Source organism: Arachis hypogaea, chromosome 4 (genome assembly GCF_003086295.3).
Source record: "Arachis hypogaea cultivar Tifrunner chromosome 4, arahy.Tifrunner.gnm2.J5K5, whole genome shotgun sequence".
NCBI lineage: Eukaryota > Viridiplantae > Streptophyta > Magnoliopsida > Fabales > Fabaceae > Arachis > Arachis hypogaea.
The window spans coordinates 62,872,511-62,944,599 of record NC_092039.1 but is presented as its reverse complement, the minus strand read 5'-3'; positions in this window follow the sequence as shown (position 1 = coordinate 62,944,599).

Sequence of the window (72,089 nt, the reverse complement as noted above, 5' to 3'; positions counted from 1 at the left end):
CAACCTTGACAATAATGTCTTCAATTATGCCTGATGGATATTTAATGGAGCCATCAGCAAGTTAGAGACATATCCGGGATGGTTTGACTTCTTCAGTCAACCCAAGCTTTCTGATAATGGTTGCAGGTATCAGGTTGATACTTGCTCCAAGGTCACATAGGGCTGTGTTGCTACAAGCACCTTCTAATGTGCATGGTATCATAAAGCTTCCTGGATCTTGAAGCTTCTCTGGTAAGCTTTTCAGAATGACTGCACTGCATTCTTCAGTGAGAAATACCTTTTCAGTTTCTCTCCAATCCTTCTTATGACTTAAGATCTCTTTCATGAAGTTAGCATAAGAGGGTATTTGCTCAAGTGCCTCTGCAAACGGAATCTTTATTTCAAGAGTCCTGAGATAGTCTGCAAAGCGGGCAAATTGTTTATCCTGTTCCGCTTGGCGGAGTTTCTGAGGATAAGGCATATTGGCTTTATATTCTTCAACCTTAGTTGCTGCAAGTTTATTCCCTACAGAGGTGGTTGGAGAAGCCTTCTTAGAGGGGCTACTATCAGCACTCTCAGGTGTCTGATTCCTCATTGGCGTTTGAACGCCAGGACTGGGTGCAGGATGGGCATTTAACGCCAGCTTTCCACCTTTTTCTGGCGTTTGAACGCCAGAACTGGGCAAGGAATGGGCGTTTAACGCCAACTTTTCCCCCTTTTCTGGCGTTTGAATACCAAAAGTATTCCTCTCTGGGCTCTTACTGTCCTCAGAGGGATTTTGGGTAGTGGTTTGGTTATCCTCTGTCAGTTGTTCCTTTCTTGGCTTTCTGCTGCTTTCAATTGATACATTCAATGTCTTTCCACTCCTTAATTTAACAGCTTGGCATTCTTCTGTTATCTGTTTAGATAGCTGCTGTCTTGTCTGATTCAATTGTGCTTCCATATTCTGGTTAGCATTTTTAGTTTCTTGGAGCATCTCTTTAAACTCTACTAATTGTTTTGTCATCAGGAGTAATTGTTGATTAAGTTCAATAATCTGTTCTTGAGGATTAGGATCAGTAGTTACTGCCATAGCTTCTTCTTTTATAGAGGACTCACTGCTTGAGTATAGATATTGATTTCTAGCAACCGTATCTATGAGCTGTTGAGCCTCTTCAATCATTTTTTTCATGTGTATAGATCCACCAGCTGAGTGGTCTAAAGACATCTGAGCTTTTTCTGTAAGCCCATAGTAGAAGATGTCCAACTGTACCCACTCTGAAAACATTTCAGAGGGGCATTTCCTTAGCATACTTCTATACCTCTCCCAGGCATTATAAAGGGATTCATTATCCTCCTGTTTAAAGCCTTGGATGTCCAGCCTTAGCTGTGTCATCCTTTTTGGAGGGTAAAATTGATTCAGGAATTTGTCTGATAACTGTCTCCATGTTTTTATGCTTGCTGTGGGTTGGTTATTCAACCACCTCTTAGCTTGATCTTTTACAGCAAATGGAAACAGTAACAATCTGTAGACATCCTGATCCACTTCTTTATCACGTACTGTGTCAGCAATTTGTAAGAAATGTGCCAGAAACTCAGTAGGTTCTTCCTGTGGAAGACCGGAATACTAGCAATTTTGCTGCACCATGATAATGAGTTAAGGATTTAGCTCAAAGCTGCTTGCTTTAATGGGAGGTATACAGATGCTACTCCCATATGCAGCTGTAATGGGGTTAGCATATGACCCCAGAGTCCTTTTGGACTGCTCAATTCCACTTAGGTCCATGATGGAGAAAGGGAGATGATGTAGATATTATTTTATTTTATTATTATTATTTTATTTTATTTTAATTAAAAGTAACCGAAAATAATAAAATAAAATAAATGCAAAATAAAATAAAAATTCGAAAACCAAAAGAGAATAAAATCAAAGCAAATTGAAAACTAAATTAATTAATTAATTAAAAAGATTTTGGAATTAGCAATTAAAAAGATATGATTGAAAATTATTTTTGAAAAAGATTTGAAAAAACATTAATTTTTGAAATTAAAATTTTGACTTGACTAAAAAAAAAAGATATGATTTTGAAAATTAATGCAAAATTTCGAAAATTTAAAGGAAAACACAAAGAAGACACCAAACTTAGAAAATTTTTTTAAAAAAAATAAAGAAAGAACTAAGGACATGCAATTTCGAAAATTTTAAAGAAAATAAAAGCATGTAATTGACACCAAACTTAAAATATAAAACTAAACTCAAATAAAAGACTCTAAACCACAAAAATAAAATATTCCTAATCTAAGCAATAAAATAAACCGTCAGTTGTCCAAACTCGAACAATCCCCGGCAACGGCGCCAAAAACTTGGTGCACGAAATCACAATCACACTTTTGCAATTCCGCACAACTAACCAGCAAGTGCACTGGGTCGTCCAAGTAATACCTTACGTGAGTAAAGGTCGATCCCACGGAGATTGTCGGCTTGAAGCAAGCTATGGTTATCTTGTAACTCTTAGTCAAGATATCAATAATTCTCAAATTTAATTGTAAAAAGTAAAAGAACATGAAATAAATACTTGTTTTGCAGTAATGGAGAATAGGTTGAGGTTTTGGAGATGCTATATCTTCTGAATCTCTACTTTCCTACTGTCTTCTTCTTCATGCATGCAAGGCTCCTTCCATGGCAAGCTGTATGTTCGGTTTCACCGTTGTCAATGGCTACCTCCCATCCTCTCAGTGAAAATGTTCAACGCACGCTGTCACCGCACGGCTAATCATCTGTCGATTCTCGATCATGTTGGAATAGAATCCAGTGATTCTTTTGCATCTGTCACCAACGCCCAACACTCGCGAGTTTGAAGCTCGTCATAGTCATTCAATCTTCGAATCCTACTCGGAATACCACAAACAAGGTTTAGACTTTCCGGATTCTCAAGAATGGCTGCCAATGGGTTCTAGCTTATACCACGAAGATTCTGCTTAAGGAATCCAAGAGATACACACTCAAACAAAGGTAGAACAGAGGTGGTTGTCAGACACACGTTCATACGTGAGAATGGTGATGAGTGTCACGGATCATCACATTCATCAGGTTGAAGAACAAGTGGTATCTTAGAATAGAAGCAAGCATGATTTAATGAAAAAAAAAACAGTAGTAATTGCATTAATCCATCAAGACACAGCAGAGCTCCTCACCCCCAACCATGGGGTTTATAGACTCATTCCGTAGAAGATACAATATAAAACGTGTAATGTGTCATGAGATGAAGATACAATAGCAAAAAGTCCTATTTATAATGAGCTAGTGACCTAGGGTTTACAAGAATGAGTAAATGACGTAAAAATCCACTTCCGGGGTCCACTTGGTGTGTGCTTGGAGTTAAACGCCAGCTTTTGTGCCAGTTTGGGTGTTTAACTCCAACTTTTGTGCCAGTTCCAGCGTTAAACGACGGAGATTCTGAAGCAGATTTGGAACGCCGGTTTGGGCCATCAATTATTGGGCAAAGTATGGACTATTATATATTGCTGAAAGGCCCAGGATGTCTACTTTCCAACGCAATTGAGAGCGCGCTAATTGGGCTTCTGTAGCTCCAGAAAATCCACTTCGAGTGCAAGGAGGTCAGAATCCAACAGCATCTGCAGTCCTTTTTCAGCCTCTAAATCAGATTTTTGCTCAGGTCCCTCAATTTCAGCCAGAAAATACCTAAAATCACAGGAAAATACACAAACTCATAGTAAAGTCCAGAAAAGTGAATTTTAATTAAAAACTAAAAAAATATAATAAAAACTAACTAAAATGTACTAAAAACATACTAAAAACAGTGCCAAAAAGCGTATAAATTATCCGCTCATCAAGCACTCCATCATTCTCCATGAAATTAGAGAAGATCAAAGAGCAATGAGGGAGGAGCAACAAAGGCAAGGAAGGGACATATAAGAGCTTAAGGACATCATTGGTCATTCAAGAAGAAGACGCCACTAAGGTGGATTCATTCCTTGTTCTTATTTTTTCTGTTTTTTCGTTTTTATCTATGTTTTGTATCTCTACTTCATGATCATTAGTATGTAGTAACTATGTCTTAAAAGCTATGAATGAATTCCATAAATCCTTCACCTCTCTTAAATGAAAAATGTTTTTAATTCAAAAGAACAAGAAGTACATAAATTTCGAAAATTGTCCTTGAATTTAAGTTTAATTATATTGATGTAGTCACAATACTTTTTTTTTTTCTGAATGAATGCTTGAACAGTGCATAATTTTGATCTTGTTGTTTATGAATTTTAAATTTGTTGGCTCTTGAAAGAATGATGAACAAAGAGAAATGCTATTGATAATCTGAAAAATCATGAAATTGATTCTTGAAGCAAGAAAAAGCAGTGAAAAAGCAAAAGCTTACGGAAAGCAAATTTAGAAAGAAAAAGAAAAAGCAAGCAGAAAAAGCCAATAGCCCTTAAAACCAAAAGGCAAGGGTAAAAAGGATCCAAGGCTTTGAGCATCAATGGATAGGAGGACCCAAGGAAATAAAATCCAGGCCTAAGCAGCTAAACCAAGCTGTCCCTAACCATGTGCTTGTGGCATGCAGGTCCAAGTGAAAAGCTTGAGACTGAGTAGTTAAAGTCATGATCCAAAGCAAAAGGAGTGTGCTTAAGAGCTCTGGACACCTCTAACTGGGGACTCTAGCAAAGTTGCGTCACAATCTGAAAAGGTTCATCCAGTTATGTTTCTGTGGCATTTATGTATTCGGTGATAATACTGGAAAACAAAGTGCTTAGGGCCACGGCCAAGACTCATAAAAGTAGCTGTGTTCAAGAATCAACAAACTTAACTAGGAGAATCAATAACACTATCTGAAATTCTAAGTTCCTATAGAAGCCAATCATTCTAAACTTCAAAGGAAAAAGTGAGATGCCAAAACTGTTCAGAAGCAAAAAGCTATAAGTCCTGCTCATCTAATTAGAATTAATATTCATTGATATTTTGGGATTTATAGTATATTCTGTTCTTTTTATCCTAATTGATCTTCAGTTGCTTGGGGACAAGCAACAATTTAAGTTTGGTGTTGTGATGAGCGGATAATTTATACGCTTTTTGGCATTGTTTTTAGGTAGTTTTTAGTATGATCTAGTTACTTTTAGGGATGTTTTCATTAGTTTTTATGCTAAATTAACATTTCTGGACTTTTCTATGAGTTTGTGTGTTTTTCTGTGATTTCAGGTATTTTCTGGCTGAAATTGAGGGACCTGAGCAAAACTCTGATAGAAGGCTAACAAAGGACTGCTGATGCTGTTGGAATCTGACCTCCCTGCACTCAAAATAAATTTTCTGGAGCTACAGAACCCCAAATGGCGCGCTCTTAATGGCGTTGGAAAGTAGACATCCAGAACTTTCAGAAATATATAATAGTTCATACTTTATTTGTAATTAGATGACGTAAACTGGCGCTCAATGCCACTTCCATGCTGCATTCTGGAGTCAAACGCCAGAAACACGTCACGAACCAGAGTTGAACGCCCAAAACACGTTACAACTTGGCGTTCAACTCAAAGAGAAGCCTCAGCTCGTGGATAGATCAAGCTCAGCCCAAGCACACACCAAGTGGGCCCCGGAAGTGAATTTGTGCATCAATTACTTACTTCTGTAAACCCTAGTAGCTAGTTTAGTATAAATAGAACTTTTTACTAGTTTATTAGATGTCTTAGACTATCTAGTTCTTTTGACAATTCGGTCTTTCATGGGGGCTGGCCATTCGGCCATGCCTGGACCTTCATCACTTATGTATTTTCAACGGTGGAGTTTCTGCACACCGTAGATTAAGAGTGTGGAGCTCTGCTGTACATCAAGTTTCAATGCAATTACTATTTTCTATTCAATTCGACTTATTCCTATTCTAAGATATTCATTGCACTTCAACATGATGAATGTGATGATCCGTGACACTCATCATCATTCTCACCTATGAACACGTGACTGACAACCACTTCCGTTCTACCTTAGACCGGGCACATATCTCTTGGATTCTTTAATCAGAATCTTCGTGGTATAAGCTAGAATTGATGGTGGCATTCATGGGAATCCAGAAAAGTCTAACCTTGTCTGTGGTATTCCAAGTAGGATTCCGGATTGAATGACTGTGATGAGCTTCAAACTCGCGATTGTTGGGCGTGATGACAAATGCAAAAGAATCAAGGGATTCTATTCCAACATGATCGAGAACCGACAGATGATTAGCCGTGCTGTGACAGAGCATTTGGACCATTTTCACTGCGAGGATGAGATGTAGCCATTGACAACAGTGATGCCCTACATACAGCTTGCCATAGAAAGGAATAAGAAGGATTGAAGGAAGGCAGTAGAAAAGCAGAGATCCAACAGGGACAAGCACCTCCACATACTTATCTGAAATTCCTACCATTGAATTACATGAGTAACTCTATCTTTATTTTCTATTTAATTTATTATTATTACTCAAAAAACCAATAATCTCTTAAATTTGTTAAATCCGCCTGACTGCGATTTACAAGATGACCATAGCTTGCTTCATACCAACAATCTCTGTGGGATCGGCCCTTACTCACGTAAGGTATTACTTGGACGACCCAGTACACTTGCTGGTTAGTTGTGCGGAGTTGTGACAAAGTGTGATTTATGTTTGAGAGCACCAAGTCTTAGGAGCCATTGTTGATGATCACAATTTCGTCTACCATTGTGCTAGATGCGATTTCAAAATTTTTCTAGTTCTTTTCCTAATTTCCATTATCTAAAAATCATCATCAATATTTAGGAGAAAATTGAACTAGGTGCTATACTATTCACATCATCCCATCACAACTTCTATCTATAGTATATATACCAAGTAAAGATGAAATGCAATATTAGAAATGAAACTAAAAAAAAAATAAGATATACAACCAAACAAAATAAGAGTAAACAGTGCAAAAGCAAAATAATACTAACAAATATGCACAAAACGATAATACTAAAAACAAAAATATAGTACAAAGTGTTTGGAAAGAGAACTTTATGCCCAAAAATTGCGAATCCTCCCCCACACTTAAGGGTTGGTAATTTCCCTATCAATTTGGTGCTAGCAACTCACAGCAACAAGCAAGTATATTATTGAAATTCAATTACAAATAACATCATAATTTTTCAAAAGTGCACACTTCTTGATTAGAATGCCAAACAAGCATATAGTCCAACATATATAGTAGCTACAATACAAGCATTAAACTAAAAGTTCATTTAGGCATTTCATTGAAGACTTGACACACTATGCACATATGTATCAATTTTAAGCCAAATTCAATCAACAAGCAACCCAATTAATATCAAAGAAATACTTGCAACTTATTTAAGCAACAACCAAAATAAAAAACTAAATTGCAATTAAAAGTAGACAAACTAAATAAAGCAAAGAGAAAAGAACCTGAGGAATGAAAGATGAAGAATGGAGGGGAGGGAGTGTAAGTGCATTAGGGCTTAACTCAAAATTTTTGCCTAAAATGACACTTGTGCGTATGCAAAGACAGGTGTGCGTACGCACACAAGATAGAAAATGGAGGGTGTGCGTATGTATAAACATGTGCACACGTACCTAGCAGAGAGATAATTAAGAGGTGTGTGTACGCACAGAAGGTGTTTTTTATTGGATCAGAGTGAAATGGGGTCGTGTGTGCACGCATAGGACTGTGTGAGCACACCAAATTGGTTGCAAAATTTGGAGAGTGCATACGTAACTATGCATGTGTACGCACAAATCAATGGAAATGGGACTTTTGTGCGTAAGCACACTGCCCTATTTCCGCAAAATTTTAATGCATCTAAGGCACCAAGCATGATATCAATCAAAGGTTTTCAACCCCAAAACATATTATTCCTAAAAATTAAATGATCAAAACTAAAATGCAACAAAACTAACCTGAGAATCTAATTAAAGTAAACCAACCAAAAGAAACAAAATTCAATAAGCAAAAGCTAAAAGTAGAGAGCAGATAGAAGGATGTTACCATGGTGGGGAGTCTTCCACCTAGCAATTTTATTTAAACTCCTTAAGTTGGACTTTTAAGAGTTCACATAAAGGAGGCTTATGCTTCCATTCCTCCTTGAATCTCCACCCATGCTTGGTTTTCATTTGTCCTTTGGGGTCCCAAGTTAAGCACATGAAGCTCCCAAGAATTTATTTTGCTTCTTTGATGAGTCTTAGACCCTTTTGCCAATCAAAATACAATGTGCCGCCATTCAACACTCCAAGCAAGGCCTTAAGTTGGTGATCTGTCTCCATAATAGCATATTGAAGTGGGCCGATGAAGTTTACATAAGAGATTAGTACCCACTTAATGTGCTCTTGGAATGGAAATGCTTTCCTAGATTCTTGCATGAGGACCTCCACTTCTTGGTTAACAACTGCCTCCTTACCAACTTTCCCCATTATTTAAGTCATAACAAGAAGGTTGTATGAAGTCTACCTCTATATCTCTCTCAAACTCAATAGGAAAAGGTTCATCAAGATTATTGAGTAGATTGATCAAGGTGGACAAAAAATCATTAATGATGGAATCCACTTCTTGAACAATTTTTCTCAATTCTCCCTTTACCTCCTCCGGTTCAAATATTTCACTTTCCTCCTTTTGTTATGATTCATGATGTAACTCTTCTTCTTTCCCTTGAGGCTTCATATTCTCCTCTTCACTACACTCCTTAATTTATCACCCATATTCCACAAGGGGAGTGCTTTGATTGCTTGAGTGTAGTTGGACTAAGCGGTTCACCGCTTCGACTATGATAGCCATAGATCGCCCTTGCCTATTCTGAAATTTTTCTTGCTCTTAGAGAAAAGCTTGAAGCTCTTGTTGTTCTTGGATCAAGGGTTGGAGAATTTCACATTGAGGTGAAGAAAAAGATTCATTAATTGAAAAAAAGGTTTCATAGTCGGAAGGTAGGTCATGTTGGTGAGTGTATTGAAGTGGTGGTTCTAAGTATGGGTTGCATGGCTCATATGGTTGTTCTTGAGATGTGCATGGTTGGTGATATGATGGATCTAGAATTGGATTATATGGAAGTGTTTGGTGGTAGTGTGATGTGGCTTGTGAGTAAGGTTGATCAAAATGTTAAGGGTTTGATTTTTATTGGTGTGCATCAAGGGGTGGATAATAGCTATAAGAATATGGAGGAGGTAGTTGCCATGAGGGTTGCCTAGAAGCATATGGCTCCTCACTTAATTGATCCCACAAGCCATAATGGATTCCATCATTAAAATTGCCATTCTATACAACATCATAACAACCAAACTCATAGCCAAATGGGTGAGAGTTCATAGAGAAAAGAGGAAATAAAAGCAAAAACTATCAATAAGAAACTAAAACAAAATCGTAACTACTAACAAAAATCAAGAAATGTTCAAAATGCAAACTATTCAATTATTCACATATTAACAATAGCCAATACTATAACACCATTGCAACTCCCCGATAACGGCGCCAAAAATTTGGTGAGAGGATTCTGTGCCGGCTTAGGATTTCTCAATATAGAAAAAAACTTCTTCGTTCATAGCATAGTCAAAACCAACTATTTAATCCCCACATCAAATTTTAACTAAAGGTTTTCACTTAAGTTAAACCAATATAAAAAAACAAAAGTATTCAAACCTTGGGTTGTTCTTCCTAGAAATTGCAATTGAGTGCTAAATTATTGGCTATAAGGGAATGGGAGTTGTAATAGCAATTAACAAAAAAATAAAGGCAAGAAAGTAAATAAGCATGCAAGGGAATTAAAACTCAAAGAAAGTGAATCAAAAATGGAAATTTAAGTGGCAAAAAAGAACTCTTGGCAAGGGTTGGAAATTAAGGATTCCTATCCTAGTCATCAACCACAATCATATTAATTGCAAAGAATTAATCCCAATTAGTCAATCCTAACATCGAAGATAAGTCAAAAGAGCATAATTAATCTCAATCCACATATCCTAATCAACTCACTAATTAACTTAGTGAAAGACTAGCGTTAGTGGAAACCAGACCAACTAACAATCCTAAACACAATATAGAACGGACTTCTATGACTCAAGGTCACCTAATTATCCAATTCCAAGCCAAGAGTATGAAAAACTATAGAAAAACTAACCCAAACAGTTTATCAAATACTTGGTGTGCGAAAAGGGAAAATCGTGTTAAATTGCAATAAAAATAAAATCTACGCTACCAATTGTATTAGAATAATAATAAAAACTCAACAAGCATCTAAGAAATATAAAATATCAAAATTGTATTAATGGAATCAAAATTGACAAAGGTATATATAATTAAAAGTGGCAAAATTGAAAAAACAACAAAAAAGAAACTAAGAGGATCAAGGCAAGAGAACATAAAAAAGTAAATAAAACAATATTAACACAAGAATCAAGAGACTAAAATTGAAGATAAACTAGGCTAAAAACCCTAAATTCTAACCTAAAACATGCTAAAACTCCTAAGAATGATGAATATGTGTTGTGGTATGTTGCCTGGTGTGCAAAATTGACTCCGAATATTCCCACAGATAGACCGACAAGTGCGCCGGGTCATCCAAGTAATACCTCAGGTGAGTGAGGGTCGATCCCACAGAGATTGTTGGTTTGAACAAGCAATGGCTATCTTGTAGATCTTAGTCAGGCAGATAGAAAATATAGTTGTTGTTGAAAATGCATAAAAACAGGAAATAAAGTTACTAGATAGGTGTGAAATCAGTTTTGAGAGAACGGTTGAGGCTTCAGAGATGCTTCCTCCTTTTGGATTAACTTTTCTCACTGTCTACTTCAACTTCTGATGATTCATTCTATGCCAGGCTGTAAGTGTCTAACGCCAGATCAGTGGTCATTAATCTCCTCTGCTTCAGATCAAACTCTAGGTCATTAGTCATCCAATCTGAATGGGGGTGAAGCTCTAGCAATCCATTCCCTTGGTGATCCTACTCAAAATGCCATCGACAAGATCGGATCTTCCGGATCAGAGAACACTGCTTCTTTGATTCTAGCATATACCACAAAGGTCTTAATCTCCCCGTACCTCAGCTGAACTGATGTCTCCAAGTCCCCAACGAAGTAGTGGATTAGCCATCTAAGAGATGTATAATCAAGCTTGTGGTTTAATACTATCCCGTCAAGGACTCACAAGAACCCATGTAGAATAGGGATGATTGTTAATTTACACTCCCAATTGATTAGGATAAAAAATGAAGATACATCTTAGAATAGAATCAAGCATAGATTAAAATAGAACAATGACATTATTAATCCATAAAATTCAGGAGAGCTCCTAACCTTAACCTAGGAGGTTAGTGACTCATTGCTTACAGAACAGTAATCTAAAATGTGTAGAGTGGGCAAGAGCTCCTAACAAGGGTGAACTCTTGTCTATATATACTAATCTAATAACTAAGGATTACAGAAATAAGATAAACTAGTCTTGTAGTGCAAAAATCCACTTTTCGGGCCCACTTGGTGAGTGTTTGGGTTGAGCTAAGAGTAACTCCATGAGCTAGTACCCTTCTTGGGCATTGAACGCCAGCTTTGGACTCCTTTTTGCGCATTGGACGACAGCTGATGACCGGAATTCACTACCCAAAAAATTTTTGATTATGAATCCATTCTTTTGGCAAGCGCACCAAAATTATTGTCAAGTAATAACCCACAGTGGAGTGGGATCGTGATTAGAGGATAATTTATACGCTTTTTGGCATTGTTTTTACATAGTTTTTAGTATAATTTAGCTACATTTTAGTACATTTTTATTACTTTTTAAGCAAAATTCACATTTCTAGACTTTACTATGAGTTTGTGTGTTTTTCTATGATTTTAGGTATTTTCTGGCTGAAATTGAGAGACTTGAGCGAAAATCTGATTCAGAGGCAGACAAAGGACTGCAGATGCTGTTGGATTCTGACCTCCTTGCACTCGAAGTAGATTTTCTGGAGCTGCAGAACTCCAAATTGCGCGCTCTCAACTTCTTGGAAAGTAGACATCCAGGGCTTTCCAACAATATATAATAGTCGATATTTTGTACAAGTTTTAATGAATTAAAACGGCGTCAAAATGCCAGCTCGCTGCCATTTTCTGGCGTCAAAATGCCAGAACTGGCATAAAAGTTGGAGTTAAACGCCCAAACTGGCACCAAAGCTGGTATTTAACTCCAAGGAAGACCTCTACATGTGTAAAGCTCAATGCACAGTCCAAGCACACACCAAGTGGGCTCGGAAGTGGATTTCTGCATCATTTACCTATTTCTGTAAACCCTAGTAGCTAGTTTCATTATAAATAGGACCTTTTACTATTGTATTTTCTTCTTGGGATCATAGAGACATTATGGATATCATATTTTCATACTTGGGGAGGCTGGCCATTCGACCATGCCTGGACCTCTAGACCACTTATGTATTTTCAACGGTGGAGTTTCTACACTCCATAGATTAAGGTGTGGAGTTCTGCTGTTCCTCGAGTATTAATGCAATTACTACTATTTTCTATTCAATTCAGCTTATTCTTATTCTAACATATTCACTCGCACTTCAACTTGATGAATGTGATGATCTGTGATACTCATCATCATTCTCACCTATGAACGCGTGCCTGACAACCACTTCTGTTCTACCTTAGATTGAGCTTTCAATTCCTTGAGATTAGAGTCTTCGTGGTATAAGCTAGAATCCCTTGGCAGCATTCTTGAGATCTGGAAAGTCTAAACCTTGTCTATGGTATTCCGAGTAGGATCTGGGATGGGATGACTGTGACGAGCTTCAAACTCGCAACTATAGGGTGTGGTGACAGACGCAAAAGGATAGTAAATCATACTCCTACACGATCGAGAACCAACAGCTGATTAGCCATGCAGGAAACCATAGAGGGCCTTTTTCACTGAGAGGACGGGAGGTAGCCATTGACGCCGGTGAAACCCAACATACAGCTTGTCATGGAAGGGAGTAAGAAGGATTGGATGAAGGCAGTAGGAAAGCAGAGATTCAAGAGGAGCAAAGCATCTCCATACACTTATCTGAAATTCTCACCAATGAATTACATCAGTATTTCTATCTTTTATTTTATTATTTTATTATTATTAAAACTATATAACCAATTTGAATCTGCCTGACTGAGATTTACAAGATGACCATAGCTTGCTGCATACCAACAATCTCCGTGGGATCGACCCTTACTCACGTAAGGTATTACTTGGACGACCCAGTGCACTTGCTGGTTAGTTGTGCAAAGTTGTAACAAAGTGTGATTCACATTTGAGAGCTCCAAGTCTTTGGTGCTATTGTTGATGATCACAATTTTGTGCACCAGATCGTATCTACAGAGATTGGTAGATTTGGACAATTTTTAATCAATTGGTGAATTAGTTAAGCTAACGGAATAGATTGTGATTGCGGAATTATAAATGGGCAGAATTATAAATTACTCAAAAGTAAAGAGAAGCAGTAAAATGCAGAAATGAAAATGGCAAGAATGTAAAGGACAGAAGGTTAAATGACATAAATGTAAATGGAAATAGGGATTTGCAGAATATGGAAGAAAGCTATAAAGAATATGGAAGATAAGAATAGGGAAATTCATTGAGATTAGGAGATGTTGTCTCTTTGGATTAAATCCAACTCATATCGTCTTCAATCATACAACTCATTGACCTCTTGGCAATCATGATTGATTGAGTCCCAATCCCTTAGTAATTCAATCTCTCAGATCTTGATCAATAGCCAATTCCTTGGTCTAATTGCTCATAAAGAGAGATATGCTTGGTCCCTGATTATACCACACATCATCATAGGTCTAAGTAGAGGGAGGATTTTATGTCACCATATCCAAACACCAAAATCCATATCCTACTCAAGTGTGAGAAGGAATTTCTAGGATGGTTTCATGTTTCCTTTTCCAAGGTTCCCATGAAACCCATTTTGCATTCAATCTCTTTTCCAAGATAATTGAACACTAAGCATGAAGAACGAAATTCCTTCTAGAAAATCAAAGAGAAGATGAAGAGAATAATAAATTTGCTATAATTAATCCATCAAGTACAATAGAGCTCCCTCTCTCAATGAGAGGGAATTTAGCTACTCAAAGCTCATAGAAAAGTACTCAAGATGAAGAAGATGATGAAGTAAAAAGTAAATCTCGAAGCTATTTTCTACAACTTAGCTTCCTAACTGCTTAACCCCCTTCTCAGTACTTTTTGGGGTTATTTATACTACTACCAACTCTGAAAATAAAGGAAATACAAAAGTGAAAAGAAAAATACAATTTGGAGGGAAAAGAAACTCAATAAACGTGATCTCCCAGCTGGCGTGTGGCTGGCACTTCATTGGCGTGCCACGCCTTCCTCTAATTCTGGCTTGGCGTGCCATGCTCAGCTCGTCAAGTGGCACACCCTCCTTCATTAGCATCCCTGGCGTGCCACGCCTTCGAGCCCAAGTGGCACCCCCAGGCCTTCTCCCTCTTCTTCTTGCTTCTAGAAAGTTGAACTAGCATGGCACGCCCAGGGTCTGGTGTGCCATGCCCATTTGTGTGCATGCCCCTTTGCTGGCGTGACATGCCCAGTATTCAAGAGGCACGCCCATTCTTCTTTTGGTTGATTTAGTGATGATGGCGTGCCACGTCTGAGACTCAAGTGGCACGCCTGGGTGGAGAGTGGTAGCTGGCGTGCCACGCCTACGATACCAAGTGGCACGCCCTTATGGTTGGCCTCCTATCTCCCACACTGGAAAATATAACTAGCGTGCCATGCCCATCATTTTGCCATGGTTCCAGTAGCTGGCGTGCCACTCCCAGCATTCAAGTGGCACGCCCAGGTGAGACTCTTGAGTTGGTGTGCCACGCATTCAATACCCAGTGGCATGCCCAGCCTTTGCTTTGGCCTTCTTGTACACTGGTGTGCCACGCCTGGATGCTCAAGTTGCACGCCTAAGTGAGGGTGAGGGCTTGGCATGCAACGCCTTCGACCTCAAGTGGCACACCCAAACCTTTTTAGCCTTCAGCCCCTTCTCTGGAATCCTGAACTAGTGTGCCACGCCATGCTTGCTCAAGTGGCACGCCCATTCATTTGTGGCTTTCTTAAGCTTGGCGTGCCACGCCTGGATGATCAAGTGGCATGCCCAAGTGACTTTTGAAGCTGGTGTGCCACGCCTTCGATACCAAGTGGCACGCCCCAGTGATGATTCCTTCTGGAGTGATGAACTAGCGTGCCACGCCCATGGCTCAAGTGGCATGCCCATAGTAAGTGATGGGCTTAGCGTGCCATGCCCCCCTTTAGTGGCCTTCATTATTGTTCTCTGGAAAACTATACTTACGTTCCACGACTAGCTTCTGGCATGCCATGCCCATGTGAATGCTTTGAGGATCCTTTCTAGACTTCAGTACTGGCGTGCCATGCTAGTGCATTTTTGTGGCATTTGCTCCAAGGGGCACGCCAGTTTCACACGCCCAACTTGTTTTGTTGTTTTCATCCCCTTTTTTATGTCTTTTTCACCTGAAATTCAGCACAACCCATTTCAAAGCAATGTACCATAATATTAATCAAATGTTGCATGAATTGCAATGATCAAATGAGATTATGCTCTTTTATGGTCTTTTTTATGCAAGAAAAAAAGGTAGATGATGCAAGTCATCACAACACCAAACTTAGGCTTTGCATGTCTCAAGCAAATCATGTGAGTAGTCCTTTTTTTTATGAATTGAGACTTTGACCTTGAATGGAAGCAGGCTAAGGGTAAGACTAAGTGTTTAACACATGTATGAATATTTTTGTCTTAATGCCACAGTGAGCTTCTAGATCCTTGAGTTGGTTCTTTTAAGTATAAGCTTCAGGGGTCCTTTTTATTGATTGTCACCTTGAAGTAATAAGAGTTATTTCATTTTCTTTTTTATTGACCACGACTCTAAGTGTTTTGTCTCAAGACAACCCTTTAGTTAGGCTTTCAATTAGCACTCCCAAACTAGTTGGCTTTAGGGTACTAGGTGTTGAAACACCCCTAAGAATTTACTTGCCCAGGTCTCTTCTTGACACATCTTCACCACAAGCATCTAATAGGTTTTTCAACTCTTTTGAGTTTTTTTAATGTTTCTTTCCATCCTTGTAGTTGATGCTCGGAGCCTTGGGTCTTTCTTGCTTACTACTTCTTGGTTCTATAGATATTCAACGAACACCCCTTATCCTCTACTTGTCATACCTGCTAGGTCTAGTTGCTTTTCATGCCTCATTTTCCTTTTAGTTCATTCAAGGTTCTACACTTAGTTCCTTGTCCTTTGGTTTTTGAATGATCTCTCTTGGTTTTAGTCTCTATTACTCTTGTTTTTGCACAACTCACAACAACTCTTATGGAGACAAACTAATCTATATTGATGTTGAAAAGACTTAAAATAACATTGCATTTTCTTTCTTGTAATTTAAAGGACTCACAAAAGACTTCAAGACATGAGAAAAGAAAACTAAGCATCAAAGTAAACTATCCTAATGTTGCAATTTATTCTTAGACAGAATTTAAAACACAGATAAAACTAAGCAGAATTCAAAATGTAGAGAGTGTTAACCATGGAACTTAACAACCTTGAGCAGCTTCAATTCATTGGCCCCTTTCCCTTGTCTTTCTTCTTGGAAGGAGAGGAGTCATCACCATTCTTTTTGGAAGATCCCTCTTGTGCTTTAGTGTCCTTGGGCTTCCAAAATCCTCACATTCTCATGTAATTCCTTTCGTCCTCCTTGTGTTTGGCCAGAATTTCTTCTTGTCTTGCACTCAACTCCTCCATTCCTTGCATGAATGTTAGGTATACTGGGTTTAGAGTGGCCACAACATTACACAAGTAATTCAGTTTTACTTGTGAGTTGATGTCATATTGCCTCCTTGAGATAGTCCTAGCGTCATAGAGGTTCCTGAATTCGGCTAGATTCCTCTACTGCCATTTGTTTTGCTCCACTATTTTGTTGAGTGCACTTTGCATTTCTCCCCAATTAAACTGTTCTTGTTGCTCCTTCAGTTGCTTCATACTTCCTTGGAGTTGTTGTATGTTCTCATTCACTTGGTTCCATTTTTGTTGTTGATTATCCTTGAGTTGGTTGACATCCTCTCTCAAGTGGTGGATATCTCCCTTCATTTGGAGTATGTCTCCTTGCAGTTGTTCCCAATTGAATCCTTCGGGGAATTGTTGGTATTATTGATATGGTGGTGGTTGAAGTGCTAGAAAATGTGGTTGCTCCTCTGCCTCTTCTTCTTGTTGTTGTTGTGGCTGCACATGAGCATGAGCTCTATGCTCCCTGGCCCTCTGAAGTGGGTTGACAGCCACCACTTTAGCCATCTTTATGGCAGTTATAAACTCGTCTTGCTTCACTAGCACTTCATCAATAATCTTCTCAACCCCGACTTCATCACAAAGCCTCTGTTTGATGCTGAGGAATGCCAACTTTGAGTCATCCTTGGTGCTTTTCAGTATTTTGTTGATATTGTTGGCAATCATTTCCCAAATATTGACATTCTCACATTTCATGATGCTATGTATGAGCACAGCTCTCTCTTTGGTCACCTCTGAAGTGTTGGATGTAGGGATTAGGGACCTTCTCACAAATTCTAGCCACCCTCTAGCTTGGGGTCTCAAATCCCTTCTTCTCAGCTGGTTGGGCCTCCCATCCTTGTCGTTTATCCATTGTACATTCAACACATAGATTTCATTGAGGATTTCATCAAATCCTGGGTTTTGTTGCTTCATTCTTTCCTCACAGCTCCGGCTAGAGTTTGTCTGCTTCACCATTAACATCCTCTCTATATTGCTGGGGCTATAATCAATGGATGTCCCCCTCACATATCTGAGATAGCCATAGGGTTGTCCTGGCTGAGGTACGGCATTAGCATAGAATTCTCTCACTAAGCCTTCCACCATCTTCCTTGGTGGGTTGCACAAGAGTGCCCATCCTCTATTGTTTATCTCCATATTGATCTCAATGTGCTCGTTTCTTCCTAGTTAGAAACCAACCTCTGGGATGATTCCCCTCTCACTCACCCAACCATAAAATTGGTTTTGGTTGAATGAGGAGAGGAACTTGTACTCGTTGAAAGTTGAGCTTGAGGATCCAGAAGTTGGTTCCTTGGTTTTTCTTTTCTTTAATGCTATAATTTTTGGTGGTGCCATTAGGTTGAGAGAGGGTGTTTGAAGATAAAAAAATAGGGGAATGTTGCAAGAGAACGCAAGTAAAACACAATTTTGCTCCAACACCAAACTTAGAACTTAATTGTCTCAATCAAGAAAAAAGGAAAGAAATAGGGAAAGAGAAAAGAGATGAGAAGAAGGAAAGAATTGTGTGGGTTCTTTCGTGTGTGAATTGGGGTTTGAAGTGGGAGGAGGGGTGGGAAAGTGAGGGGCTTTTATAAGGGGTGGGAAGTGTGTTCTGAATGGTGGGAAGTCAAGTAATTCAATGTTTTCCCACTTGGGAAGTGGCACCTAGCATGGGAAGAGGCGCCAATCCTTATCCCACTTTGCTTCCTGAATGTGTTGAGTTCCAAAGTGCAAGTACACTTTGACTTCTTTGCTTTATGAGCTATCAATCATGTGGGCCCCTTTCTCTCTCCTGAAAATAAAACCAAAACCTCATCAGTAATACAAAAGAATCCTCCATATTCCTTTCTAATACAAGTGAATGAATTTGCAACTGATGAGTCTCCCTTGGGACACCAAACTTAATCTCATTGCATCATAATAAATTGGGTTCATCATTGGATTTTTAATGTGTTCATAAGCGTACTAATTCCAATCTTTTCATATCCTTTTGTTTCTATCCTCTTCTAAACACAATTAAACCACGTTCATGCTTTCGCCAATATATTAAATGCTTTCAAATTGGGTAGTATTGGGCTTGCTTAGATGATTCTTGTATGGTGGTGGCCACACCAAACTTAGCTTTTTAGCTACTTCTTAGCCCAATCACTCATCATCAGTAAATGTATTCATCAAATTGCATTTCCATAATAGAAGAAAACAGAATGTAAGGGTCTCCTAACAACCAAAACTGACATTAGACTTCCTAATCTACCACCTACAATCTACTTCTTAAGGGCAATGAAACACAATTATTGAACTGAAACTTAAACTACCTAAATCGACAATTTTAAGCTACTTCTAAGAAAGCAGTAATTCAAAAGGACACAAGGTGTTGGGGTGCCTCCTAACTAGCGCTTCTTTACTGTCACTAGCTTGACACTCCTCCATCTTTAGTTGAGCTTGTAGCTCACTCTCTGCTCCTCCAAAGAGCCTCCCAAGTAATGTTTGAGCCTATGGCCATTGACAGTGAAAGTTCTTTGAGTTTTGTCCTCCATGAGCTCTACATGACCATATGGGGATGCCTTAAGGACAATAAAAGGTCCTGACCATCGAGACTTAAGTTTCCCTGAGAAAAATTTGAGTCTTGAGTTGAATAGTAGCACTTTTTGACCTTTCTCAAACTCCATCCTTGCTATCTTTCGATGATGTCATCGCTTAGCTTTTTCCTTGTAGATTTTTGCATTTTCATATGCTTGAGATCTAAGCTCTTCCAATTCTTGCAATTGCAAGATCCTTTTTTCCCCAGCAGCATTGCCATCAAAGTTTAGTAGCTTGAGTGCCCAAAATGCTTTATGTACAAGCTCAAGGGGTAGATGACATGCCTTCCCATACACCAACTGATATGGGGTCATACCTATTGGTGTTTTGAAGGCTATCCTATATACCCAAAGAGCATCATCTAGCCTCTTTGACCAGTCCTTTCTTGAAGCTGCCACAGTTTTCTCTAGGATCCTTTTTAACTCTCTGTTTGATATCTCAACCTGCCCGCTTGTTTGAGGGTGATAAGGTGTTGTAACCTTATGCTTCACTCCATATCTCAAAAGTAAGGTCTCCAATGGTCTGTTGCAGAAGTGTGTCCTTCCATCACTAATGAAGGCTCTAGGAACTCCAAACCGGCTGAAGATGTTTCTCCTAAGGAAGCTCGTGACCACCCCATTGTCATTTGTTGGGGTTGTAATAGCCTCCACCCACTTAGAGACATAGTCCACTGCCACTGAAGATATTCATTACACCTTGACACCAATTCCTTAGCATCCTTAGAATCCGCATTGGAGCACCTTTGCCGCTGTTCTTTCTCCACTAAAGTGGCCACCATATGCAGATCCGTGGCATTGCCACAATACCTTTTGCCCTTCTTCTTGTGAAATACATCTCTTCAAGATCCCATAAACACTCTTCTTGAACAAGTAAGGTTCATCCCAGATGTAGTGTTTAGAATCATTGATCAGTTTCCTCTTCATGTGCTTGTTGATGTTGGTGGGTAACTCCCCAATGGCCTTGAAGTTAGCTATGTCTGCAAACCAAGGGGCTACTTAGATCATCATCAACTGCTCATCAGGGAAGCACTCATTCACTGCAAATTGGTGTGTCTCTTCTTCTCCTTGTGGGATCCTTGAGAGGTGGTCAGCCACTTTGTTCTCTACTCCACTCCTATCTTTAATTTCAATGTCAAATTATTGGAGTAGTAGGATCCATCTTATTAGTCTGGGCTTGGATTCTTGTTTGGTAAGCAAGTACTTGAGGGCTGCATGATCAGTGAACACAGTAACTTTAGAGCCAATAAGATATGATCTAAACTTATCAAAAGCAAAGACTATGGCTAAAAGTTTATTCTCTGTAGTGGTGTAGTTCCTTTGATTCTCATTAAGGACCTTGCTAGCATAGTAAATAATATGCACTAGCTTGTCTTTCCTTTTTCCCATAACAGCACCAATAGCAAAGTCAGATGCATCACACATTAATTCAAAGGGTAAATCCCATCTAGGTGGTGCTATAAGAGGTGTAGAGGAAAGTCTGTTTTTAAGTTCATCAAAGGCTAACATACACTCTCTATCAAAGACAAAGGGAGTATTTGAGACAAGTAGGTTGCTAAGTGGTTTTGCAATCTTTGAAAAATCTTTAATAAACCTCCTATGGAACCTAGCATGTCCCAAAAAACTTCTGATTGCCTTGACATTGCAAGGTGGAGGCAACTTCTCAATTACTTCCACCTTTGCCTTGTCCACTTCTATGCCACTTTTAGAGATCTTATGACCAAGAACCACCCCTTTAGTCACCATAAAGTGGCATTTCTCCCAGTTTAAAACTAGGTTGGTTTCTTGGCATCTCCTTAGCACCATGGCAAGATGACATAGGAACTTAGAATATGAATCACCAAACACAGAGAAGTCATCCATAAACACTTCTATGAACTTCTCAATCATGTCTGAGAAGATGGAGAGCATGCACCTTTGGAATATTACAGGTGCATTGCACAATCCAAAGGGCATTCTCTTATAAGCAAAGACTCCGTAGTGACAAGTAAATGAAGTTTTCTCCTCGTCCTTGGGGTCTACAACTATTTGGTTGTAGCCCAAATAACCATCCAAAAAGCAGTAGTATTCATGTCCGGCCAATCTTTCAAGCATCTGATCCATGAATGGTAAGGGGAAGCAATCCTTCCTGGTGGCCTCATTAAGCTTCCTGTAGTCAATACACATGCACCAGCCAGTCACTGTTCTTGTTGGTATCAACTCATTCTTCTCATTTGGTACAACAGTGACCCCTCCTTTCTTAGGAACTACTTGCACAGGGCTTATCCAAGGGCTATCTGAGATAGAGTAAATCACCCCTGCTTGCCACAACTTCAACACTTCTTTTTGGACTACTTCATTTATGGTTGGATTTGATGAGCGGATAATTTATACGCTTTTTGGCATTATTTTTAGGTAGTTTTTAGTAGGATCTAGCTACTTTTAGGGATATTTTCATTATTTTTTATGAAAAATTCACATTTATGGACTTTACTATGAGTTTGTGTGTTTTTCTGTGATTTTAGGTATTTTCTGGCTGAAATTAAGGGACCTGACCAAAAATCTGATAGGAGGCTGACAAAGGACTGCTGATGCTGTTGGATTCTGACCTCCCTTCACTCAAAATGAATTTTCTGGAGCTACAGAACTTCAAATGGCCCGCTCTCAACAACGTTTGAAAGTAGACATTTAGAGCTTTCCAGCAATATATACTAGTCCATAATTTGTTCGAGTTTAGACGACAAAAACTGGTGTTCAACGCTAGTTCCATGCTCCATTCTGGAGTAAAACGGCAGAAACACGTCACAAACCAGAATTAAATGCCAAAAACACGTTACATCTTGGCGTTTAACTCCAAGAGAAGCCTCTGCACGTGTAAAGCTCAAGCTCAGCCCAAGCACACACCAAGTGGGCTCCGGAAGTGGATTTCTGCACTTAGACATATTTCTGTAAACCCTAGTAGCTAGTCTAGTATACATAGAACATTTTTTTATTGTATTAGATATCTTTGGTCTCAGTTTTAATCTATTGTTCATCTTATGAGACTATTGATCACATTTTGGAGGCTGGCCTCTCGGCCATGCCTGGACCATCACTTATGTATTTTCAACGGTGGAGTTTTTACACACCATAGATTAAGGTGTGGAGCTCTGCTGTACCTCGAGTATTAATGCAATTACTACTATTTTCTATTCAATTCATGCTTATTCTTATTCTAAGATATTTGCTGCACTTCAACATGATGAATGTGATGATCCATGACACTCATCATCATTCTCACCTATGAACGCGTGCCTGACAACCACTTCCGTTCTACTTTAGATCGAGTGCATATCTTTTTGATTCCTTAATCAGAATCTTCATGGTATAAGCTAGAATTGTTGGCGGTCATTCTTGAGAATCCGAAAAGTCTAAACCTTGTCTGTGGTATTCCGAGTAGGATTCAGGGATTGAATGACTGCTACGAGCTTCAAACTCGAGATTGTTGGACGTACTGACAGACGCAAAAGAATCAATGGATTCTATTCCGACATGATCGAGAACCGACAGATGATTAGTCATGCTATGACAGAGCATTCTTACCATTTTCACTGAGAGGATGGGAAGTAGCCATTGACAACGGTGATGCCCTACATACAGCTTGCCATGGATAGGAGTATGATGAATTGGATGAAAGCAGTAGGAAAGCAGAGATTCAACAGGAACAAAACATCTCTATGCACTTGTCTGAAATTCCCACCAATGATTTACATAAGTATCTCTATCTTTATTTTATGCTTTATTTATTATTATTTTCGAAAACCATTATAACCATTTGAATCTGCCTAACTGAGATTTACATGATGACCATAGCTTGCTTCATACCAACAATCTCTGTGGGATCGACCCTTACTCACGTAAGGTATTACTTGCACGACCCAGTGCACTTACTGGTTAGTTGTGCAAAGTTGTGACAAAGTGTGATTCACGTTTGAGAGCTCCAAGTCTATTGGCACCATTGTTGATGATCACAATTTACGTGCACCAAGTTTTTGGCGCCGTTGTCGGGGATTGTTTGAGTTTGGACAATTGACGGTTCATCTTGTTGCTCAGATTAGGTAATTTTCTTTTCAAAAAATTTTAAAAAATATTTCAAAAATTTTTTTCTTTGTTTTCGTTTTTCCAAAAATTAATTTTCGAAAAAAAGAAAAAAAATAATAAAATCATAAAAATAAATAATATTTTGTGTTTCTTGTTTGAGTCTAGAGTCAAATTTTAAGTTTGGTGTCAATTGCATATTTTAAAAACTTTTTCATTTTTCGAAAATTCATGCATGGTGTTCTTCATGATCTTCAAGTTTTTTCTTGATAAGTCTTGTTGTTTGATCTTCATATTTTCTTGTTTCGTGTTTTTTGTTGTTTTTCATATGCATTTTTGAATTCATAGTGTCTAAATATGAAAAATTTCCAAGTTTGGTGTCTTGCATGTTTTTCTTTCCTTGAAAATTTTTCAAAAATAATTCTTGATGTTCATCATGATCTTCAAAGTGTTCTTGGTGTTCATCTTGACATTCATAATGTTCTTGCATGCATCATGTCTTTTGATTCATAATTTTCATGTTGTGAGTCATATTTGTGTTTTTCTCTCTCATCATTAAAAATTCAAAAATCAAAAAAATATCTTTTCCTTATTTTACTCATAATTTTCGAAATCTTTAGGTTGACTTAGTCAAAAAATTTTAAAATAAGTTTTTCTTGTTAGTCAAATCAAGATTTCAATTTTAAAAATCCTATCTTTCCAAAATCTTTTTCAAAAATAAAATCTTTTTCATTTTTCTTTTATGATTTTCGAAAATTTGAAAATATTTGTCAAAATCTTTTCTTATCTTTATTTCATGATTTTCAAAAACTTTACTAACAATTAATGTGATTGATTAAAAAATTTGAAGTTTGTTACTTTTTTGTTAAGAAATGTTCAATCTTTAAATTCTAGAATCATATCTTTTAGTTTCTTGTTAGTCAAGTAATCAATTTTAATTTTAAAAATCAAATCTTTTCCAAAATATCATTTTCAATCATATCTTTTCAAAATATCTTTTTCAAAATTGATTTTCAAAATATCTTTTTCCAAACTTCTTATCTTTTCAAAATTGATTTTCAAATCTTTTTCAACTAACTAATTAACTTTTTGTTTATTTCTTATCTTTTTCAAAACCACCTAACTACTTTTCTCTCTCTAATTTTCAAAAATTCCTCACTCTTTTTCAAAATTCTTTTAATTAACTAGTTGTTTCAAATTTTAATTTTATTTTTATTTTTTCTCTTAATTTTCGAAAATCACTAACCTTTTTTTTTTCAAAAATAATTTTCGAACATTCTTCTCTCTCATCTCTTTCTATTTATTTATTCATTTACTAACACTTCTCTTCTACTCAAAATTTGAATCCTCTTGATGTGTGGAAAACGATCCAACACAAAACTCACCAGCAAGTGTACCGGGTCGCATCAAGTAATAATAACTCACATGAGTGAGGTCGATCCCACAGGGATTGAAGGATTGAGCAATTTTAGTTTAGTGGTTGATTTAGTCAAGCGAATCAAGTTTTGATTGAGTGGGTTGTATTTAACAGAAGATAAATTGCTTGAAATGTAAAGGGAGAGGGGAAATTGCATTAAATTAAAGAGCAGGAAAGTAAACTTGCTGAATCTTAAAGAACAAGAAAGTAAATAACTGAAACTTAAAGTGCAAGAAATATAAATTGCAGTAACTTAAATGGCAAGAAAGATAAATGGCTTGAAAATAAAAGGGGTTTGAGGATTGGGATTGCAGAATATAAACAAAGAAAAATTGAATTGCCACAGTTAATATAGCAGGAATTGAATTGGAAGCAATGAAAGCTTAAACAGAAAATTAAAGTAAAATGCAGCAAGGTTCACAGAAGAACCCAAGTAAATTGTGATCTCATCACCCTTCAATTCGAATTAGCAAAAGCAATGTCTCCTTGCATAATATGGATTCCAAACATTCATGATCTGGATGTGAATGAGTCGAATTACTTTCAAGAGTTTAGGTAGCAGAGCCTAAAACCCAATTTCCTTCCCAGATCCGAGTTATCAAAGCAATTGACAGAAAATTAAAGAAGAAGCAGTAGAAGAACAGAAATCAAATTCAATTATGCAGAAAAGGATTTAAAGAGATTTTAGATGGGAATTGAGACAGAATTTCCTCAATTTCACACACCCAAAACTCAGAAACAGAAGAGTAGAATTGCCCGAGTAAGAATAAGGAAGGAGATCAGTCAATTCTCCCTTAATCCTCTGAGCTCTCGGTCAAGTCTCTCAAGAGCAATTACAAGAAATTCAAAGCTCAAAGAAAGTGCAAAATTCAAAAGCCAAGCTAAAGGTAAGTCCAAAAGGTCCTAATTACATCAAACTAGCTTCTATTTACACACTTTCTATTCTTGGATTTTGGGATTTGGATGGGCTTTTGATTTGGTGAAGAAATGAATTAAAATGGGGTTTTAATTTGGATTTTCGGCCCATGAAAAGTTGCTCCCAGGAGGGCAGGGCAGAAAATTGATGTTTGGTGCATTGCTGGTGCGGGCGTGGTGCAGTCTGGTGCGGCCTTGGTGCGCCAAACGCTGCCCTGCCCACGCCAAGGGCAGGGCAGGAAAAGTTGGTGCGCCAGAAATTGCCTTGGTGCTGCCAGAATCAAGAATTGGTGCGCCAGAATCAAAAATTGGTGCGCCAGAAATTGCTTTGGTGCATAGGATGCTGCCCTGCCCTCGCGGAGGGCAGGGCAGGAAATTTTGGTGCTGCCAGGGTCGAGCTTGGTGCGTGCTGGTGCTGCCAGGAATGAGCCTTGGTGCGCCAGATTTGAGTTTTGGTGCGCCAGCTCCATGCATCATCAAAATGCTGCCCTGCCCTCGCGGAGGGCAGGGCAGTGTTGCCACTTTGCTGTCCCGTGTTCGAAACACGGCTGGGACACACGTTCAATTAATTTCCTTGGTTTCTTGGCACGGCACTCAACCTTAGTTCTTTGCTTCTTCCTTGGTCCGTGTTCGAGTCTTGTGGCATGCATGGGTGACATTTTTCCTTTGATTTTCTTCCTTGGTGAGCCCGATACTGCCCTTGTGGAGGGCAGGGCAAGGTTCTCTTCTTCTTGGTTCCAAGGCACACTTTTGTGCTCTGCCCTTGTAGTGGGCAGGGCAGAGTTGCCTTCCTTGTTTGGTTTCCTTATGTTGCCCTCCTAGAGGGCAGTGTGCCCTTGTGGAGGGCAATGTTTGCCTCCCCTTTGCATGCGGCACACTTCCTCTTGCTTTGACCACACTTTCTTTTCCTTGGGCTACACTTCTTAGGCCACGCTTTTCCTTTTCTTTTCTTTTCTTCACCTATAATAAACCAAAACAACCACTCCAAGTATCACTAAATTCAAGAGGCTTATAAATCAATTAAAATTCAATTAAAATTAGCTTAAACCTCATGGATTATCATTAATTTCATGGTGGTTGCTTGATTTAGAGAAGTTATGCATTTTCACTCCAAATCACTTACTTAGGATGCAAGAAAGTGCATAAATGCTAACAAAACAAGTGAAATTAGCTTGAAAAATGGGTATATGATGACTTGTCATCACAACACCAAACTTAAATCTTGCTTGTCCCCAAGCAAGCATCAAAACTAAGAGAAATTGAAATGAATAAGAAAAGAATACATATCCTTATTATGCAGATAGCAGAACTTAATCTATGGGGTCATTATGCAGACAATGATAACTCAATTATTGTTGATGTTACATGATATACATTTTGCATCAAAGGTTTGCTAAACTTGCTGTTATAAGACTCACTTTGTGATTCCTCCCTTGGTAACTTTTCTTGGCTTCCAATGCTTAACAAGCTTATTATTCTTTTTGGAGGTTTGGTGTCAAATGCTGCAGTATTAGCCTTTGGCTTTATTTGTTTCTTTCCTTTACTCAACATCTCTCCACCACAGACACTTGGCTTACTAATTCTTCCTAGGATCATTGATGCCCAGCATCTCTTTGGATAACTAAATGTTCTGTATCTAAGTTGCTCTTTATTGTGGATTTTCAATTGGCCATCCCAAATCAGTTGATCTAAGTGACCGGGTTTTAAAATACCCCTTAGAATTTACTCATCCAAGCAGATCTTAGTACAAGAACACCACAGGCATATGTCCTAAGGTTCAAGCTATTGGTGTCCAACCTTTATTCTTTGTTTTTCTTGCCATTTTGGCTTTTTCTTTCTCTTTTCTTTCTGTTTTTGTTACCAAGGGCTTTTTCATTATTGAGAAGAGTTTTTATAACAGCAATCTAACTCACAATTGTCTAAGAATGATATTATGCAACAATTATTTCATGAGTTATGCATTTAATCAAACACATATACCACCACCAACTTTCATTCATACTTATGCAACATTGGATATTTCTCTTTTCAATTCAAACCAAACTCTTTTATTTAAGCATATGGGAAACAAAACAATTTTCAAGCTAAGTGATGGATAACAAGTATTATGCAGATTTATCATTTTTAGCTATTTATTAACTAACTAAAATGAAAAGCAAAGAACAGAAATTGCATAAAGTAAAGGAAATAATTGATGGAGGCATATCATGTTTCAGACATGCATCTCCTTATTAAAGACATGAAAGAGGAAATATGAAAGAACTTTGCCACCTTCTAATGGTCATGGCTGCTGCTTGATTCTCCCTTCTTCTTCTTTCTCTTCCCTGTCTTGGAATAGTCTCGGATCTCTTCACCAGGACATCTTCTACCCCAAACAGAATCTAAGAGTCCTGAGAGCCCAAAATCTTCCAATCTTTTAAAGGTTGACTCAGTATATTGATGAGATCTTGCTTGTTGCTTGGTTAAAAATTCAGGGTATTGTTCAAATGGCTTGATCTCAGGATTGAGTGTTGGCAAATTGTGGGTCAAGTACTCCAACCTTGCTTGCATGTTTTCATCATTCTCCATTCTTTGTACGTGTCTAACTTCTCCCATGGTGTGATGAACATTCTTCCATTGATACAGGTTGTGACTATATTCCTCTGCTTTAGCTTGACTAAAATACAGCTTATCATATGATTCTTTGAATTCTTTGTATTGCTCTTTTTGTCCTTCAAGAATCTGTGCTTGAAATTTTTGCTGCTGAGTTATCATTTGTTGTTGCCATCTCTCTTGTTTCTCCTCCATTTGATGCTGCCAAGCTTCTCGTTCTTCTTTTTCTTTCAAAAATTGCTCCATAAATTCTGGATGGGGCTCTAGATATCTCTCTTGGCCCCCCTGATTTTGGCCTTGTTGAGCCTGCATGAGTTGCTGAGATAGTTCTTCAATTGATCTTTGTAATTGGCTCATGTCTATGGCATCATGAGCTTGATTTCGTCCTTCCTCTCTTTGTGATCTCCTTTGTCTAGGAGCTACTACTCCTTCTTGATTTTCTTCTTCATTTGTTCCCTCCATGCTCTTCTTGGTAATCCATTTTCCTTTTTTCACCTTTTCTGTATCCTCATCTTTAAAGATTACTCCAGCTTTGTCACATAGCCTTTGGATGGTGCTTGGGTGTCCAAGACCTTTTGATTTGCTTGTGCTATCGGCCATTTCTTGAATACTGTCGGCTATGAGTTGTGCGAGGTTGATCTCACCTCCATGCAAGATGCAGTATGTCAAGAGTGCTCGTTTGATTGTGACCCAAGATGCATTTCCAGTAGGAAGGATAGATCTCCTCACTATTTCATACCATCCCTTAGCCACAGGAGTAAGATTTATCCTCCTTATGTGACTTGGAATTCCCTTTGAATCTCTTTCCCAATCTGTATTCTCCACACATAACCCCTGCAAGATCTCATCAGGATTATTTTCTATCTGCAATCTGGTTTCATAACTAGGCTCTGCATAGGTTATGGTTCTCAACTTGAGGGCTCTTGTGATAGCAGCTGGGCTAAAACTCACTTCAACCCCTCTGACATAACTTGTGTAGGGAGCACTATTTTTGTTTTCTTTTGCAGCATTTGCATAGAACTCCCTAATCATAACTGCACTGATATCAACAAGAGGAGCACAGAAAAGTTCCCACCTTCTTTCTTTAGTGATTTGCCTCATAATGGGATATTCCCCGTCTCTCAACTCAAGGCCTTTCTCATAAATGACATTCTTTGTCTCCATGAACCTATGATATCTCCCTTCATGGAATTGGGATCTAAATTTGGTTGCATCAAAGGATGGAGGTTCGGTTACCATAGGTTCCTTTCCTGGCCTTCTTTTTGAACTTGAAGAGGGCATCAGATTTGAGGTAAGAAGAAAGAAAAAGTGAGAGTAGAAGAAATATGTGTTGTGTTTGGAAAGAGTTTTGGTTCGGTTTTGATGTGTGAGGTAAGGGAATTATGTTGGTTTTGGAAGTGGAAGAGAGTATGATTTTCATATGAAAGTGGCTTGAATGAGATCGTGTTGGTGCCAACGGCTACTTATAGGTGAGTTCTTCAAGCCTTCCAACAAAACCATAATAAGAGAGAGACTCGTTGGTGCTCATGAAGGGTTGAGATCGAATTGCTCATCCAAGGAATGCATGAGATGGACGGCTTGCATGTGTTGTTGAGGCTTTGACGAGGATCCTTCTTCCATTGGCTGCATGTATCTCGGTGTTCAATGTTGCATGCATGCAAATTTTGTTCCCCATGAGCGCGTTCTCCTAGGCACATGTGACCTTCCTTACATAGCTTCTCCTAGCCGTGACCTCTCCTAGCTTTTGTCTTAATCTTTTTCTCCCACCTGAATCAAAACAGCTAGCTTAGAACATTAATATAATCGTTGGCAACTTATTTTGCAAGGATAAAAGAAATTGTTTTGGTTTGTTTAATAGTTATTTAAAATTTTTTTTGTGATCAATTGTGTCCCTAAATAAAATGCTAAAAGTTGGTGAACACCAAACTTATCTTTTATTGAGGGGACGGCTTAACAATGCAACTCGTTCTCACAATTGATGCATTTTTTTTAAAAAAATTGATGTATGATCCCTTGTCCGTATGGTTTTGAGTCTATGATTGAGAAATGATTTTCTGAACATTGTTGTACATGCAGACACCAAACTTAGTGTTTGGTCACATGCTTTATCAAAAGACTTATGCATATGTTCTGAAAAAAATAATCCCCTTCTTTGAACAATGAACTTGGGTGTGCCTTAAGGTACACCAAACTTAGAAGTTTGCCATGTGCTTCAAAACGATGCATGCATTTACCAGGCATGAAAATTCAAAATCATATTCAGAGGAATCATAGCTTATTTAATGAAAGAGAAGACAGAAATCTTAAACCATGGGTTGCCTCCCATGAAGCGCTCTTTTATTGTCATTAGCTTGACATTGAACTCCCTTTAGGGTGGTTGATGTTGGTGATGTCTCAACTTGTCACCTCTCACTGTCAGCTTTCTCTGCGTGCCTTGATGCTCAATTTCCATATGCTCAAGAGAAAGTATTTGGTTGACAGTGTAATAATCTTCTGCTCTCTGCTGTTGATATACTAGTTGCACCTTATCACCTTTAGAAAATCCTTCAGTTGGGATTTTCTTGTTCTTCCACCCTTTGTGAGCCTTTTCTTGCTCTTCATCTTTTTCTTTCTTGTTGATCTTTCTTTCTTGACAGTTACTTGAGTTGTGATACCTTCCTTCTTGCTTACCACCCCTGCTTCCTTGTGAATCCCTTTTTCTTCTTGCATCTGTTTGTTTTTCTGTTCTACTTCCTTGTCAGTTGATTGCTTTGGAAGAAGATCATCACTCATTTTGCTTGTTTCTTTAGTTTTATCCTCTGTCCCTCTTTGAAGGAATTCCCTGTTGTGTTTTTCTTGGCTGGTACTTCCTTTTTCATTGTCCACTATGATCCTTTTCCATCCTTCTTTCTTTGTAGCATCTTCGTTGTTGGTTGGTTTATCTTCAATGGGTTTGAGGAAAGTATTTGGTTTCTTCTCACCCATTTCTGCAAAGTGCTTCGCCAATTGAGCTATCTGCTCCTCAATTCCTTTGATTAACATTGTTTGGTTCCTTCTTGTTTCCTCTTGGTGTTTCATCATTCTCTCTATTAGGATCTCCAAGTTTGTGATTCTCTGAGAGTCTTGTGAGGTTGGTTGGTTATGAGATGTTAAAGGTGGGAAGGGTGGGTGCGGTGGTGGCATGTAGTGGTTGTTATTGCTGTAATGGTGTTTTTGATGGTTTATGAAGTTAGGGTTGTTATAATGGAATTCCCTTGGTTTGTGATTTTGGTACTCACTCCTTCTCCAGTTGAGATGGGTTTGGGAGTGTCTGTGTTGTGAGGGTTGGCTTTGAATGGTATTAGTGGGTGTGTGATATTGATTGTTTGTGATCATGAGGTTGCTTTGGTGGAGACTTCCTTGTTCTTGATGTTGAGACTCCCTCATTCTCAGATAGGAATGGGGTCTCCATGGTGGAAATTTGGCATTCACTGCAGCAGATGTCTCCATGTTTTGCTGTGGTTGAGGGTGCATTTGTCTGTTTAAGTCTTTGAAAGCATTCACCCCTTCACTATTCATCACTTCTTTTTCTGAGATTGCATTCTGTGGTTTCTCAAATGACTGTTGGTTGTTGACTCCTTTGTCATTGAGGTCTGCAATTCCTTGGGCGGTTGTTGTTGCTTTGAGTAAGCCATCTAAGAAGTAGTCCACTGCTTTTCTTGTTTCTGGGGTCAATCCTTCATAGAAAGCTCGGAAGCCCACTTTATCAGTTGCTTTCTTGTATCTTTCCCAGGCCTTGAAGAGTGGTTCTTCGTCCCCTTGTGTGAATAGATGTTCCTCCTCTTTCAGCTGGATGATCTCTCTGGATGAGGTGAATTTGGCTAGAAATTTGGTGACCAAATCATCCCAACTAGTGATACTTCCTTGAGGAAAAGTTTCAAACCATTGTGCAGCTTCACCCTTTAATGAGAAAGGGAATAACAGGATCTTGTAAGTGTCATGATCTGAACCATCGGTGTTGACCGCATTACAAGTTCTCAGGAAAGTAGATATGTGCTGTTGAGGATCCTCCGATGGATTTCCATCATAAGAACAATTGTTCTTGATGAGTGTAATGAGTGGTGGCTTCATGTCATGATACTCCTTGTTTGTATAAACTTGATTTCCTGTGGCATGCGATCAAACAGGAGGAATAAATGGCAGCACACTTGAGGATCAAATGAAGTTAGTTAAAATAAACTGTTAGTGAATTGATAGAGGCAATTTCTCAAACAGTTAGTATGTTAGTAAAAAGATAAAGAAAAAGTGCTTGATCTAGACCTCCACTTCACTTAATCATTGTCAATCTATTTCAATCCCCGGCAACGGCGCCAAAAACTTGATGTGTGGAAAACGATCCAACACAAAACTCACCGGCAAGTGTACCGGGTCGCATCAAGTAATAATTACTCACATGAGTGAGGTCGATCCCACAGGGATTGAAGGATTGAGCAATTTTAGTTTAGTGGTTGATTTAGTCAAGCGAATCAAGTTTTGATTGAGTGGGTTGTATTTAACAGAAGATAAATTGCTTGAAATGTAAAGGGAGAGGGGAAATTGCATTAAATTAAAGAGCAGGAAAGTAAACTTGCTGAATCTTAAAGAACAAGAAAGTAAATAACTGAAACTTAAAGTGCAAGAAATATAAATTGCAGTAACTTAAATGGCAAGAAAGATAAATGGCTTGAAAATAAAAGGGGTTTGAGGATTGGGATTGCAGAATATAAACAAAGAAAAATTGAATTGCCACAGTTAATATAGCAGGAATTGAATTGGAAGCAATGAAAGCTTAAACAGAAAATTAAAGTAAAATGCAGCAAGGTTCACAGAAGAACCCAAGTAAATTGTGATCTCAGGATTCAAGAGCTTAGGTAGCAGAGCCTAAAACCCAATTTCCTTCCCAGATCCGAGTTATCAAAGCAATTGACAGAAAATTAAAGAAGAAGCAGTAGAAGAACAGAAATCAAATTCAATTGTGCAGAAAAGGGTTTAAAGAGATTTTAGATGGGAATTGAGACAGAATTTCCTCAATTTCACACACCAAAAACTCAGAAACAGAAGAGTAGAATTGCCCGAGTAAGAATGAGGAAGGAGATCAGTCAATTCTCCCTTAATCCTCTGAGCTCTCGGTCAAGTCTCTCAAGAGCAATTACAAGAAATTCAAAGCTCAAAGAAAGTGCAAAATTCAAAAGCCAAGCTAAAGGTAAGTCCAAAAGGTCCTAATTACATCAAACTAGCTTCTATTTATACACTTTCTATTCTTGGATTTTGGGATTTGGATGGGCTTTTGATTTGGTGAAGAAATGAATTAAAATGGGGTTTTAATTTGGATTTTCGGCCCATGAAAAGTTGCTCCAAGGAGGCTGCCCTGCCCTTGTGGAGGGCAGGGCAGAAAATTGATGTTTGGTGCATTGCTGGTGCGGGCGTGGTGCAGTCTGGTGCGGCCTTGGTGCGCCAAAAGCTGCCCTGCCCGCGCCAAGGGCAGGGCAGGAAAAGTTGGTGCGCTAGAAATTGCCTTGGTGCTGCCAGAATCAAGAATTGGTGCGCCAGAATAAAAAATTGGTGTGCCAGAAATTGCTTTGGTGCATAGGATGCTGCCCTGCCCTCGCGGAGGGCAGGGCAGGAAATTTTGGTGCTGCCAGGGTCGAGCTTGGTGCGTGCTGGTGCTGCCAGGAATGAGCCTTGGTGCGCCAGATTTGAGTTTTGGTGCGCCAGCTCCATGCATCATCAAAATGCTGCCCTGCCCTCGCGGAGGGCAGGGCAGTGTTGCCACTTTGCTGTCCCGTGTTCGAAACACGGCTGGGACACACGTTCAATTAATTTCCTTGGTTTCTTGGCACGGCACTCAACCTTAGTTCTTTGCTTCTTCCTTGGTCCGTGTTCGAGTCTTGTGGCATGCATGGGTGACATTTTTCCTTTGATTTTCTTCCTTGGTGAGCCCGATACTGCCCTTGTGGAGGGCAGGGCAAGGTTCTCTTCTTCTTGGTTCCAAGGCACACTTTTGTGCTCTGCCCTTGTAGTGGGCAGGGCAGAGTTGCCTTCCTTGTTTGGTTTCCTTATGTTGCCCTCCTAGAGGGCAGTGTGCCCTTGTGGAGGGCAATGTTTGCCTCCCCTTTGCATGCGGCACACTTTCTCTTGCTTTGACCACACTTTCCTTTCCTTGGGCTACACTTCTTAGGCCACGCTTTTCCTTTTCTTTTCTTTTCTTCACCTATAATAAACCAAAACAACCACTCCAAGTATCACTAAATTCAAGAGGCTTATAAATCAATTAAAATTCAATTAAAATTAGCTTAAACCTCATGGATTATCATTAATTTCATGGTGGTTGCTTGATTTAGAGAAGTTATGCATTTTCACTCCAAAATCACTTACTTAGGATGCAAGAAAGTGCATAAATGCTAACAAAACAAGTGAAATTAGCTTGAAAAATGGGTATATGATGACTTGTCATCACCTCTCTTCTTCTCTGTGTTCGAATTTTTCTCTTCTCCTTCTCCTATTCTTTTATTCTTATACTCACATAAAGGAATCTCTCTACTGTGGTAAAGAAGATCCCTATTATTATTTTCTGTTCTCTTCTTTCTCATATGAGCAGGAGCAAGGACAAGAATATTCTTGTTGAAGCAGATCCTGAACCTGAAAGGACTCTGAAGAGAAAACTAAGAGAAGCTAAATTACAACAATCCAGAGACAACCTTACATAAATTTTCGAAAAGGAAGAGGAGATGGCAGCCGAAAATAATGACAACAATAATGATGCAAGGAGGATGCTTGGTGATTATACTACACCTATGATGAGCGGATAATTTGTATGCTTTTTGGCATTGTTTTTAGTATGTTTTTAGTATGATATAGTTAGTTTTTAGTATATTTTTATTTGTTTTTAGTTAAAATTCACTTTTCTGGACTTTACTATGAGTTTGTGTGTTTTTCTGTGATTTCAGGTATTTTCTGGCTGAAATTGAGGGACCTGAGCAAAAATCTGATTCAGAGACTGAAAAGGACTGCAGATGCTGTTGGATTCTGACCTCCCTGCACTCGAAGTGAAGTTTCTGGAGCTACAGAAGCCCAATTGGCGCGCTCTCAACGGCGTTGGAAAGTAGACATCCTGGGCTTTCCAGCAATATATGATAGTCCATACTTTGCCCAAGATTTGATGGCCCAAACCGGCGTACAAAGTCACCCTCAGAAATCCCAGCGTTAAACGCCGGAACTGGCACCAAAATGGGAGTTAAACGCCCAAACTGGCATAAAAGCTGGCGTTTAACTCCAAGAAGAGTCTCTACACGAAAATGCTTCATTGCTCAGCCCAAGCACACACCAAGTGGGCCCGGAAGTGGATTTTTATGTCATTTACTCATCTCTGTAAACCTTAGGCTACTAGTTCTCTATAAGTAGGACCTTTTACTATTGTATTTTCATCTTGGTTCTTCTGGTTCCCTCTCTGGGGCCGAAACCAATGATCACTTTTGTTCTTATGTATTTTCAACGGTGGAGTTTCTACACACCATAGATTAAGGTGTGGAGCTCTGCTGTACCTCGAGTATTAATGCAATTACTATTGTTCTTCCATTCAATTCCGCTTGTTCTTGTTCTAAGATATCACTTGTTCTTCAACTTGATGAATGTGATGATCCGTGACACTCATCATCATTCTCACCCATGAACAAGGTGACTGACAACCACTCTTGTTCTACAAGCGATCAAGGCTTTAGTGAATATCTCTTGGATTCCTGATTGCACGATGCATGGTTGATCGCCTGACAACCGAGTGCTCGTCTGACAAACGAGCCAACCATTCTGTGAGATCAGAGTCTTCGTGGTATAGGCGAGAACTGATGACGGCATTCAAGAGAATCCGGAAGGTCTAACCTTGTCTGTGGTATTCTGAGTAGGATTTAATGATTGAATGACTGTGACGTGCTTCAAACTCCTGAAGGCGGGGCGTTAGTGACAGACGCAAAAGAATCATTGGATTCTATTCCGGCCTGATTGAGAACCGACAGATGAATTCCGCTATGCTGTGACAGAGCATATGCAATCGCTTTCACTGAGAGGATGGGAGGTAGCCACTGACAACGGTGAAACCCTTGCTTAAGCTTGCCATGGAAAGGAGTAAGAAGGATTGGATGAAGACAGTAGGAAAGCAGAGAGACGGAAGGGAAGGCATCTTCATGCGCTTATCTGAAGTTCCTACCAATGAATTACATAAGTATCTTTATCTTTATCTTTTATGTTATTTTCGTTCATCACCATATCCATTTGAGTCTGCCTGACTAAGATTTACAAGGTGACCATAGCTTGCTTCATACCAACAATCTCCGTGGGATCGACCCTTACTCACGTAAGGTATTACTTGGACGACCCAGTGCACTTGCTGGTTAGTTGTGTGAAGTTGTAGTGATCACAATTTCGCGCACCAAGTTTTTGGCGCCGTTGCCGGGGATTGTTTGTGTATGGACAACTGACGGTTCATCTTGTTGCTTAGATTAGGTATTTTTCTTCAGAGTTCTTAAGAATGAATTCTAGTGTTTCAAGGTGATGTTCTTATCATCACCAAAGCTGATTGATTCTCATCAATTTAGCTCTTGAATGCAATGTCCTGCTGAAGCTTGGCCGGCCATGTCTAATTTCTTTAGACTAAAGCTTTAGACTAACATTGCATGATTCCTGGAATTCTCATTAAGAATTTTGATACCTTTATTTTCTTTTTCTACATAATTTTCGAAAAATCCAAAAAAATTATAAAATCATAAAATCCAAAAATATTTCTTTATGAGTCTAGAGTCTCATCTTAAGTTTAGTGTCAATTGCATGTTTCTGTTCTTATTGCATTCATGCATGTGTCCTCATTGATCTTCAAGTTGTTCTTGATGATTTCCTCGTTTTGATCTTTGAATTCTATTGACTTGAGTGTTGCATTCTCATTTTGTTAGTGTCAATGGTATACAAACTGCTAAGTTTGGTGTCTTGCATGCATTATTATTTGATTTTAGTTGCATTTTGATTATTCCTTATTATTAAAAATCCCAAAATATTTTTTATTGGTGTCTTTTCAAGTCAATAATACAGAGAATTGAAGATTCAGAACATACTGCAGAGGAATCACACAGAAAAAGCTGGGCATTCAAAAATGCCCAGTGAAGAAGACAGACTGGCGTTTAAACGCCAGCCAGGGTGCCTGGCTGGGCGTTTAACGCCCAAAAGGGTAGTAGTTTGGGCGTTAAACGCCAGAATGTGCACCATTCTGGGCGTTTAACGCCAGGATGGCACAAGGGGGAAGATTTTGTTTTCAAATCAATTTTTTTTTTTTAGTTTTCAAAAGTTTTTCAAAATCAAATCTTTTTCAAATCATATCTTTTCAATCAAAATGTTTTCAAAATCAATTTCTTTCCTTTTTCAAAGATACTTACTAACAATTAATGATTTGATTGAACATTTTAAGTATGTTGCCTTTTCTGTTGAGGAAGGTTTAATGTTTGAATCATATCTTTTCTTGTTAGTCAAGTTTTTAATTTTTCAAAATCAAATCTTTTCAAAATGTTTTTCAAATCATATCTTCTCAATCACATTTTTTTAAACCAATCAAATCTTTTTAATCACATCTTTTTCAAAATAGTTTTCAATCAAATCTTTTTTTTACTTCTAATTTCAAAATCTTTTTCAAAAATCACTTGATTTCTTTCCCACTCTTATTTTCGAAAATCAATTAATGTTTTTCAAAATGTTTTCAAAATTCTTTTACTTAATTTTCGAAAATTACCTTCCCTCCTCTCACATCCTTCTATTTATGGACTAACACTATTCCTTAATTCGAACTCCTTCTTCTTTGATAAGTTCGAATTTTCTACTTCTGTCTTCTACTCTTCTTTTCCTCTGACACCTCAAGGAATCTCTATACTGTGACATAGAGGATTCCACATTTTCTTGTTCTCTTCTCTTTCATATGAGCAGGAGCAAAGACAGAGGCATTCTTGTTAAAGCTGACCCTGAACCTGAAAGGACCTTGAAGAGAAAGCTAAGAGAAGCCAAAGCACAACTCTCTTTAGAGAACCTGACCGAATTCTTCAAGGAAGAAGAACATATGGCAGCCGAAAACAACAACAATGCCAACAATGCAAGGAAGGTGCTGGGTGACTTTACTGCACCTACTCCCGACTTCTATGGGAGAAGCATCTCTATCCCTGCCATTGGAGCAAACAACTTTGAGCTTAAGCCTCAATTAGTTTCTCTAATGCAACAGAATTGCAAGTTCCATGGACTTCCATTGGAAGATCCTCATCAGTTCTTAGCTGAGTTCTTGCAAATCTGTGACACAGTCAAGACTAATGGGGTAGACCCTGAAGTCTATAGAATTATGCTATTCCCTTTTGCTGTAAGAGACAGAGCTAGAACATGGTTGGATTCTCAACCTAAAGAAAGCCTGGACTCTTGAGAAAAGCTAGTCAATGCCTTCTTGGCAAAGTTCTTTCCACCTCAAAGATTGAGTAAGCTTATAGTGGAAGTCCAAACCTTCAGACAGAAGGATGGAGAATCCCTCTATGAAGCTTGGGAAAGATACAAACAATTAATCAGAAAGTGTCCCTCAGACATGCTTTCTGAATGGAGCATCATAGGTATTTTCTATGATAGTATCTCTGAACTGTCCAAGATGTCTTTGGATAGCTCTTCTGGAGGATCTCTTCATCTGAAGAAGACGCCTACTGAAGCTCAAGAACTGATTGAAATGGTTGCAAATAACCAATTCATGTACACTTCTGAAAGGAATCCTATGAACAATGGGACTAGTCAGAAGAAAGGAGTTCTTGAGATTGACACTCTGAATGCCATATTGGCACAGAATAAAATATTGACTCAACAAGTCAATATGATTTCTCAAAGTCTGTCTGGAATGCAAAATGCACCAAGCAGTACTAAGGAGGCTTCATCTGAGGAAGAAGCCTATGATCCTGAGAACCCTTCAATAGAAGAGGTGAATTACATGGGAGAATCCTATGGAAACACCTATAATCCTTCATGGAGAAATCATCCAAATTTTTCATGGAAGGATCAACAGAGACCTCAACAAGGTTTCAACAATAATAATGGTGGAAGACACAGGTTTAGCAATAGCAAGCCTTTTCCATCATCTTCTCAGTAACAGACAGAGAGTTCTAAGCAGAATAACTCTGACATAGCAACCATGGTCTCTGATCTAATCAAAACCACTCAAAGTTTCATGACTGAAACTAGGTCCTCCATTAGGAATTTGAAAGGACAAGTGGGTCAGCTGAGCAAGAAAATTACTGAACTCCCTCCTAGTACTCTCCCAAGCAATACAGAAGAAAATCCAAAAGGAGAGTGCAAAGCCATCAATTTGGCCGAATCCTGGGAGGAAGAAGAGGCAGTGAACGCCACTGAGGAAGACCTCACTGGACGTTCACTGGCCCTCAATGAGTTCCCCAATGAGGAACCTTGGGAATCTGAGGCTCAAACTGAGACCATAGAGATTCCATTGGACTTACTCCTGCCATTCATGAGCTCTGATGAGTATTCTTCCTCTGAAGAGGATGAGTATGTCACTGAAGAGCAAGTTGCTAAATACCTTGGAGCAATCATGAAGCTAAATGACAAGTTATTTGGAAATGAGACTTGGGAGGATGAATCCCCTTTGCTCACCAAAGAATTGAATGACTTGTCTAGGCAGAAACTGCCTCAAAAGAGGCAGGATCCTGGGAAGTTGTTTTATACCTTGTACCATAGGCACCATGACCTTCAAGAAGGCCTTGTGTGACTTAGGGTCAAGTGTAAACCTCATGCCTCTCTCTGTAATGGAGAAGCTAGGGATCCTTGAGGTGCAAGCTGCAAAAATCTCACTAGAGATGGTAGACAACTCAAGAAAACAAGCCCATGGACTTGTAGAGGATGTTCTGGTCAAAGTTGAAGACCATTACATCCCTACTGATTTCATAGTCCTAGAGACTGGGAAGTGTATGGATGAATCCATCATCCTTGGCAGACCCTTCCTAGCCACAGCAAAGGCTGTGATTGATGTTGATAGAGGAGAGTTGATCATTCAAGTGAATGAAGAATCCTTGGTGTTTAAGGCCCAAGGATATCCCTCTGTCATCATGGAGAGGAAGCATGAAGAGCTTCTCTCAAAACAGAGCCAAACAGAGCCCCCACAGTCAAACTCTAAGTTTGGTGTTGGGAGGCCACAACCAAACTCTAAGTTTGGTGTTGAACCCCCACATTCAAACTCTAAGTTTGGTGTTGGGAGGTTCCAACATGGCTCTGAGAATCTGTGAGGCTCCATGAGAGTCCTCTGTCAAGCTAATGACAGTAAAGAAGCGCTTGTTGGGAGGCAACCCAATGTTTTATAATTAACTATTTTCTTTTGTTATTTTATGTCTTTTGTAGGTTGATGATCATAAGAAGTCACAAAATCAATGAAAAAAGCAAAAACAGAATGAAAAACAGGAAGAAAAACAGCACACCCTGGAGGACGCACCCACTGGCGTTTAAACGCCAGTGAGGCTAGCAGTTGGGCGTTTAACGCCCAGTCTGGCACCATTCTGGGTGTTTAACGCCAGAAAGGGGCACCAGACTGGCGTTAAACGCCAGGAAAGGGCAAGAACCTGGCGTTAAACGCCAGAAATGGGCACCAGCCCGGCGTTTAACGCCAGAATTGGCTCAAAACGTGTTTTTGAATGCCATTTGGTGCAGGGATGACTTTTCCTTGACACCTAAGGATCTGTGGACCCCACAGGATCCCCACCAACCCCACCACCCTCTCTCTTCTTCACCCATTCACCAATCACCTCAACAACTCTTCCCCAAAAACCCCCCACCTATCAAATCCTACTATCATCTTCACTCCTTCATTTTCACACACCCTAAACACTACTTTTTCCCCTTTTGGCCGAACCACAAAGCCATCTCCCTCTCCTCCATTTCTTCTTCTTCTACTCTCTTCTTTCTTCTTTTGCTCGAGGACGAGCAAACCTTTTAAGTTTGGTGTGGTAAAAGCGTTGCTTTTCGATTTTCCATAACCATTTATGGCATCCAAGGCCGGAGAAACCTCTAGAAAGAGGAAAGGGAAGGCAAAAGCTTTCACCTCCGAGTCATGGGAGATGGAGAGATTCATCTCAAGGGTGCATCAAGACCACTTCTATGAAGTTGTGGCCATGAAGAAGGGTCAAATTTGATCAAAGGTTGGACCAAGTCCTCATAGACATTTGTGAAGAGGGCGTTCAACAAAAGAGAGATTCAAGAGGGAAGCCGGTTCAACTGAGAAGGCATGACCTCAAGCCCATCACTAAGAAAAGGATGGAGCAACAAGAGATCCCACTCATCATGAAATTAGAGAAGATCAAAGAATCATGAGAGAGGAGCAACAAAAACAAGGAAGAGACATTGAGGAGCTCAAACACTCCATAGGATCTTCAAGAGGAAGAAAGAGCCGCCATCACTAAGGTGGACCCGTTCTTTAATCTCCTTGTTCTTTATTTTCTTGTTTTTCGAAATTTTCATGCTTATGTTTATCCATGTTTGTGTCTTATGATCATTAGGGTCTTAGTGTCTATGCCTTAAAGTTATGAATGTCCTATGAATCCATCACCTTTCTTAAATGAAAACTGTTTTTATCACAAAAGAACAAGAAGTACAGGATTTCGAATTCATCTTTAAAACTAGCTTAATTAGTTTGATGTGGTGACAATACTTTTTGTTTTCTGAATGTATGCTTGAACAGTGCATATGTCTTTTGAATTTGTTTTTCATGAATGTTAAAATTGTTGGCTCTTGAAAGAATGATGAAAAAGGAGATATGTTACTGAGGATCTGAAAAATCATAAAAATGATTCTTGAAGCAAGAAAAAGCAGTGAATACAAAAAAAAGAGAGAAAAAAAAAGGAAGGAGAAAAACGAAAAAAAAAGGGAAGAAATAAAGTTGTGATCCAAGGCAATAAGAGTGTGCTCAAGAACCCTAGACACCTCTAGTTGGGGACTCTAGCAAAGCTGAGTCACAATCTGAAAAGGTTCACCCAATCATGTGTCTGTGGCATGTATGTATCCAGTGGTAATACTGGAAGACAGAGTGCTTTGGGCCACAGCCAAGACTCACTAAGTAGCTATGTTCAAAAATCATCATACTTAACTAGGATAATCAATGACACTATCTAGATTCTGAGTTCCTAAAGAAGCCAATCATTCTGAATTTCAAAGGATAAAGTGAGATGCCAAAACTGTTCGGAGGCAAAAAGCTACTAGTCCCGCTCATCTAATTTGGAGCTAAGTTTCATTGATAATTTGGAGTCTATAGTATATTCTCTTCTTTTTATCTTATTTGATTTTCAGTTGCTTGAGGACAAGCAACAATTTAAGTTTGGTGTTGTGATGAGCGGATAATTTGTATGCTTTTTGGCATTGTTTTTAGTATGTTTTTAGTATGATATAGTTAGTTTTTAGTATATTTTTATTTTTTTTTAGTTAAAATTCACTTTTCTGGACTTTACTATGAGTTTGTGTGTTTTTCTGTGATTTCAGGTATTTTCTGGCTGAAATTGAGGGACCTGAGCAAAAATCTGATTCAGAGACTGAAAAGGACTGCAGATGCTGTTGGATTCTGACCTCCCTGCACTCGAAGTGGATTTTCTGGAGCTTCAGAAGCCCAATTGGCGCGCTCTCAACGGCGTTGGAAAGTAGACATCCTGGGCTTTCCAGCAATATATGATAGTCCATACTTTGCCCAAGATTTGATGGCCCAAACCGGCGTACAAAGTCACCCTCAGAAATCCCAGCGTTAAACGCCGGAACTGGCACCAAAATGGGAGTTAAACGCCCAAACTGGCATAAAAGCTGGCGTTTAACTCCAAGAAGAGTCTCTACACGAAAATGCTTCATTGCTCAGCCCAAGCACACACCAAGTGGGCCCGGAAGTGGATTTTTATGTCATTTACTCATCTCTGTAAACCTTAGGCTACTAGTTCTCTATAAGTAGGACCTTTTACTATTGTATTTTCATCTTGGTTCTTCTGGTTCCCTCTCTGGGGCCGAAACCAATGATCACTTTTGTTCTTATGTATTTTCAACGGTGGAGTTTCTACACACCATAGATTAAGGTGTGGAGCTCTGCTGTACCTCGAGTATTAATGCAATTACTATTGTTCTTCCATTCAATTCCGCTTGTTCTTGTTCTAAGATATCACTTGTTCTTCAACTTGATGAATGTGATGATCCGTGACACTCATCATCATTCTCACCCATGAACAAGGTGACTGACAACCACTCTTGTTCTACAAGCGATCAAGGCTTTAGTGAATATCTCTTGGATTCCTGATTGCACGATGCATGGTTGATCGCCTGACAACCGAGTGCTCGTCTGACAAACGAGCCAACCATTCCGTGAGATCAGAGTCTTCGTGGTATAGGCGAGAACTGATGGCGGCATTCAAGAGAATCCGGAAGGTCTAACCTTGTCTGTGGTATTCTGAGTAGGATTCAATGATTGAATGACTGTGACGTGCTTCAAACTCCTGAAGGCGGGGCGTTAGTGACAGACACAAAAGAATCATTGGATTCTATTCCGGCCTGATTGAGAACCGACAGATGAATTCCGCTATGCTGTGACAGAGCATATGCAATCGCTTTCACTGAGAGGATGGGAGGTAGCCACTGACAACGGTGAAACCCTTGCTTAAGCTTGCCATGGAAAGGAGTAAGAAGGATTGGATGAAGACAGTAGGAAAGCAGAGAGACGGAAGGGAAGGCATCTTCATGCGCTTATCTGAAGTTCCTACCAATGAATTACATAAGTATCTCTATCTTTATCTTTTATGTTATTTTCGTTCATCACCATATCCATTTGAGTCTGCCTGACTAAGATTTACAAGGTGACCATAGCTTGCTTTATACCAACAATCTCCGTGGGATCGACCCTTACTCACGTAAGGTATTACTTGGACGACCCAGTGCACTTGCTGGTTAGTTGTGTGAAGTTGTAGTGATCACAATTTCGCGCACCAACCTACTTCCAATTTTTATGGAAGAAGCATCTCAATTCCTGCCATTGGAGCAAACAATTTTGAGCTGAAACCTCAACTAGTTGCTCTAATGCAACAGAACTACAAGTTTCATGGACTTCCATCAGAAGATCCCTATTAGTTTTTAACTGAGTTCTTGCAGATCTGTGAGACTGTTAAGACTAATGGAGTAGATCCTGAAGTCTACAGGCTCATGTTTTTCCCTTTTGTTGTAAGAGATAGAGCTAGAACATGGTTAGACTCACAACCTAAAGATAGCCTGGACTCTTGGGATAAGGTGGTCACGGCCTTCTTGGCCAAGTTCTTTCCTCCTCAAAAGCTGAGCAAGCTTAGAGTGGATGTTCAGACCTTCAAGCAAAAAAATGGTGAATCCCTCTATGAAGCTTGGGAAAGATACAAACAGTTGACCAAAAAATGTTCTGCTGACATGCTTTCAGAGTGGACCATTTGGATATATTCTATTATGGTCTATCTGAGTTCTCTAAGATGTCACTGGACCATTCTGCAGGTGGATCCATTCACCTAAAGAAAACACCTGTAGAAGCTTAAGAACTCATTGACATGGTTACAAATAACCAATTCATGTACACCTCTGAAAGGAATCTTGTAAATAATGGGACGTCTCAGAGAAAGGGAGTTCTTGAAATTGATGCTCTGAATGCCATATTGGCTCAGGACAAAATGTTGACTCAGCAAGTCAACATGATTTCTCAGAGTCTGAATGGATGGCAAAATGCATCCAACAGTACTAAAGAGGCATCTTCTGAAGAAAAAGCTTATGATCCTGAGAACCCTACAATGGCAGAGGTGAATTACATGGGTGAACCCTAGAGAAACACCTATAATTCCTCATGGAGTAATCATCCAAATTTCTCATGGAAGGATCAACAAAAGCCTCAACAAGGCTTTAATAGTGGTGGAAGAAGCAGGCTCAGCAATAGCAAGTCTTTTCCATCATCTTCTCAGCAATAGACAGAGAATTCTGAGCAGAGTCCCTCTAGCTTGGCAAACATAGTCTCTAATCTATCTAAGTCCACTTTAAGTTTCATGAGTGAAACAAGGTCCTCCATTAGAAATTTGGAGGCACAAGTAGGCCAGCTGAGTAAGAAAATCACTGAAACTCCTCCTAGTACTCTCCCAAGCAATACAGAAGAGAATCCAAAAAGAGAGTGCAAGGCCATTGATATTATCAATATGGCCGAATCCAAAGAGGAAGGGGAGGACGTGAATCCCAATGAGGAAGACCTCATGAGACATCCTTCAAACAAAAAAGAGTTCCAAACTGAGGAACCTAAGGAATCTGAGGCTCACCTAGAGACCATAGAGATTCCATTGAACCTCTTTTTACCATTCATGAGCTCTGAGAACTACTCTTCCTCTGAAGAGGATGAAGATATAACTGAAGAGCAAGTTGCTCAATATCTAGGAGCCATCATGAAGGTGAATGCCAAGTTGTTTGGTAATGAAACTTGGAAAGGTGAATCTCCCTTCCTCATTAGTGAACTAGATACATGGGTTCAGCAAACTCTACCTCAAAAGAAACAAGATCCTGGTAAATTCTTAATATCCTATACCATAGGCACCATGACCTTTGAGAAGGCTCTATGTAACCTGGAATCAGGTATAAATCTTATGCCATTCTCTGTAATGGAGAAGCTGGGGATCTTTGAGGTACAGGCCGCCACATTCCCATTAGAGATTGTAGATAAGTCAATAAGACAAGCTTATGGATTGGTAGGGGAAGTGTTAGTCAAGGTTAGAGACCTTTACATCCCTACTGATTTCATAATCTTAGACACTGGGAAGGATGAGAATGAATGCATCATCCTTGGAAGACCCTTCCTAGCCACAGCTGGAGCTGTGATTGATGTTGACAGAGGAGAGCTAGTCCTTCAATTGAATGGGGACAACCTTGTATGTAAAGCTCAAGGATCTTCCTTTGCAACCATGGAGAGGAAGCATGAAAAGCTTCTCTCAATACACTGTCAAACAAAGCCCCCACAGTCAAACTCTAAGTTTGGTGTTGGGAGGTCCCACCAATGCTCTGATGATCTGTGAGCTCTATAAGAGCTCACTGTCAAGATATTGACATTAAAGAAACACTTTTTGGGAGGCAACCCAATTTTTATTTATCTATATTTCTATTATTCTTTTATGTTTTATTAGGTTCATGATCATGTGGAGTCACAAAACAATTGCTAAAATTAAAAACAGAATCAAAAACAGCAGAAGAAACAGCACACCCTGGAGGAAGAACCTACTGGTGTTTAAACGCCAGTAAGTAGCATCTGGCTGGCGTTCAATGCCAGAACAGAGCATGAATCTGGCGTTGAACACTAGAAACAAGCAGCGGTCTGGCGTTTAAATGCCAAGATTGCACCCTGAGGAAAGTTGGCATTTAACGCCAGCAACAAGCATCAGACTGGCGTTAAATGCCTGAAACATGCTACATTTGGGCGTTTAACACCAGAAACAAGCTTCAGTCTGGCATTAAACACCAGGATTGCATGCAGAGGGCATTTTACACGCCTAATTGGTGCAGGGATGATAAATCCTTGACACCTCAGGATCTGTGGACCCCACATGATCAGCTCAGGATCTGTGGACCCCAAAGGATCCCCACCTACCTTCTCCCTTTCTCTCACACCTTTTCTAAACACTCTTCCCCAAACATCATTCACGAATCACCTTAATCACTCTTCCCCATCACCTCTATCCCACCCAAACCCACCCTACATGACCGAACCATAAACCCCTCTTCATCCACTATATACACCCCTCCACACTTCCTCATTTTCACACAACATTACTCTTCCTCTCTTCCATCTCTTCTTCTTATTCATCTATTCTTTCTTCTTTTGCTCAAAGGCGAGCAACATTCTAAGTTTGGTGTGGTAAAAGAATAGCTTTTTTATTTTTCCATAACCATTTATAGCACCTAAGGCCGGAGAAACCTCTAGAAAGAGAAAAGGGAAGACAAAAGCTTCCACCTCTGAGTCATAGGAAATGGAGAGATTCATCTCAAGGGTCTATAGCTCCGTAGTAGAGCATTTGACTGCACATCAAGAAAGTCCACTCATGGACCTCAACAAGAGCATGAGGAATTCCCTTATCAAGAAATCCCTGAGATACCTCAGGGGATACATTTTCCTCCACACAATTATTAGGAGCAACTAAGGATAGGAGCATTAAAATCACTAGGGATCAAGCAACAGAGGCAAGGAAGAGAGATAGAAGAGCTCAAGAGCACCTTTGGTTCTTCAAGAGGAAGACGCTACCCTCACTAAAGTGGACTCATTCCTTAATCTCCTTGCTCTTATCTCTCTATTTTTCTGTTTATGAGCTTCATGTTTGTCTATGTTTGTGTCTTTGTTACATGATCATTAGTATTTAGTAACTATGTCTTAAGGCTATGAATAATTCCATGAATCCTTCACCTTTCTTCAATGAAAAATGTTTTTAATTCAAAAGAATAAGAAGTACATGAGTTTCGAATTCATCCTTGAAATTAGTTTAATTATATTGATGTGGTGACAATACTTTTTGTTTTCTGAATGAATGCTTGAACAGTGCATATTTTTTATCTTGTTGTTTATGAATGTTAAAATTGTTGGCTCTTGAAAGAATGATGAAAAAGAGAAATGATATTGATGATCTGAAAAATCATAAAATTGATTATTGAAGAAAGAAAAAGTAGTGAAAAAGAAAAAGCTTGCGAAAAAAAAAATGGCGACAAAAATATAAAAGAAAAAGAAAAGGAAGCAGAAAAAGCCAATAGCCCTTAAAACCAAAAGAAAAGGGTAAAAAGGATCCAAGGCTTTGAGCATCAATGGATAGGAGGGCCCAAGGAAATAAAATCCAGGCCTAAGCAGCTAAATCAAGTTGTCCCTAACCATGTGCTTGTGGCACGCAGGTCCAAGTGAAAAGCTTGAGACTGAGTGGTTAAAGTCGTGATCCAAAGCAAAAAGAGTGTGCTTAAGAGCTCTGGACATCTCTAACTGGGGATTTTAGCAAAGCTGAGTCACAATCTGAAAAGGTTCACCCAGTCATGTGTCTGTGGCATTTATGTATCCGGTGGTAATACTGGAAAACAAAGTTCTTAGGGTCACAGCCAAGACTCATAAAAGAAGCTGTATTCAAGAATCAACATACTTAACTAGGAGAATCAATAACACTCTCTGAACTCTGAGTTTCTATAGATGCCAATCATTCTGAACTTCAAAGGAAAAAGTGAGATGCCAAAACTGTTCAGAAGCAAAAAGCTACAAGTCCCGCTCATCTAATTAGAACTAATATTCATTGATGTTTTGGGATTTATAGTATATTCTATTCTTTTTATCCTATTTGATTTTCAATTGCTTGGGGACAAGCAACAATTTAAGTTTGGTGTTGTGATGAGCGGATAATTTATACGCTTTTTGGCATTGTTTTTAGGTAGTTTTTAGTAGGATCTAGCTACTTTTAGGGATGTTTTCATTAGTTTTTATGCAAAATTCACATTTCTGGACTTTACTATGAGTTTGTGTGTTTTTCTGTGATTTCAGGTGTTTTCTGGCTGAAATTGAGGGACCTGAGCAAAAATCTGATAGGAGGCTGACAAAGGACTACTGATGCTATTGGATTCTGACCTCCCTGCACTTGAAATGGATTTTCTGGAGCTACAAAACTCCAAATGGCGTGCTCTCATTGGAATTAGAAATTAGACATCCAGAGCTTTCCAGTAATATATAATAGTCCATACTTTGTTCGGGTTTAGACGATGCAAACTGGCGTTCAACGCCAGTTCCATGCTGCATTCTAGAGTAAAACGCCAGAAACACGTCACAAACCAGAGTTAAACGCCAAAAACATGTTACAACTTGGTGTTTAACTCCAGGAGAAGCCTCTGCACGTGTAAAGCTCAAGCTCAGCTCAAGCACACACCAAGTGGGCTCCGGAAGTGGATTTCTGCACTTAGACTTATTTCAGTTTTAATCAACTGTTCATCTTAGGAGACTATTGATCACGTTTTGGAGGCTGGCCTCTCAGCCATGCCTAGACCATCACTTATGTATTTTCAATGGTGGAGTTTCTACACACCATAGATTAAGGTGTGGAGCTCTGCTATACCTCGAGTATTAATGCAATTACTACTATTTTCTATTCAATTCATGCTTATTCTTATTCTAAGATATTCGTTGCACTTCCACATGATGAATGTGATGATCCGTGACACTCATCATCATTCTCACCTATGAACGCATGCCTAACAACCACTCCCGTTCTACTTTAGATCGAGCGCACATCTCTTTGATTCCTTAATCAGAATCTTCGTGGTATAAGATAGAATTATTGGCGGTCATTCTTGAGAATCCAGAAAGTCTAAACCTTGTCTGTGGTATTCCATGTAGGATTTAGGGATTGAATGAATGTGACGAGCTTCAAACTCACGATTGTTGGGTGTAGTGACAGACGCAAAAGAATCAATGGATTCTATTCCGACATGATCGAGAACCAGATGATTAACCGTGCTATGACAGAGCATTTGGACCATTTTCACTGAGAGGATGGGAAGTAGCCATTGACAACGGTGATACTCTACATACAGCTTGCCATGGAAAGGAGTATGAAGAATTGGATGAAAGCAGTAGGAAAGCAGAGATTCAATAGGAACAAAGCATCTCTATGCACTTGTCTGAAATTCCCACCAATGATTTACATAATATCTCTATCTTTATTTTATGCTTTATTTATTATTATTTTCGAAAACCATTATAACCATTTGAGTCCGCCTAACTGAGATTTACAAGATGACCATAGCTTGCTTTATACCAACAATCTCCATGGGATCGACCCTTACTCACGTAAGGTATTACTTGGACGACCCAGTGCACTTGCTGGTTAGTTGTGCGAAGTTGTGACAAAGTGTGATTCACGTTAGAGAGCTCCAAGTCTATTGGCACCATTGTTGATGATCACAATTTACGCACACCAGGATTCAGCCTTCTTTGTTGTTGTCTTGAGGGCTTAGCACCTTCTTCAAGTAGGATCTTGTGCATGCACATTGAAGGACTAATTCTTTTTAAGTCTGCAAGTGTCCAACCTATAGCATCCTTGTGTTATTTCAGCACTTGGATAAACTCCTCTTTTTGCTCTTTACTCAAGCTTGAATTGATGATTACTGGGTAAGTGTTGTTGTCACCCAAATATGCATATTTCAAACTTGGTGGTAAGGTCTTCAGCTATAGTTTTGGTGCCTCTACTTCTTCATTGTCCTTGTGGTTGATGAGCGGATAATTTATACGCTTTTTGGCATTGTTTTTTGTATGTTTTTAGTATGCTTTAGTTAGTTTTTATTATATTTTTATTAGTTTTAAGTTAAAAGTCACTTTTCTGGACTTTACTATGAGTTTGTGTGTTTTTTCTATGATTTCAGGTATTTTCTGGCTGAAATTGAGGGACCTGAGCAAAAATCTGATTCAGAGGCTGAAAAGGACTGCAGATGTTGTTGGATTCTGACCTCCTTGCACTCAAAGTGGATTTTCTGGAGCTACAGAAGCCCAATTGGTGCGCTCTCAACTACGTTGGAAAGTAGACATGCTGGGCTTTCAGCAATGTATAATTGTTCATACTTTGCTCGAGATTTGATGGCCCAAACAGGCGTTCCAAGTCAGCTTAAGAATTCTGGCGTAAAACGCCGGAACTGGCACAAGAATGGGAGTTAAACGCCCAAACTGGCACAAAAGCTGGCGTTTAACTCCAAGAAGAGTCTCTACACGAAAATGCTTCAATGCTCAGCCCAAGCATACACCAAGTAGGCCCGGAACTGGATTTTTATGTAATTTACTCATCTTTGTAAATCTTAGGCTACTAGTTCTCCACAAATAGGACCTTTTACTATTGTATTCTCATCGGGGTAGCTATCTTTGAGTAGTCTTATGCTATCTTAGATCATGGGGGCTGGCCTCTCGGCCATGCCTAGACCTTGTTCTTATGTATTTTCAACGGTGGAGTTTCTACACACCATAGATTAAGGTGTGGAGCTCTGCTATACCTCGAGTATTAATGCAATTACTATTGTTCTTCTATCCAATTTAGCTTATTCTTATTCTAAGATATCACTTGTTCCTCAACTTGATGAATGTGATGATCTGTGATACTCATCATCATTCTCACCTATGAACGTGTGCCTGACAACCACCTCCGTTCTACCTTAGACTGAGTGGATATCTCTTGGGTTCCTTAATCAGAATCTTCGTGGTATAAGCTAGAATTGATGGCGGCATTCAAGCGAATCCGGAAGGTCTAAACCTTGTCTGTGGTATTCTAAGTAGGATTCAAGGATTGAATGACTGTGATGAGCTTCAAACTCGCGATTCTGGGGCGTTAGTGACAGACGAAAAAGAATCACTGGATTCTATTCCGACATGATCGAGAACCGACAGCTGAATAGCCGTGCTGTGACAGAGCGCGTTGAACATTTTCACTGAGAGGACGGGACTGTAGCCATTGACAACGGTGATACCCAACATACAGCTTGCCATGGAAAGGAGTAAGAAGGATTGGATGAAGACAGTAGGAAAGCAGAGAGACGGAAGGGACAAAGCGTCTCCATACGCTTATCTGAAATTCTCACCAATGAATTGCATAAGTATCTCTATCTTTATTTTATGCTTTATTCATAAATCATTCATAACCATTTGAATCTGCCTGACTGAGATTTACAAGATGACCATAGCTTGCTTCATACCAACAATCTCCGTGGGATCGACCCTTACTCGCATAAGGTTTATTACTTGGACGACCCAGTGCACTTGCTGGTTGGTTGTGCGAAGTTGTGACAAAGTGTGATTCACGTTAGAGAGCTCCAAGTCTATTGGCACCATTGTTGATGATCACAATTTACGCACACCAGGATTCAGCCTTCTTTGTTGTTGTCTTGAGGGCTTAGCACCTTCTTCAAGTAGGATCTTGTGCATGCACATTGAAGGACTAATTCTTTTTAAGTCTGCAAGTGTCCAACCTATAGCATCCTTGTGTTATTTCAGCACTTGGATAAACTCCTCTTTTTGCTCTTTACTCAAGCTTGAATTGATGATTACTGGGTAAGTGTTGTTGTCACCCAAATATGCATATTTCAAACTTGGTGGTAAGGTCTTCAGCTATAGTTTTGGTGCCTCTACTTCTTCATTGTCCTTGTGGTTGATGAGCGGATAATTTATACGCTTTTTGGCATTGTTTTTTGTATGTTTTTAGTATGCTTTAGTTAGTTTTTATTATATTTTTATTAGTTTTAAGTTAAAAGTCACTTTTCTGGACTTTACTATGAGTTTGTGTGTTTTTTCTATGATTTCAGGTATTTTCTGGCTGAAATTGAGGGACCTGAGCAAAAATCTGATTCAGAGGCTGAAAAGGACTGCAGATGTTGTTGGATTCTGACCTCCTTGCACTCAAAGTGGATTTTCTGGAGCTACAGAAGCCCAATTGGTGCGCTCTCAACTACGTTGGAAAGTAGACATGCTGGGCTTTCAGCAATGTATAATTGTTCATACTTTGCTCGAGATTTGATGGCCCAAACAGGCGTTCCAAGTCAGCTTAAGAATTCTGGCGTAAAACGCCGGAACTGGCACAAGAATGGGAGTTAAACGCCCAAACTGGCACAAAAGCTGGCGTTTAACTCCAAGAAGAGTCTCTACACGAAAATGCTTCAATGCTCAGCCCAAGCATACACCAAGTAGGCCCGGAACTGGATTTTTATGTAATTTACTCATCTTTGTAAATCTTAGGCTACTAGTTCTCTACAAATAGGACCTTTTACTATTGTATTCTCATCGGGGTAGCTATCTTTGAGTAGTCTTATGCTATCTTAGATCATGGGGGCTGGCCTCTCGGCCATGCCTAGACCTTGTTCTTATGTATTTTCAACGGTGGAGTTTCTACACACCATAGATTAAGGTGTGGAGCTCTGCTATACCTCGAGTATTAATGCAATTACTATTGTTCTTCTATCCAATTTAGCTTATTCTTATTCTAAGATATCACTTGTTCCTCAACTTGATGAATGTGATGATCTGTGATACTCATCATCATTCTCACCTATGAACGTGTGCCTGACAACCACCTCCGTTCTACCTTAGACTGAGTGGATATCTCTTGGGTTCCTTAATCAGAATCTTCGTGGTATAAGCTAGAATTGATGGCGGCATTCAAGCGAATCCGGAAGGTCTAAACCTTGTCTGTGGTATTCTAAGTAGGATTCAAGGATTGAATGACTGTGATGAGCTTCAAACTCGCGATTCTGGGGCGTTAGTGACAGACGAAAAAGAATCACTGGATTCTATTCCGACATGATCGAGAACCGACAGCTGAATAGCCGTGCTGTGACAGAGCGCGTTGAACATTTTCACTGAGAGGACAGGACTGTAGCCATTGACAACGGTGATACCCAACATACAGCTTGCCATGGAAAGGAGTAAGAAGGATTGGATGAAGACAGTAGGAAAGCAGAGAGACGGAAGGGACAAAGCGTCTCCATACGCTTATCTGAAATTCTCACCAATGAATTGCATAAGTATCTCTATCTTTATTTTATGCTTTATTCATAAATCATTCATAACCATTTGAATCTGCCTGACTGAGATTTACAAGATGACCATAGCTTGCTTCATACCAACAATCTCCGTGGGATCGACCCTTACTCGCATAAGGTTTATTACTTGGACGACCCAGTGCACTTGCTGGTTGGTTGTGCGAAGTTGTGACAAAGTGTGATTCACGTTAGAGAGCTCCAAGTCTATTGGCACCATTGTTGATGATCACAATTTACGCACACCAGGATTCAGCCTTCTTTGTTGTTGTCTTGAGGGCTTAGCACCTTCTTCAAGTAGGATCTTGTGCATGCACATTGAAGGACTAATTCTTTTTAAGTCTGCAAGTGTCCAACCTATAGCATCCTTGTGTTATTTCAGCACTTGGATAAACTCCTCTTTTTGCTCTTTACTCAAGCTTGAATTGATGATTACTGGGTAAGTGTTGTTGTCACCCAAATATGCATATTTCAAACTTGGTGGTAAGGTCTTCAGCTATAGTTTTGGTGCCTCTACTTCTTCATTGTCCTTGTGGTTGATGAGCGGATAATTTATACGCTTTTTGGCATTGTTTTTTGTATGTTTTTAGTATGCTTTAGTTAGTTTTTATTATATTTTTATTAGTTTTAAGTTAAAAGTCACTTTTCTGGACTTTACTATGAGTTTGTGTGTTTTTTCTATGATTTCAGGTATTTTCTGGCTGAAATTGAGGGACCTGAGCAAAAATCTGATTCAGAGGCTGAAAAGGACTGCAGATGTTGTTGGATTCTGACCTCCTTGCACTCAAAGTGGATTTTCTGGAGCTACAGAAGCCCAATTGGTGCGCTCTCAACTACGTTGGAAAGTAGACATGCTGGGCTTTCAGCAATGTATAATTGTTCATACTTTGCTCGAGATTTGATGGCCCAAACAGGCGTTCCAAGTCAGCTTAAGAATTCTGGCGTAAAACGCCGGAACTGGCACAAGAATGGGAGTTAAACGCCCAAACTGGCACAAAAGCTGGCGTTTAACTCCAAGAAGAGTCTCTACACGAAAATGCTTCAATGCTCAGCCCAAGCATACACCAAGTAGGCCCGGAACTGGATTTTTATGTAATTTACTCATCTTTGTAAATCTTAGGCTACTAGTTCTCTACAAATAGGACCTTTTACTATTGTATTCTCATCGGGGTAGCTATCTTTGAGTAGTCTTATGCTATCTTAGATCATGGGGGCTGGCCTCTCGGCCATGCCTAGACCTTGTTCTTATGTATTTTCAACGGTGGAGTTTCTACACACCATAGATTAAGGTGTGGAGCTCTGCTATACCTCGAGTATTAATGCAATTACTATTGTTCTTCTATCCAATTTAGCTTATTCTTATTCTAAGATATCACTTGTTCCTCAACTTGATGAATGTGATGATCTGTGATACTCATCATCATTCTCACCTATGAACGTGTGCCTGACAACCACCTCCGTTCTACCTTAGACTGAGTGGATATCTCTTGGGTTCCTTAATCAGAATCTTCGTGGTATAAGCTAGAATTGATGGCGGCATTCAAGCGAATCCGGAAGGTCTAAACCTTGTCTGTGGTATTCTAAGTAGGATTCAAGGATTGAATGACTGTGATGAGCTTCAAACTCGCGATTCTGGGGCGTTAGTGACAGACGAAAAAGAATCACTGGATTCTATTCCGACATGATCGAGAACCGACAGCTGAATAGCCGTGCTGTGACAGAGCGCGTTGAACATTTTCACTGAGAGGACGGGACTGTAGCCATTGACAACGGTGATACCCAACATACAGCTTGCCATGGAAAGGAGTAAGAAGGATTGGATGAAGACAGTAGGAAAGCAGAGAGACGGAAGGGACAAAGCGTCTCCATACGCTTATCTGAAATTCTCACCAATGAATTGCATAAGTATCTCTATCTTTATTTTATGCTTTATTCATAAATCATTCATAACCATTTGAATCTGCCTGACTGAGATTTACAAGATGACCATAGCTTGCTTCATACCAACAATCTCCGTGGGATCGACCCTTACTCGCATAAGGTTTATTACTTGGACGACCCAGTGCACTTGCTGGTTAGTTGTGCGAAGTTGTGATAAAGAGTTGAGACTGCAATTGAGCGTACCATGTTGATGGCGCCATTGATGATCACAATTTCGTGCACCAGTGGTTCAGCATGATTGAATTCTCCATGGTTCCTTGTGGTAGCTTTTCACTTGATGCTTGTTGCTCTAGCTCCACAGTTCCTTCACATTGTTCTTCTTCCAAAACCCCTTGAACTATCTGTTCTATGGTGTCCACCATCATGCATTCTCATATGGGTTCCTTGGGGTAACTCATTGCCCTAAAGACATTGAAAACCATCTTCTCTTCATGTAATCTCAAGACTAGTTTTCCTTTTTGCACATCAATGATGGCTCTAGCAGTAGCTAGAAATGGCCTTCGGATGATGATTGATGTGTTAGCTTCTTCTTCCATATCCAGCTAATAAACCAATATTTTATGATTCATATTGTGCTTAATTGAGTGGTTTTTATCAAGTTTCTACCCACTTATTCATATGATTAGCAAGTATTTACAATTCCTTCCTAAAAATATTCTATGATTGAAAACTTGCTTCCTAAAGATTTTTTTAGTTGTATATTTTTATTTTCCTTCATACCATTCGATGCCGTGATCTATGTGTTAATTGTTTTAGGCTCCATAGGGCAGGAATGGCATAAGGAATGAAGAGGAAGCGTGCAAAAGTGGAAGGAACACAAAGAATTGAGGAGATGACCAGCGAGGAGTCACGTGGTCGCATAGCTCACGCGACCACGCGAATTGGAAGAAATCATAGTGACGTGCTCGCGTGCCTGACGCGACCGCGCGGATTGGAAGCTGCACGAACAACGCGAATGCATGGATGACACGCACGCGTGGTACGAAAAACGTTGAGTGAAGCGAATGCGTGGATGACGCAGCTGCGTGACGTACGTGATCTACAGAATTTCAGAAGTCGCTGGCACATATTCTGGGCCGCATTTCAACCCAGTTTTTGGCCCAGAAACACAGATTAAAGTTTGGGAACATGCAGAGACTCATGACATCAATTCGTATCAGATCATAATCCACTTTCATAGTTTTAGATGTAGTTTTTAGAGAGAGAGGTTCTCTCCTCTCTCTTAGGTTTTAGGATTAGGATTTCTTGTTATTTCAATTTAGCATTCCGACTCTTTATCAGGTTCAATGTTCCTTTTACTTATTTTCTCAATTTGGTTTATGAACTCTTTATGTTTAGATTGATTTTCTTTTATTAATGCAATTTGAGGTATTTCAGATCCATGATTTTATTTAGCTTTTTACATTCTTAGCTTTGGTTGATTAATTGGAGACTCTTGAGCTATCAAACTCAGCTGTTGATTGATAATTATTATTTTTGCTTTTGAATTGAATTCCAATAACTCTAGTCTTTTCTTAGGAATTGACTAAGACTTGAGGGATCAAACTAATTAGTCCATTTTACCTTCCTTTGTTTAATAAAGGATAACTAAGTGGGATTAAAACCCAATTCTCATCACACCTGATATGGATAACTAGGATAGGAATTCCAATTCTCATACCTTGCCAAGAGTTTTATTAATTATTAATTTATTTTTCTTGTCAATTAAATTACTTGTTCAACCTTTTTAGAAAACCCCAAAATATACCTTTGCATAACCAATAATAAGAACACCTCCCTGCAATTCCTTGAGAAGACGACCCGAGGTTTAAATACTTCGGTTATCGATTTTATCAGGGGTTTGTTACTTGTGACAACCAAAATATTTGTAAGAAAGGACTTTTGTTGGTTTAGAAACTATACATGCAACAGGAATTTATTCTGAATTCTAGACTACGCAACAGTTCTCTCTTCACCAGCACAACAAAGTCAGCTAGGAAAATGAATTCTCCCACTTTCACCAACAAGTCCTCCACTACCCCATGTGGAAATTTGATTGTTTTGTCAGCTAATTAGAGTGCCATTCTTATTGGCTTGGCTTCCTCAATCTTCATCCTCCTCATCATGGTTAGGAACATGAGTTTGATGCTAGCTCCCAGATCATACAAGGCTTTCTCAATATTGATATCTCCTATGATGCAGGGGATTTGGAAACTCCCTGGGTCTTTCATTTTCTGAGGGAGCTTCTTTTGTATGATTACACTACACTCCTCAGTTAGCACTATGGTCTCCTTTTCTTCCCAGTTTCTTTTTCTTGTCATGAGCTCCTTCAAAAATTTGGCATAAAGTGGCAGTTGCTTCGATGCTTCAGCAAATGGTATGTTGATTTGGAGCTTTTTGAAGATCTCTAAGAATCTAGAGAACTGGCCATCCTTCCCATCTTTCCTCAGCCTCTGAGGATATGATTCTTTTGACACAAAAGGCTTCAAAATTGGCTTTTGGTGAGGATGGGGGTAGAGATCTCTTCTTTATTGTTGTTTCCATGCTTCTCTGTAGTTTCTTCTTCATGGTTACGCTGGTTCAGGGTTGCATCTTCTACAACTTTTCCGTTTCTAAGTATGATAGCCTTGCACTCCCCTCTTGGGTTGGCCATGGTATTACTGGGAAATGTATGTGTGGGTATTGGGATTTACTTGGATAAAATCCCTACTTGTGCTTCCAGCTTTGAGATTGATGCGCCTTGATTCTTCAGATTTGATCTATATTCTTCTTGATTAGCATCTATCTTTCTTTCAGCCTGTGTTTGTCTCTCCAAGAGGGTAGAGATGGCTCCTGTAAGTTGTGATGATAGTTGTGCTATTGTAGCCTCTACTCTCTCAAAGTTGCTCTTGATCTCACATGGTTGCAAGGTTGAGGTTATGTGTCTTGATGGTGGTTGTTGTGTGTTTGCTAGGTGGAATGGTATGATGTGTTTTATGAATTGTGGTAATGTCTATTGTTGCCTAATTGATGGTTGGGGTTGTGAGTGTTGTATTGGTTGGATGGGTAAGGTTTGTTGCGATCTTGGTTGTGGCTTTGTTGGTTCCCCCACCCAAAATTTGGGTGGTTCTTCCAACCTGGGTTGTATGTCTTGGAGTTGGGATCATAGGGTGGTCTAGAATTGTTCACATAGTTAGCTTGCTCCCGCTCACATTCAACTTCTGGAGCATCTCGTTCTTATTGAGGGGCTTGGGCTTGAATAGCTGAGACTTGATTATTCTCCATCTTCTTGGTCAAGGTTACTAGTTATGCAGTGATCACTTTGTTTTGGGCTAATAGGGCATCCATTGAATTGAGCTCCATTACTCCTCTCCTTTTAGCTCTTTCTGAAGCATAAAAGTACTCATTCTCAGCCACCTTCTCAATGACGTCTATGGCTTCTTCAATGGTCTTCTTCTTATTGAGTGATCCTCCTGAATAATGATCTATTACTTGCTTTGACTCATATGATAGCCCTTCATAAAAGATGTGTAGTTGCACCCACTCATTGAACATATCTGGTGGACATTTCCTTGTCAAATCTTTGAACCTCTCCCAGGACTTGGTGCACCAAAATTACACTCACACTATGTAATTCCGCATAACTAACCAGCAAGTGTACTGGGTCGTCCAAGTAATACCTTACGTGAGTAAGGGGCGATCCCACAGAGATTGTTGGCTTAAAGCAAGCTATGGTTATCTTATTATTCTTAGTCAGGATACCAATAGGGTTCTCTAGTTACAATTGTAAAAAGTAAAAGAGCATGAAACTAGTAATTGTTACGCAGTAATGGAGAATGTGTTGGAGTTTTGGAGATGCTTTGTCATCTGAATCTCTGCTTTCCTACTGTCATCTTCTTCACGCACGCAAGGTTCCTTCTATGGCAAGCTGTGTGTTGGTGGATCACCGTTGTCAATGGCTACCATCCGTCCTCTCAGTGAAAATGGTCCAGGTGCGCTATCACCGCACGGCTAATCATCTGTCGGTTCTCACTCATACTGGAATAGGATCCATTGATCCTTTTGCGTCTGTCACTACGCCCAACCCTTGTGAGTTTGAAGCTCGTCACAATCATTCAATCCCTGAATCCTACTCGGAATACCACTGACAAGGTTTAGGCTTTCCGGATTCTCAATAATACTGCCAATGGATTCTACCTTATACCACGAAGACTTAGATTAAGGAATCCAAGAGATACTCATTCAATCTAATGTAGAACAGAGGTGGTTGTCAGGCACGCGTTCATAGGTTGAGAATGGTGATGAGTGTCACGGATCATCACCTTCTTCATATTGAAGTGCGAATGAATATCTTAGATAGAAACAAGCGTGTTTGAATAGAAAACATAAATAATTGCATTAATTCATCGAGACGCTGTAGAGCTCCTCACCCCCAACAATGGAGTTTAGAGACTCATGCCGTCAAAAAGTACAAAGTTCAGATCTAAAATGTCATGAGGTACAAAATAAATCTCTAAAAGTTGTTTAAATACTAAACTAGTAATATAGGTTTACAGAAAATGAGTAAACTAAGATAGATAGTGCAGAAATCCACTTTTGGGGCCCACTTAGTGTGTGTTGGGGCTGAGACTTGAGCTTCTCACGTGCCTGGGCTGTTTCTGGAGTTAAACGTCAGGTTGTAACCTGTTTTGGGCGTTTAACTCCAGCTGGTAACCTGTTTCTGGCATTTAACGCCAGAATGGAACTGGCATTAAACGCCAGATTTTTGCTCAGCTCCCTCAATTTCAGCCAGAAAATACCTGAAATCACAGAAAAACACACAAACTCATAGTAAAGTCCAAAAATATGAATTTTGCATAAAAACTAATAAAAAATATACTAAAAACTCACTAAAACATACTAAAAAGTACATGAAATTACCCCCAAAGAGAGTATAAAATATCCGCTCATCACAACACCAAACTTAAACTATTGCTTGTCCCTTAGCAACTAGATAAAAAAAATAGGATAAAAAGAAATCCAGAAGCAATAATATCTCTGAGTTTTAAGTGAAGCTCAGATTCTAATTAGATGAGTGGGACTAGTAGCTTTTTGTTTCTGAACTGTTTCGGCATCTCACTTTATCCTTTGAAATTCAAAATGATTGGCATCCATAGGAACTCAGAATTCAGATAGTATTATTGATTCTCCTAGTTTAGTATGTTGATTCTTGAACACATCTAATTTATGAGTCTTGGTCGTGGCCCTAAGCACTTTGTTTTCCAGTATTACCACCGGATACATAAATGCCACAGACACATACTTGGGTGAACCTTTTCAGATTGTGACTTAGCTTTGCTAAATTCCCCAATTAGAGGTGTCCAGAGTTCTTAAGCACACTCTTTTGCTTTGGATCACGACTTTAACCACTCAGTCTCAAGCTTTTCACTTGGACCTGGATGCCACAAGCACATGGTTAGGGACAGCTTGATTTAGCCGCTTAGGCCTGGATTTATTTCCTTGGGCCCTCCTATTCATTGATGCTCAAAGCCTTGGATCTTTTTCACCTTTGCATTTTGGTTTAAAGGGCTATTGGCTTTTTCTACTGCTCCTTCTCTTTTTTTTTTCACTGCTTTTTCTTTCTTCAAGAATCAATTTCATGATTTTTCAGATCCACAATAATATTTCTCTTGTTCATCATTCTTTCAAGAGCCAACAATTTTAACATTCATAAAATTCAATATAAAAAATATGCACTGTTCAGGCATTCATTTAGAAGGCAAAAAGTATTGCCACCACATATAAATAATTAGAATTTTCCTTATTAAAAACTAGAAAAAATATTGACTCCTTATTCTAAAAATCTACTATTTTATTCGTGTTTGATGATGATGAGAAAAATAAATTATAACTTAATTGGAGATAAAATCAAAATAGAGATACTAATTACTACTACTCATATATAACTTCTAAGGTAAATTCCTAATAAGAACAATTATCACAGTGTTAAGGCTAAGATTAGGACTCAACAACCTTTATTTTGGGAGGTAGATGCTCCTTTAATCTATGGGGTGCTTGGCCCTTCAAGAGATAGCTTCTGACACTTCGGTTGCTTCAGTTCATGCCCTTGCTCTTCTTGTTCCCTAAGCAGTTTGCAAAGCATGCTACTTTGATTTTGCTGTTCTTCCTTTAGTTGGTCTATAGCTTCTTGCAACTTGGTGACAGATTCTTCAAGACGCTCCCAGTATTCAATTTGAGGGATTTCCGGGAGGAACTCCTGTGCTTTCCTCTTGATGGGGTCATCCTACACTTGTTGTCCTTCCATTGACTTTTTGGTGATTGGTTGCTCAACTGAGATATACTCATTCACTCCCATCTTTATCCCAACATCTTTACATAGCATAGAGATTAAGCTTGGATACGCCAATTTGGCACCTTTGGTGTTCTTGTTTGCAATTATGTAAAGTTCACAAGAAATCAGCTGATGAACTTTCACTTCTTTTCCCAACATAATGCAATGGATCATTAATGCTCTTTTGATGGTGACTTCAGAGCGGTTGCTAGTGGGCAGTATAGAATGCCCAATGAAGTCCAGCCAGTCTTTGGCGACTGGTTTGAGATCTCCTCTCTTGAGTTGATTTGGAACACCCTTTATGTTGGTTGTCCACTTGGTTCCAGGGAGGCATATGTCCTCTAGAATTTCGTCCAAGCCCTTATTTGTTCTCATCATTCTCCTATTAAAGGAGTTTAGGTCATCTTTCAACTGAGGTAGCTTGAAGATCTCCCTGATTTTGTCAGGATGGAGGTGAACAATCTTCCCTCTAACCAAAGTCTGATAGTCATAGAAGGCGGTTCCAGCTATTCTCTGCCTGTCTGTTTGCCACAGATTAGAGTAAAATTCCTGAACCATGTTTCTTCCCACCTTTGTTTCAGGATTAGCTAGTGTTCATACCCTGACCGAGCTCCTCCAAACTCGGCAAAATCCATGAAAGGTCCGACCTCGTCCCAAAGGCCCACGCCTGAGGTCGGACCTCGGACAACAAAGCTAAGAAGGCCCATCAGAAGGAACGCAGCCCAAAACCTAAAGGCCGAAAAGGCCTAGGAAAGGCGGTTCCACAAAGATAGGGATAAAACTCCCAAAAAGATAAGATAAGATAAGAATATCTTATCCAGGGAAGATCACGGCCAAACTATTATAAATACACTGGAGCACCCAGGTATAACACACACTCTAATTCCACTCAAATACCTGCTTGGACCCATGCTAACTTAAGCATCGGAGTGTCATTGCAGGTACAACCACCAACCACTCTGCACATCAAGCTCGGGTCATCAATCCCCCCACCTCGGGCCTCTCTAAGACGACCGAGTTGCACGTTTCAGGTAACCCCCGGAACATTGGCGCCGTTGCCGGGGACCTGGAAGTCATCCCCCTACCATGGCGGACGACCCCTCCAACAATGACCGCGCGGCATCAGAACAAGAGGAGGAAGTTGACACCGGAGAACGACCGGACAGCCCTCTATCACCACGCACTCCAGGAGGAAACAAACAGAATCGCCCAAAGACATCACTCCCAAACAAAGATCCACAAAATCCCGAAAAAGAAAAGAGCTCGGAAATTCTAGAAGCAGTCCGGGCACAACAAAACCGACTGAAACAACTCGAAGAGGATATAAAGAAGCAAAAGGAAACTGAACAAGATCTGAGAAGGGAGGCTCGCAAGCGCAGAGAATTAGAAGAAAAACTGCGGAAAATAGAGGCCAACCTGAAAGATCGGACAGAACGCGGCCCCACCCCCGAAGACAACCATGATCCCTTCACGCAAGAGATCATGAAGGAGAAGGTACCGCGAAACTTCAAACCACCCGATATGGATCTCTACGACGGCACCACCGATCCAAGTCACCACCTCAGCAACTTCAGAAGCAGAATGTACCTAGTCGACGCCTCCGACGCGATTCGATGCAAAGCCTTCCCCACCACTCTCACCAAGTCGGCCATGAAGTGGTTCGACAACCTGCCACCAAGATCAATCACCAGCTTCGAAGACCTAACCAAAAAATTCCTGACAAGGTTCTCTATTCAAAAGGACAAAACGAAACATGCCCCCAGTCTACTCGGAATCAAACAAGGTAACCAAGAAACCCTCCGAGAGTACATGGAGCGATTCAACAGAGCCTGCCTGGACATACAACACTTGCCCACTGAAGCAGCCATCATGGGACTAGCAAACGGCCTAAAGTAGGGACCGTTTAGCCAATCCCTATCCAAACGATACCCGACCTCCCTATACGAGGTGCAGGAGCGAGCAGAAAAATATATCAAGGAAACATCCCAGTTAAGAGACTCTTCTAGGAAGGAATCAACCTACCCACTCCAAGATCGAGATCGGGAACAGAGGAAGAAGGAAGAAACCAACTCGGACAAGCCACGGAGGTACCACAGTTACACCCCCCTCCGAGTCTCCTTGGTAGACATCTACAGAGAAGTATGCCACACCGAAAAGATCCCACCACCTCGACCACTAAAACACAAGAGAGCAGGGAGAGATCGGTCCGAATACTGTGAATATCACAAGCTCTATGGTCATTCTACTAACGACTGCTACGACCTAAAAAATGTTATAGAAAAGCTAGCCAGAGAAGGAAAACTCGACAGATACATAGCAGAGAAAGGAGAAGAGACCAGGAAGAGAAGGCGAGGAGATAACGAAGATCGGGCCGAACAAACCCCGCGAACCCCTGAAAGACATGTTCACATGATAAATGGAGGCTTCGCAGGCGGAGGAACATCCAGATCCTCGCGCAAAAGACACCTCAAAGAAGTCTATCATGTCCGAGAAGACAGCCCCCTACCCGAATTACCTACTATCTCGTTTACCCGAGAAGATGCTCAAGGGGTAATACCCGGGCACGACGATCCAATGGTAATCACCATCATCCTAGCAAACGCCAACCTACATCGAACCCTGGTTGACCAGGGAAGCTCAGCAGATATCCTGTTCAAAACGGCCTTCGACAAACTCGGACTTGAAGAAAAAGAGCTAAAGGCCTATCCCACCGACTTATTTGGACTAGGGGACACCCCGATCCATCCCTTAGGATACATCTCGCTACATACTACCTTTGGAAGAGGCGAGCAATCTAGAACATTAAGCATCAACTACATTATAGTCGACGTCACTTCAGCATACAATGCCCTCATTGGGCGACCAACCCTAAACAGACTAGCAGCTATAGTCTCAACCCCACACCTCTGTATGAAGTTCCCTACCACAAAAGGAATCGCTACCCTAAAAGGCGACCAAAAACTAGCACGGCGATGCTACAACGAAAGCCTGAGCCTAAAAGGGAAAGAGGTCAATACAATAGAACTCGGACGAGTCCAAACCCGAGAAGACCTTCGGCCACAACCAGAGGGAGAAACCGAAAAAATCCAAATTGGGAACACACCTGAAAAAATAACAAACGTAGGAGCAAACCTCGAAGCAGGCCTAAAGGAGGAACTCATAACCCTCTTAAGGGAGAATTCCGACCTCTTCGCCTGGAAAGCCTCCGACATGCCAGGCATAAGCCCCGACCTGATGTGCCATAAGCTATCAGTATACCCGGGGTCCAGACCTGTCCAACAAAGACGCCGGAAGCTCGGGCCTGAGCGCATGCAAGCAATAGAAGAACAAGTACAAGCATTACTAGATGCAGGGTTCATTCGGGAAGTAAAATACCCCCTATGGCTCGCAAACGTGGTCCTGGTAAAAAAGCCCAACGGAAAATGGAGGATGTGCGTCGATTACACGGATCTCAACAAAGCCTGCCCCAAAGACCCATATCCACTACCAAACATCGACGCCTTAGTAGACGCAGCCTCAGGCTATAGATATCTCTCCTTCATGGACGCATACTCGGGATACAATCAAATCCCGATGTACGGACCCGACCAAGAAAAGACCTCGTTCATAACCCCAAGGGCAAACTACTGCTACGTAGTAATGCCCTTCGGGCTGAAGAACGCAGGGGCAACCTACCAGAGGCTAATGAACAAAGTGTTCTCAGAGCACATCGGACTACAACTAGAGGTGTACATCGACGACATGCTGGTAAAAACACAAGAAGACGGAAACTTGCTGACCGACCTCACCAGTGTCCTCGGCACCCTCAGAAAACACAACATGAGACTCAACCCGACGAAGTGCACCTTCGCCGCAGAAGCCGGAAAATTCTTAGGCTTCATGTTGACTCAAAGGGGGATCGAAGCAAACCCGGACAAATGCCAAGCGATACTCAATATGAAGAGCCCGACGTGTGTCAAAGAAGTACAACAGCTGAATGGAAGGCTGGCCGCCCTATCAAGATTCTTGGCAGGATCAGCGATAAAATCACTACCTCTCTACTCACTCCTAAAGAAAGGGAAACCCTTCTCGTGGACCCCGGAGTGCGAAAAAAGCCTTTCAAGAGTTCAAGGAATTCCTCGGGCAGCCACCAATCCTAACCCGACCTTTAAAAGGGGAAGAGCTCGTACTATACCTCTCGGTCGGACATCGAGCAGTCCCTTCAGCATTAATACGAGAAAATGACCAAGGACAACACCCCATATACTTTGTAAGCAAGGCACTACAAGGGGCCGAATTAAACTATCAGAAAATAGAAAAATTCGCCTACGCCCTAGTGTTCACAGCTCGGAGGCTCCGTCCCTACTTTCAAGCCCACACCATCAAAGTCCGGACAAATCAACCCATGAGACACATCCTACAAAAAACGGACCTGGCAGGACGAATACTACAATGGGCGGTGGAACTGTCCGAGTTCGACCTCCACTATGAAGCCCGGACTGCCATAAAATCTCAGTACCTAGCCGACTTCATCGCAGAATACACTGAGACCCCTGGAACCCCACTCTCATGGAACCTGTATGTCGACGGGTCCTCAAACAAAACAGGAAGCGGAGCCGGGGTTATACTCGAAAGCGACCAAGGAACACGGATAGAACTATCCCTAAAATTCGAGTTCCAGGCTTCGAACAACCAGGCCGAATACGAGGCCCTACTAGCAGGTCTAAAACTAGCCGAAGAGGTCGGAGCCCAGAGAATCACGATCTTCAGCGATTCCCAGGTCGTCACATCACAAGTAAATGGAAGCTACCAGGCCAAAGACCCAACTATGAAAAAATACCTAGACCAAACACAGGCACAATTACGCCACTTTTCAGAAATACAGATCCAGCATATACCTCGGGAGCAAAACGCCCGGGCGGACGCCCTCTCAAAACTCGCCAGCACCAAGCCCGGAGGCAACAACAGAAGTCTCCTCCAGGAAACCTTACAATCCCCCTCCGTGATAAAAGAGGAAGAAACGCTAAATATATCCAACCAACAGCAAGGATGGATGACCCCCATACTCAACTACCTGAAGTCGGGAACTCTCCCCACCGAAAGAAAGGAAGCTAAAAGACTCACGAAAGACGCCCAAAATTATACACTAATTCACGACGTATTATACAGAAGAGAATTCTCAAACCCCCTCCTTAGGTGCGTCCCGACCTCAGAAACAAAGAGCGTCCTCGAAGAAGTCCACGGAGGCATGTATGGGAACCATCTCGGAGCTCGGGCATTATCCAAGAAAGTAGTCCGGGCCGGGTTCTACTGGCCGACCTTGCAAAGAGACGCAACGGAATTTGTGAAAATATGCCCCCCTGTCAAAAACACGCAAATTTTCACAAGGCACCACCCGAAGACCTTATCAGCATCACCGCACCATGGCCCTTCGCAAAATGGGGACTAGACCTACTCGGTCCATTCCCCCAAGGACCGGGGCAAGTCAAATACCTCACAGTAGGGGTCGACTACTTCACAAAATGGATCGAAGCTGAACCCTTAGCCACCATTACGGCTCAGAAAAGTCGCAAATTCCTATACAAAAACATTGTCACAAGGTTCGGAGTCCCCTACTCCATCACAACAGACAATGGAACATAGTTCACGGACACAAGTTTTCAGAACTTGGTGGCCGAACTAAAAATCAAACAGCGATTCACATCGGTCGAGCACCCACAAGCCAATGGACAAGCAGAGGCTGCAAATAAAGTCATCTTGGCTGGGTTAAAACGAAAACTCCAAGAGGCCAAAGGGGCATGGGCCGAGGAACGCCCCCAGGTACTATGGGCATATCGGACAACCCCACACTCTACAACGGGAGAATCCCCATTCCGACTAGCTTACGGGATGGAGGCAATGATTCCTATCGAAATAGATAAAGGGTCACCCAGAGTCATCTTCTACAACGAAGGAGGCAACCCACAGGCACAAAGGGAAGAACTCGACCTCCTCCCCGAGGTCCGAGAAAGAGCCCGAATCCGAGAAGAAGCCTTAAAACGACGAACGGCCCTCAGATACAATCAGAAAGTAATAAAGCGAAGCTTCTCCATTCACGACCTGATTCTAATCCGAAATGACATCGGAACACAAAAGTCGGGAGAAGGAAAGCTAGCTGCAAATTGGAAAGGACCCTACAAGGTAACAGAAGTCTTAGGGACAGGCTACTACAAAGTATCCGACCTAGAAGGCAATGAGCTGCCAAGGGCCTGGCACGCCTGTAATCTAAGGCGGTACTACAGCTAGAAAAACTTAACCCGAGGTGTACTCTTTTTCCCTACAAGGGTTTTTTAATGAGACACCCGGTTAAAGTAAGACACCCGACCTAGTTAAAGGGTAAACACTCTGTAAATATTCTTTCTTTTTTAATACTAATCAAATTTCCCTATTTTCTTTTCTTCTTCCTCATGATGAAACAAATCCTGGAAAGTACCCCACCAAGGCGCATTAATTTATGCTCGGCAAAACGCAAAAAATCATTTGCCAAGAGACCACACAAGGTCGGCAAAGATAAAAGCGACGAGGTTCAAATTAATGTGAGAAGTTATAAAGTAACTCTGAAAAGGCTCAAATGGCCAAATAAAAAGAGATTACAAAAATAACTTAAAAGGCCGACCAACGACAAGGTCGGACCCAACAAAGGGAAAGTTATAAAGTAACTCTGAAATGGCCCAAAAAAAAGCCAAATAAAAAGAGATTACAAAAATAACTTAAAAAAGCCGACCAACGACAAAGTCGGACCCAACAAAAAGGAGGTACTCGGGCGCCCGAGGTCCGAGAAAAAACTCGGATCCAAGAAAGAAGCCTTAAAATGGCGAGAACCAAGATTTCAAAAAACGCTTACTAAAAAGTTGCTTTACAAAAAGCAGCTAAAAAGTACAAGCGAAAGAACGAAATCAAAGGAAATTTTGAAAAACGCTTACTAAAAAGTTGCTTTACAAAAAGCAGCTAAAAAGTACAAGCGAAAGAACGAAATCAAAGGAAATCTCGAAAACGCTTACTAAAAAGTTGCTTTACAAAAAGCGGCTAAAAAGTACAAGCACGAAAGCAAAGGAAGTTTCGAAACACTAGCTAAAAAGTTGTTATCCAAAAACAAACTAAAAAGCACAAAAGCGGAAACAAAAGTCAAAACGCGAACAAAAACACCGCATAATAAAGTTACTACAAGTAGCTAAATAAGCAAAAGGTGTCCAAAGCGTTTACAGAAACCATCCAAAAGCCACAGGCCGGGCAAAACACCAAAAAAGATTACAGAGGATCAAGATCCTTTCCAGACTCCACATCAACAGAAGGCTGCGGAGGAAACATAGATAGCGGGACTGCATCAAAAGCAACGTCATCCCGGTTTGAAGCCTCCACGCCAGAACCATCCCCGACCAAAGGTGAAGTCGGGTTCTCAACCGGAACTTTGGGGTCGGACATCGGAACCTCATCCTCGGTAGGAGCAGGAACAATCTTTCCCTCCACAACAATGTTGTCCGTACTGAATAAACTCAGATCCAGGTCGGGAGCAAGAACCCGGACCTGAGCCTTCAAATTTTCAAACATAGCATCCATACCCTTGGCCACATGACCTTCCAGCTCGTAAAACTCGTCCTGCGCGGATTGCAACTTCTCCTTTGTCTCCACAAGCTCGGTATATAGCCGAGTATAATTCTCTGTAGCTGCCTTCGCCATCTCCTCAGATGTCTTCGCTGCCGCCACAGCCGCGGTAGCTTTAGTTTTCTCTTTCTCCAAAGAGGCCTCCAACTCAGTAATCCTGGCAGCCTTAGTTGGCTAATCCTATCAAGCTCGGACTGAGCTTTCTCAAGTCGGGAGCTGGTCGCCCCAAGGGGGGATTTCTTGAACTCCCGGGCAATAGCGGCATGGAGACTAGCCATCCGGACACAGCTCCGCGCCATATACTGAAAATGATGCTCCATAGATATATCATCAGTGGAAATAAAGGTCTGAGGGAGAATATGCTGCTCAATCCAACCAAGAGCGTCAAAGTCCTTATCATTGAAACCGGCAAGCTCTTGAGAGGTCTTCTGCTTCTTGGGAGGAGGACCCGAAAACGGAGGAGGAGAAGAAGTAGCAGGCCCAGAGGTCGGAGGATCCTGACTTATAGCTCGGAACTGGGGAGTCGGAATAGTCTTTGACCGAGTCTGAACACCCACAGTAGTCTTCTGTGGAGAAGATCGGGCAGAAGCCTCCCCGGCCCCGATATTCCGAGCAGCCACAGATTTCTTCGTCGACGAAGGAACTTCATGGAATCCGCCTGAGAAGACATCTCTGCAAGAAATAAAGAAAGGGATTACCACAACAGAAATTCCACCAAAACAAGCAAAACCAAAGTACTAAAAAAGATGAATCTCGGAAAAGGTCGGGAACTACCTAACTCGAACGGAGAAGGCTTGGATCCCCAACATTTTCTTCGTGTCCAAGTGAGGTGCCCGACCCATAAACTGCTCACCACACCCACAAAAGCCTGCTCCACCTCATCTAGACTCTCAAAGGTATACTTAACAGACACTACATTCTCCTGCCAACAAAGAGGAAAAGAGGCTCCCACTCTCATCTAGAAACAAAGGTCGGACGTCTCCAGTAGCCCGAACCTTGAAATAAAAGTTCTTAAAATCGTGAAAGGACTCATCATACAGGGTACAAAACTTTCTTCCCTGGTTAGCCTAAAAGAGACAAGATACTTCCTCCACAACCCGGCTTCGTCAACAAACAAATAGGAAAAAAGAAAATAGAGGGAGCAAACCCAAAAACTGACACAAAAGTTGAAACAGCTTTAAAAATGCCCAAGAATTTGGATGGAGCTGGGTAGGGGCAAGGTTACAAGACATAACACCTCGGACTCCAGGTCGCTAAAAGGAAGTCGGACACTCAGCTTAGAGAAAAAACAATCATAAGCGTAAAAGAAGAGCTTCTCGGAACTATCTAAGGGCGGGAAGCAAACTCTCTCCTCGGAATCCGGGGCTACTAATTCATAATCCCTCTCAGGACTCTCTATCTTCAAATATGCTACATTGCCTACGAAACCTAGCTAAATACTCAGAATCTACCAGAGAAGGGACTCTTAGAGGAACAGGATCTACCCAACCAAGACCACTTGGGAATCTTGGCCGACATCGCTTGAAGACTTTCGAGACATAAAAATTCTTGCTACAAAGAAGAATACAACAGCAAGCAAAAACATAAAGCAGACAGCGAAACCCATTCAGCAAACAAGAAACAAGATCTTTTAAGACGAAAATACAGCAACCGGAGCAAATACCAGAGAACAAAAAAAGATCCCCCCCATGTACAAACGACAAAGCAATGGCGGCGCTCTTTTCGGGGCAACCCAGGCATAGAGAAAAAGAAACAGAAGCATATGGGAACAAACTGGAAGAAGAACGGGACGACGAGCGCCGAGCAAGGAGAAGGAACGGCGGCACGAGGAAACCCGGAAAACACGCGGAAAGATTCAGGGGAGAAGAAAAAGAAAAAGGAAGCGATGCTCAAAAAAGGAGAAGCGAAAATCAGAAAAAGGAAGGAACAGAATAACGAAGAAAAGGGGGAAAGGGGAATAAATAATACTTCACGAGCCCGAACGGAAATCGAGGAGAAACGGAAAATGCAAATAAATGCAGAACGGCCATTTTGAAATTTGAAAAACTACTATGCCGCGCTCGACTCTCAAAAAGGACGAACTCGGGCAGGGCACGTTCATACCCTGACCGAGCTCCTCCAAACTCGGCAAAATCCATGAAAGGGTCCGACCCTCGTCCCAAAGGCCCACGCCTGAGGTCGGACCTCGGACAACAAAGCTAAGAAGGCCCATCAGAAGGAACGCAGCCCAAAACCTAAAGGCCGAAAAGGCCTAGGAAGGCGGTTCCACAAAGATAGGGATAGAAACTCCAAAAAGATAAGATAAGATAAGAATATCTTATCCAGGGAAGATCACGGCCAAACTATTATAAATA